This window comes from Chiloscyllium plagiosum, unplaced genomic scaffold (assembly GCF_037043375.1).
Source record: "Chiloscyllium plagiosum isolate Xiang-an unplaced genomic scaffold, Cpla_swu_hap1 HiC_scaffold_28, whole genome shotgun sequence".
Lineage (NCBI taxonomy): Eukaryota > Metazoa > Chordata > Chondrichthyes > Orectolobiformes > Hemiscylliidae > Chiloscyllium > Chiloscyllium plagiosum.
Window position 1 is genome coordinate 42,836,310 of NW_028270166.1, and position 72,089 is coordinate 42,908,398.

At 43.5% G+C, this 72,089-nt stretch overlaps 2 protein-coding genes across 3 annotated transcripts; both read right to left on the bottom strand.

Moving 5' to 3' along the window:
• Nucleotides 1-1,104: 1,104 nt before the first annotated feature.
• Nucleotides 1,105-21,344, bottom strand: LOC122565542 (cathepsin L2-like). 2 transcript variants are annotated; one of them, XM_087976154.1, is made up of 7 exons: nucleotides 21,210-21,344; nucleotides 16,898-17,020; nucleotides 11,550-11,702; nucleotides 9,558-9,779; nucleotides 9,217-9,382; nucleotides 3,648-3,753; nucleotides 1,105-1,204 (listed from the first exon to the last, which is right to left on the bottom strand). In XM_087976154.1, the coding sequence occupies exons 1-7, from the start codon at nucleotides 21,336-21,338 to the stop codon at nucleotides 1,105-1,107; spliced, it is 999 nt and encodes a 332-aa protein (XP_087832280.1). In that variant the 5' UTR covers nucleotides 21,339-21,344. The 2 variants fall into 2 exon arrangements, with proteins under 2 accessions (XP_087832280.1, XP_087832281.1); XM_087976155.1 differs by having other exon boundaries at nucleotides 1,105-1,192; nucleotides 3,636-3,753.
• An 18,181-nt stretch (nucleotides 21,345-39,525) lies between these two features.
• On the bottom strand, nucleotides 39,526-57,909 carry LOC148142533 (cathepsin L2-like). Its single transcript, XM_087975915.1, has 7 exons — nucleotides 57,817-57,909; nucleotides 55,281-55,403; nucleotides 50,676-50,828; nucleotides 46,987-47,208; nucleotides 42,939-43,104; nucleotides 42,090-42,195; nucleotides 39,526-39,820 (listed from the first exon to the last, which is right to left on the bottom strand). The coding sequence occupies exons 1-7, from the start codon at nucleotides 57,907-57,909 to the stop codon at nucleotides 39,721-39,723; spliced, it is 963 nt and encodes a 320-aa protein (XP_087832041.1). The 3' UTR covers nucleotides 39,526-39,720.
• Between the last annotated feature and the right edge of the window lie 14,180 nt (nucleotides 57,910-72,089).

A 72,089-nucleotide genomic window follows, 5' to 3' on the forward strand; every position in this document is an offset into this window, starting at 1 on the left:
CAAGGTTGGAGGATTTGAGCTAGAGGGAGAGGCTGAACAGGCTGGGGCTGTTTTCCCTGGAACGTCAGAGGCTGAGGAGTGACCTTGTAGAGGTTTATAAAATTATGAGGGGCATGGATAGGGTAAATAGGCAAAGTCTTTTCTCTGGGGTCAGGGAGTCCAGAATTAGAGGGCATAGGTTTAGGGTGAAAGGGGAAAGATATAAAAGAGACCTACGGGGCAACATTTTCACGCAGAGGATGATACGTGTATAGAATGAGCTGCCAGGGGAAGTGGTGGAGGCTGGTACAATTGCAACATTTAAGAGGCATTTAGATGGGTATATGAATAGGAAGGGTTTGGAGGGATATGGGCCGGGTGCTGGCAGGTGGGACTAGATTGGGTTGGGATATCTGGTCGGCACGGACAGTTGGACCGAGGGGTCTGTTTCCATGCTGTACATCTCATTGACTCTAAGACTACACCAGAGGACAGTGCCTCCGAGTGCAGTCACTGCAGCCGAGACTGCCTCACCTGCCGGGGCAACTACACCCACAACAGACGCTGCTCTACCAACAAAGATTGAAGCAAGACTTCCCAGGCACAGTCCCATGGTCTCGCAAGACAAAAGGATGCCCAATACATCAAACATCAAAATAGATCCTTGGGAGTGTGTGGGTCAACCATTGAATGAGGTTCTCTGATATATTACAGGATGTAATGCAATTGGAAACACAGTAAGAGACACAGAATCACTGCTGGCACATTTTACTACATAGATCAGTGCTGCTTATACATACAGACGTTTGTCTCCACACGTTACACAACATAATAGTTTAAGACATCATAGTATTACAATAAACAGGCGATTTGCAATAATGTGAACCTTTGTGTTGTTATTGAAGCAGGTATGGTTATCATTTCATTGATGCCATAAAGTAAGCTTTCATTTGTCTTAATTATAGCATTTTTTTGAATAACCTGTAACTAACTCTGCTTAAATGCAATGACAAAGATAAATGATGATGTATGGTTAACAATGATCCATAAAATCAGAGCTCCAGGCAGATGCAGTCTGATTATTGCTGTTGGAGTTTTATCCAGTTACAACTGATACTTGAACCTTCAAACCTCGGGGTAAACTGCATTGGAAGCAATTCCACAGTTGTTATCCATGTCCTTAGCCATGTGAACATATCCTCTGTTGCCCCAACTTGCTCCCCAGCTGAAGCAAATAAAATAAGCTTGCATTACAGTCCTGGTGAGTCATGCCTTTCGAAATCAAGCGAGAAAAGTGACAATTCAAAGCAAACTTATAATTTATATTTTAGGAGACTAAGAGATAGAGATCTCTTGAATGGCTTATGGGTTCAGGAATGACCATTTAATTCTGAGACTGCTGCACCTTTTCATTACATCATGGCTGACTTTTGTAACAACCCCATTTACCTGTTCTGTATTCCTTGAAAGCTTTAGCTGAAAACAACCTGTTAATCTCAGTCTGAAAAACTTCAATGTCCCAGCATCTGAGCTTTGAGGGAAAGAGTTCTATATCACTATGTGAAAATGCATTGCCTCACTATGCTCCTGAATGGCTCAGTTTTACTTTTTTTATTAGATTCCCTACAGTGCAGAAACAGGCCCTTTGGCCCAACCAGTCCACACCCACCCTCCAAACAGTCACCCATCTCCCTCACACACCTAGCATAGCCAATTCACCTAACCTGCACATCTTTGGACTGTGGGAGGAAACCAGAGCACCCAGAGGAAAATGTTTTGCTGGAAAAGCGCAGCAGGTCAGGCAGCATCCAGGGAACAGGAGAATCGACGTTTCGGGCATAAGCCCTTCTTCAGGAATTATGCCCGAAACATCGATACTCCTGTTCCCTGGATGCTGCCTGACCTGCTGCACTTTTCCAGCAACACATTTTCAGCTCTGATCTCCAGCATCTGCAGACCTCACTTTCTCCACCCAGAGGAAACCCACACAGACACGAGGAGAACCTACAAACTCCATACAGACAGTTGCCCAAGGCTGGAATCAAACCTGGGACCATAGTGCTGTGAGGCAGCAGTGCTAATCACTGAGCCACTGTGCTGTCTTGCAATTCTGCCTTATTTGAATTCCCCTATAAGAGGAGTATCTGTGTGAATGTAGCTTGTAAATGGTTGTTAAGTAGATTTCAACTGGGACACCCCTCGAATGATTAAATTTCAGGAGAAATAGATCAAGATTTTGGCCCCTGTCCTCACAATTTATTTCAGGCTTTTAATTCCATTTGACCGCTTCAAGCTATGGGACATTTCCTCCAGCCCAGTTAAACTCTTGAAGGGAGCCTGAATAAATCTTGCACACAATTCCTTGCTCTTGGGTCAGGTTGTGGACCATGGCATCACTGTACCCCTGGTCTCACTGCAAGTCAGCCTCTCAATTCATGTCTCATAACCTCCTTCCATTCACCATCTGCTCTAGAGACTTTAACTCTTGCATCAGATCATACTTTAAGCACTTCTTTTCCCTGTGCATCAAATTCCTAGATATATTCTCTCTGTCTCTGACTTATCAGGTAACAGTTCCTTCACATTGACCATGTGCTTTAAAAACCACCTTTTATTTATACAGAGTTTTGATGAGTCACTTACTTCAGGCAAGCAATTTCAGGCATTTACTATCTATGCTACTTAACTATCTGATCTGCCTGTATTGCTCGCAAGACAAAGCTTTTCACTGTGCCTCAGTAAATGTGACAATAAATTCAATTCAAATTCAGGTGATTGACAGATAACTGCCACCACAGTGGCCTTTTTAAATAATCTATTTTAACTTAACTCCTATCCATTTTAGGTCTAAATCTAACTTATGCTCTCAAATGAACTTGAAAAAAATTTACCAGTTGAATTTCCACTTTGAACCAAATTCCCAGATGTACTCTCTCAGCCTTTGCCTAGACATAGCTGTGAGTTCAGGAGACATCATCTTCCTTAGTGGGAGTGCTTGTAGTCCCAGCAGTCATAGCTACAATCTTATGGTGCTGCTGTGATAACAGAAAGGCCGGTCAATCTGATTGGCCAGCAATCTTGCTGTTGGGACATTCTCTCCCTGAGGGGTGAAAGCTCCACTTTTGAGTAATTAATGCTTCCATTGGATTAGAAGCATCAGGAAACAGTCAGCTTTAAAGTCATGTCAATGCTGAATGAGTTTTAGCTCTGACAGGGCGATCATCTGCTCCCCACAAAAGCAATCCAAGTGGTTCAGACCAATGATCTTTCATCAGATATGGGAAACATGCGTTCCCATTTATTAAAGATCTTTTCTTTAGTTCATTTTTTATCTTACCGTCCCCTTTTTTACCTGCTTAAAACCTTTGGCTCCTTCTAATTTCTCTCAGTTCTGAAGAAAGTTCCAGAACATTAACTTTGCTTCCCTCTTTACAGATGCTGCCAGACCTGATAAGTATTTCTAGTTTTATTACCAATTACAGAGTGACTTCTTTGAAGCATTAACATCTGGACAACAAATTTCAATCAATGTGGACAAAAAGAGTTAAGCCTACTACATTGTGACGGCAGGTTTTGACTCTGTAGCCTTAATTATAAAGAAAATTAAACTCCAAGGCAGCATTAAGATGTCTTTAACACCTTGCTCCCACATCCACTCTGTGATGTACCTGTTTTTAACAATCCAAAATGGTTTCTGATTTTCAGTTCCATATCCAACGACCAAAATCCCATGATCCAATTTGGTTGTACTGCAGCGAGGTTCATAAAATATTCCTGTCAGAAAATAAATATTTATGATTGTTACTGCAGAATTTCTAAATGTTCCACAATAATAAAAGCTGGAATTTTGTGTGTGAAATATCAAAAACTCATGAAGGTGAAATTCTAACTTGCAGGATCAGAGTTGGAGTGAATTCCTATATTGATCTCTGTACATGGATAACCTGAACAATTTTTTAACATTATGCATTCACATGATGTGAGTATCACTGGGTCGGCCAGTGATTTATTACCCATTCTTAACTCTCAGAGGCAGTTAAGAGTCAAGTCCATCACTATGGGTCTGGAATCACACGTAGGACAGACCAGATGAGGATGGCAGATTTCCTTCCCTAAAGGACATTAGTGTCTCAAATGGGCTTTCCCTGGCAATTAGCAATGGCTTCATGGTCAGCATTAGACTCTTATTTACAAATTATTATTGAATTCAAATTCCACAACCTGCCATGGTGGGATTTGAATCCATGGTATCCAGAATATTATCTGAATTAGCATTCCACTGATAATACCACTAGTCCATTGCCTCCCTGATAGTCATCAAAGCTACTCTCACCTTCCTAAGGTTGTGCTGATTGGGAGGAAAGACTGTGGAAGTAATGAGTTTCTTAAGCACATGCCCTAATATAGTTACAGTCAGCTTAAATGTGGGTATGGGTGTTTCCAGTAAAACTGTCCATCTCAACCCTAGATAGATGCAGCCAATCCAATATCAAAAGGTACAACTGAGCACAGAGGTGCAGTCCTAATTTCTATTGAAGAGATTCCTCAGTGATGAAACTTATATTCTTTTACCTTTTGCTTCAACCCCATGTGACTTAGATTAGATTAGATTACTTACAGGGTGGAAACAGGCCCTTCGGCTCAACAAGTCCACACTGACCCGCCGAAGCGCAACCCACCCATACCCCTACCCCTACATTTACCCCTTTAACCTAACACTATGGGCAATTTAGCGTGGCCAATTCACCTGACCCTGCACATCTTTGGACTGTGGGAGGAAACCGGAGCACCCGGAGGAAACCCACGCAGACACAGGGAGAACGTGCAAACTCCACACAGTCAATCGCCTGAGTCGGGAATTGAACCCGGGTCTCTGGCGCTGTGAGGCAGCAGTGCTAACCACTGTGTCACCGTGCCGCCCAAATGTCCCCTTTAGAAAAGCAGACTATCATTTCAGTACCATTCCTCTCTGCAGGTTAAAGTTCATGTAGTGCCACACCATGGGAGGTCCAAAATATTGGAAGTGGCCCAGTGCAATGGATTGTGGGTAGGCCTCTGTAGATATGACAGAGTGCTGTTTAGTTTCACCCTAATGTATTTCTACTCCTTCCACATGTCAGTGGAAGTTTTAGACTTTGCTCTTGGTAGATGATGCAATCAGACAGATTATGATGTTTAGATATCTGGAGTTCTGTCACAGCAGATTTCAGACTTATAGCTTTGGCTGATGCAGGGTCTGCCAATTTTCAAGTATGACCATAAGAAGTAAGACCAAAAGCAGGCCTTTCAGTCCATTGAATCTGCTCCACCATTCAATGATATTATGGCTGATCTAATAATCCTCAACTCCTCTTTCCTGGGTTTACCCCATAACCCTTCATTCCCCTTGCTGACTGAAACTCTGTCCATCTCAGTCTTGAATATACTTAATGACACAGCTTTAAGAACCCTCTGCAGTAAAGCCTTGCACAAATTCACTACCCTCTGAGAGAAGAGGTTCGTCCTCATCTCTGTCTAGAATGTGTGCCCTCTTATTCTGAGATACTCCCTGTGGTCTTCGACTCTCCCACAAGGGGGCAACAACCTCTCTGTATTGAGTCAACAATCACACACCAGGTTATAGTCCAATAGGTTTATTTGGAAGCACTAGCTTTCAGAGCGCTGCTCCTTCATCAGGTGGTTGTGATGAAGGAACAGAGCTCCGAAAGCTCGTGCTTCCAATTATATCTATTGGACTATAACCTGGTGTTGTGTGATTTTTAGCATAATGCATTAAAGGTGTGAAGTTAAAGTCTATCTGTGTCCCAAATGTTAGGTCAGACTATTTCTAAGGTAAAAACAATGACTGCAGATGCTGGAAACCAGATTCTGGATTAGTGGTGCTGGAAGAGCACAGCAGTTCAGGCAGCATCCGAGGAGCAGTAAAATCGACGTTTCGGGCAAAAGCCCTTCATCAGGAATACAGGCAGAGAGCCTGAAGCGTGGAAAGATAAGTGAGAGGAGGGTGGGGGTGGGGAGAATAAACTGGGTTTAACAGAATGTTACATGGAGTTATGCAGTTTTTGAGAAAAATAAAATGTAATTCTGCAAGTACAAATTCACCCTACAAACATATATGTGTGTGTGTGTATGCAGGGGAGACCAAGTGAGTGTGTCCATGTGGATGTGTGGGTGGAAGTGTCTGCTTTTTGAAATATTCTTTCATGTGTTGGAGAACAGATTCATAGCTCCTTGAAAGTGGAGTTGCAAGAAGATAGGATGGTGAAGAAGGCATTTGGTATGCTTGCCTTTATTGGTCAGTGAATTGAGTGTAGGAGTTAGGAGGTCATGTCGTGGCTGTGCAGGACATTGGTTAGGCCACTTTTGGAATTTTTGTGTGCAGTTCTAGTCTCCCTCCTATCAGAAGGATGTCGTGAAACTTGAAAGGGTTCAGAAAAGAGTTACAAGGATGTTGCCAGGGTTGGAGGATTTGAGTTATCGGGCGAGGCTGAACAGGCTTGGGCTGTTTTCCCTGGAGCATCGGAGGCTGAGGGGTGACCTTATAGAGGTTTATAAAATCATGAATAGCGGGGATATAGAGGGGGAAATAGAGAAGGCCTTTTCCCTGGGGTGAGGGAGTCCAGAAGTAGAGGGCATAGGTCCAGGGCAAGAGGGGAAAGATATAAAAGGGACTTCGGTGGCAACCTTTTCACGCAGAGGGTGGTATGTGAATGGAATGAGCTGCCAGAGGAAGTGGTGGAGATTGGTACAATTACACAATTTAAAAGGCATCTGGATGGGTATATGAATAGGAAGTGTTTAGAGGGATATGGGCCAAGTGCTGGCAAATGGAATAGATTGGGTTGGGATATCTGGTCGGCATGGACAAGTTGGACCCAAGGGTCGGTTTCTGTGCTGTATATCTCCTTGACTCTATGACCTGGGTTTCACTGGCTGGATTGGCATTTATCACCCATCCTGGGTTGTCCTCGATAGAGGGGAATGGTGAGCTGCCTCCTTGAACCACTACAGTCCATCTGGTGGAGATAGATCCACAATGCAATTGGAACAGGAATTCCAAGATTTTAACCCAGTAACACTGAACAATGATATTCATGTCACTGATGGCTTGAAGGTGAGGAGGGAAGTTAATTTGAAGGTAGTGGTGCTCTCATATATCTGCTGCCTGTCTTCTTCTAGATAGTTGTATCTATGTATTTGCAAATTGCTGAAGAGGCTTGGTGAATTTCTGTCATACATCTTGTTGATGGCACATGCAGTTGCCAATGTCAGTGGTGGAGGGAGTGGATGCTTGTGAATGTGGTGCCAATCAAATAGGCTGCTTTGTCCTGGATAGTGTTGGAGCTGCACCCATCCAGGCAACTGGGGAGTAATCCATTGCATTTCCTGACTTGTCAGGAAAAGCCTTTGGAGAACCAGGTGGTGCATTAACTAGCCTCTGATTTGCAACTATAGCCATTGTACTTATATGATTGTATGAGGATTGGTCAGCTCTGTTAGCTGGGCAGTTGGTTTGGTAGACAGATTGGGTTCAATGCACATATAGCTGAGCTTACCACGAAGGACTTTTCTCAACCTTTCTCTTTTCTCAACCTTGCCCCTCCCATGAAAAATGGTGACCATTAGTTTAAACCACCACCAGTTGTCTCTCTCCAATGAAAGAGTGAGATCTTTTCCTTTTCTTATGTGGATAATCTAGTTCAGTTTCTGGCCAGTACTTTAATAGTGGAAGATTCAGTAATGGCAATGCCATTGAATGTCAAGGGGAGAGTGTTAGATCTTCTCTTATTTGAGATAGTCATTGTTTCTGCTTCCCTCACTTCCACAGAGGTGTTCAGCACATTTTGCAATAACTATACTGAGTACATTTTATTTGGTATAACAACAGGAGCCCCGATACGCATCCCACTTACAAAGTCATTTATGTTTTTGTGGAGTAAGGTGAAAGAACAATGGAGAAATATTGTTACTTCCAGGGAGCCTTATTCCACACATGAGTTATCACAGCTAGCAATGACCGAGCTGAACTTAAAACAGGTGCTGAGTCAGCAATGAAGCTTGTGATGAAGGTATGGCTTAGGAGGTTATTTTGTCCTGGTTTCTTTCAAGAGAGAGATTGCACAAGAGGCACTGAGCAGGCTACTGAACACCACTTCATTAAACAGGGGGTTAGGAGACCTTGATATTTATTGAACTGTCTGAATGGGTGTGGCCAGCTCTCTCAGATCAGGGTCTCTGGGTTTTGGTCTTTCAGTAGCATCAAAAGCTGTTGGATCTCTACAGAGTTGGAAGCATCAGTAAATGTCTCCTGGCTGCTACTCTCTGGATTTTTTTTCCTCCTGGATTGGAGAACCGCATGTGAGAATCTGTGTCTGAAGTTTCCATTTTGCCAAGGGGTGTGTTTATGGGATGCTACTACATAGAAACAGTTAATTAATAATTGTCACTGTACCTATTATTCAGTTACGTTTTCCGTTAGAGTTAAGTTATTCGAAGTTCTTCTTTGTTTTGTTTATATTTTAATTATAGTGATTAAGTAAACTATGCTTTCCTTCATGTGTCAAAAAGTGTGGTGCAGGAAAGGCACAGCCGGCCAGGCAGTATCCGAGGAGTAGGAGAGTCGATGTTTCGAGCATATGGTCTTCATCAGAAAGTAATCTTCATTTCTGAGGCAGAGTTTATGCTCGAAACGTCAACTCTCCTGCCCCTCAGATGCTTCCTGAGCGCCTGTGCTTTTCCAGCACCACACTTTTTGACTCTGATCTCTAGCATCTGCAATCCTCACTTTTCCCACTGTTTTCCTTCAGGTGGAGCAGTTTGTCCAACTGCATTACATCTAGAACACAGCGCTTCACATTTGCCTTTAAAAAAAGAAAAACGAAAGTCATGGCCGCCTTCTTAAAATATTTTGAGGGGGTCTGGTCTGGTCCATAACAAACTGAACTGCCTGCTGCATGCCAGCAACAGACATATACCACTGAGCTGCTTCATAACAGTAAGTGTGCTGTCAGAACCTCCTTTGTCATTTTCTCCCAGAAATCCCACTGTGCGCTCTCTGGAGACTGCTAGAAAGGGGCAGGTCCTGGCAGATTCCAGAATTATTAAGACAAAATCTGAGAACCCTTGGATGGCCCTTGGACCTGACATTTCGTGACACATGAATCATGCTTCCCTGCTGCTTTACTCTCGAAAACAGGCATGAGCCCATTTAACATAGCGAGAAAATTTGCTTCTTACCTGATTTGTACAACATGAATGATCTATGTTCTGCATCTATACCAGCTGATATTGGTCCAACTGTAGCCACTGCTGCAGCTAAATCCACTTCTGAACCAGATGGAATCCGCTGCGCACCTTTGCAAGTAGCAACAATATCACTCTGGTTGAATGTACAATTGCCATCCTGAAACCAAAAGCAAGTCAAAGAAAACTGAGATCCAAATGATTTCCAGGAATTTCCTGACAACTGTTACCATAACTTGTTGGAAATGTAGATTTCTGGAGAAATTTGAGGCAGCATTCTTTCTATTCAAACTGTCTGACAACTGCCAAACAGTGACATTTCAGAGCAGAGTTACCTTCGCAGTATATGGATAAGACTGCTCAGAAGTGATGCCTTTTTCTTTTATAAATAGGAATCCTGCCAGGACAGATCCACCATTACAGCCTGCGTTTCCCACAGCTCTGCTACAATCCATCAGATACTGTTCACTCAGGGAAATGAGTTTTCCTGTTTTATTAAAGACTTGACCTTCAAGTACTCCAGTAGCGCTGAAAGCCCAGCACGAACCACACTGCCCCTAACAAAGAAATAAAAGTCTCAGTGAGTGGGGAAATAGTTTAGGACATCTTCTTAATTTGGAGGAAGCTTCATGAGGAAGCTCATTGTTCAGGACTCAAATCAAGGATAAAAAGTTGAGACAGAAGCAGAAATATAAAAGACGGAAAGGAGGATAGAGCAGATGAATGCATGGCTGAGGAGCTGGTGTGTGGGAGAAGGATTCACATTTTTGGATCATTGGAATCTCTTTTTGGATAGAAGTGACCTGTACAAGAAGGACGGATTGCACCTAAATTGGAAGGGGACTAATATACTGGCAGGGAAATTTGCAAGAACTGCTTGGGAGGATTTAAACTAGTAAGGTGAGGGGGTGGGACCCAGAGAGATAGTGAGGAAAGAGATCAATCTGAGATGGGTACAGTTGAGAACAGAAGCGAATCAAACAGTCAGTGCAGGCAGGGACAAGGTAGGACTAATAAATTAAACTACATTTATTTCAATGCAAGGGGCCTAACAGGGAAGGCAGATGAACTCAGAGCATGGTTAGGAACATGGGACTGGGATATCATAGCAATTACGGAAACATGGCTCAGGGATCGGCAAGACTGGCAGCTTAATGTTCCAGGATACAAATGCTACAGGAAGGATAGAAAGGGAGGCAAGAGAGGAGGGGGTGGGGGGTGGGGGGGGGGGGGGGGGCATTTTTGATAAGGGATAGCATTACAGCTGTGCTGAGGGAGGATATTCCCGGAAATACATCCAGGGAAGTTATTTGGGTGGAACTGAGAAATAAGAAAGGGATGATCACCTTATTGGGATTGTATTATAGACCCCCTAATAGTCAGAAGGAAATTGAGAAACAAACTTGTAAGGAGATCTCGGCTATCTGTAAGAATAATAGGGTAGTTATGGTAGTGGATTTTAACTTTCCAAACATCGACTGAGACTGCCATAGTGTTAAAGGTTTAGATGGAGAGGAATTTCTTAAGTGTATACAAGACAATTTTCTGATTCAGTATGTGGATGTACTTATTAGAGAAGTTGCAAAACCTGACCTACTCTTGGGAAATAAGGCAGGGCAGGTGACTGAGGTGTCAGTGGGGGAGCACTTTGGGGCCAGCAACAATAATTCTATTTGTTTTAAAATAGTGATGGAAAGGATAGACCAGATCTAAAAGTTGAAGTCCTAAACTAGAGAAAGGCCAATTTTGACGGTATTAGGCAAGAACTTTCGAAAGCTGATTGGAGGCAGTTGTTCGCAGGTAAAGGGAGGGAAGAAAATGGGAAACCTTCAGAAATGAGATAACAAGAATCCAGATAAAATATATTCCTGTCAGGGTGAAAGGAAAGGCTGCTAAACAGGGTGAAGCAGAAAAATGGAAGGTATTAGGGGAGAGGATGGATCAGTGCGGGAGATGCTTCTTTCAGGCTCCCCCTACATTGGTAAGGTGTACGGGAGGAAGGCAGAGAGGAGAGAGGAAAATCCCCAGAACCAATAATAATTGTTTGAAAAAGGAAAAAACAAATGTCAAGGTGTATTGTCCAAGATTGAGATTCTATTTGATTGTAATGTACAAAATAAATTGTCACAATTTCTGCCTTGATGTATTGTCATGTGCAATTCGTTACATAACCATCCAGATTTCAGATCATCCCAGCAAACTGATCGTGTTGCTTATATTACCTGTAAAAAAGGTCAAATAACATGATTTTAATATTGTATGACATTAACAGATCTTCAATATATCTCACTTTAATGAGCACCAGAAACATTTCCCCTCATCTTTACCTGGTCCTTCACTGAAGTAACATAACCTTTGGGACGCCAGTCAACAGTGCTCGGCAGTTGGATGTTCTGCTGTGCTGTAAACACTTTGGAACTCATTTTCTCAGCTTCGTTTATGCTGGATGCAGACAAAAGCTGCCTGAACTCATTGAAGGTCTAGAAAATCAAAATAACTGAAATTGTAACTTAGCAGGATCTAAAGACTCATTTTACTTTGCTTATAATTTCACGGTGAATTTGTATAACTTTCATTCTCTGGGTGCAAAAAGCAAACATTTAGAATTCCCGAGAATCAGTCATCAGATGGGCTCTGTTAGCAGAGTGTAGCTGAGAATTGCAATTGTAAAGTTTCAAACATCCGTATCCTGGATTTTCCACTTCGTAGGCATGGTTCAGTTTATGAGATGTTTCAACACAAGAAAGAAAAAAAATCACAAGAAGACCCCTTTGCATTTTAAGCAAGATTTGTGGAGAACATTCATAAGCAGGTTGGTAAGTTTCACCAAACAATTCTGTAGATCTCAGAAAGTATGCCGAGAGTACTAGCAGTTAATGCTGCAGGGAGTCGGTAATTGGAATAAGGTGTTCACTGCTCAGAGTTAGATGGATTTGGAGAGGTCACAGAGTTGGTGTTACTAAACAGGAGAAAAATGACTGCCATGTAGCCCCCTAAAGAGATACTTAGACTTGGCATGGAAGGTGCTGGAAGATGTTATCAGAAATCTCAGTATGGAAACATGACCTCCTACTCAAAGTGCAGCACATTTCATGATTGTATTGCAACCACAAGTGTTGCTGGACTTTAAACTGTGTGTGCATGTACATATGTGTGTGTGTGTGTGTGTATATACATATATTATATATGTGTGTATAGAAAGGTGTATATGTCTGTGTAAATTTATGTGTTTGTATGTATGTGTGTATATGTGTGTTTGTGTATGTTGTTGAGTGTGCGTGTGTATGTATTTCTGTGTGTGTGTGTGTATATGTGTGCGTGTCTGTATGTTTGGCTGTGTACGTGTCTATGATGTCAGAAAACTGATAAGAATTGGTTTCCCAAATTTGCTGCAGGGATCTTGAAGTGATGTTTCTGTGCAAAGATGTTTTAGACTGGAGACATCATGAGGCAAGAAACATATGCCTGACACTGAAGCATATATGTGGAGGAAGGAGCATAGAGAGGGAGGTCTAGAACAAGGGGATGTGAGATATTGTGTTATAGCTATCTTTACTAACTCACTCACCAGCTCACTATATTCATTAATACTGCATTCCAACTCAAACTGCACTACATCGGTTAGTGAATAAAAAAGGCTATTTTTGATACTCACTTATTTCAGTCATTATTTGAACATGCTCCCATAGGGACAATTCAAACCTGAGAGAGATAGGTTGAAAGGGGAAGCTTCTGACCATTGTGGAATGGCGTCCATTTTATACATGTCAAAGCGATCAGGATCTGAAAATACCTCAATCACCGTGGGCGGCACAGTGGTACAGTGGTTAGCACTGCTGTCTCATAGCGCCAGAGACCTGGGTTCAATTCCCACCTCAGGTGACTCGCTGTGTGGAGTTTGCACATTCTCCCTGTGTCTGTGTGGGTTTGCTCCGGTTTCCTCCCACAGTCCAAAAATGTGCAGGTTAGGTGAATTGGCCACGCTAAATTGCCTGTAGTGTTAGATCTAGGGGAATGGGTCTGGGTGGGTTACGCTTTGGCGGGTCGGTGTGGATTTGTTGGGCCAAAGGGCCTGTTTCCACACTGTAAGTAATCTAATCTAAACTCAAAGTCACTTCCTCTAAATTACAGTGGATTCAAGCATAGTTTGTTCAGCTTTTTCTCTCAGGAGATCTCATCCATTACAAGTATCAATCGAGTAAGTGCTCGCTGAACTGCCTCCTAAGCATTGAAAGCTTTTCTTAAATAAGGAGAACAACATGGCACACACTAATATTGATGTAATCTCAGGAACTGAAACAGTTTCCCTACACTTGTATGCGATTCCCTTCAAATTAACAAAGTTCTTCTATTCGTTTTCTTGATCACTAGTTCGACTCACATATGAGCAATCTGTGATTCATGCACGAGGCCATCCAGATGCCTGATCATTCCAGAACTCTGCAACCTCTCTCTAGTTGAATAATATGCCTTTCAATATTGCATCAACTGAATCTTTGCCCTTCAATTAAGGAAGGTACAAAGGGACAGATTATGTTGTCTTTACAACTTACTTTCCTACTGATCTTTGTGTCATCAGTAAATTTATCAACCATGCATTCGGTCCCTTTATTGAAGTTACTTAAGTGAATTGCAAAATATTGAGGGTGCAGCATTCATCCCAGTAGCACACCACAAGTTACATCACACCAAACAGAAAGTGGCTCATGTATACCAATTTTCTGTTTCCTGTTGGATTTTCCATGCCAACATGTCAATCCCTACATCATAAACACTAATCGCCCAAAATAATCTGATGAAATACTTTCTGGAATTCTAAGTTCTATACATTCACATTCCCCTACATATCTACAGCATATGTTATCTCTTCAAAGAGCTACAATGAGTTGGTTATGCACAATTTTCCTTTAAAGCCATGTTGACTGCTTGGTTTCCTGAGACTTCTCCAAGTGTTGGACCATAATTCATTTAATAACAGGTACTAACATCTGTCCTCTGACTGATGCTAGGCTAATTGGTCTGTAGTTTCCTGTTTTTGTCTCCTTTTTCAAATAAAGAAGTTATATTCTGTATTTTCCAATCTGAGCAACCTTCTCCAAATCTAAGGAATTCTGGAAAATTAAAACTAATGCATCGGTTTTCTTACCTATACTTCTTTTAAGACCTGAGAATGAAGTGCATCGGGATCTAATGGATTTCTGAACCAACAGCTCCAACAATTTACTCACTCTTACTTCCCTGGTGATTGTAATTTCTTGAATTCTTCTGCCTTCCATTTCCTACAGCTAAGACTGTGCCTGGCTGACCTCATTGCAATCTTTACAGTAATCTCTATAGCGGAACTGATGCAAAACTAAACCTATTCAGTTCATCTGCCGCCTTCTTATTTTCCATTTGTAATTCCCTGGATATGCTTTCTATCGGGCTAACTTCACTTGGTAAACTCTTTTTTTAAGTAGCTATAGAAACGTTTATTATTTGTTTTTATATTTCTAGCTAACTTTCTCTAATACTTTCCATCTTTGTTAATATTTTTGTCATTCTTTGATTTCTTTAATATCTTGTCCAATTTTCTGACCTGCCACACGCCTTTCTACAGTAAATGCTCTTTTGCTAAGTTTGAACTTATCCTTAACATTTTTAGCTAACAAAGCATGGAGGGTGCTTCCCTTGAAGTTTATCATGCTTATTACAAAGTACCTATTCTACATACTCTGTAGTTTGTCCTTAAATATGTGCCACTGTATTTCTGTTAACTTACCACTTAACCTAATTTACCAGTTCACCATCATGTGCTCATAATTGTCCTAACAATGTTGATGTACCAGATTTTTACTTCTCTATACAATCATATAATGATCACTGCTACCTAGAGGTGCCTTCACTTAGAGGTCATTCATTTCTGCTATTGTATTGCACAATACCAGGACTAGTCTAGCCTGCTCTTTGGTCAGCTCTAGTACACGTGAACTGAAGAATGTGGTGCTGGAAAAGCATAGCAGGTCAGCCAGTATTCGAGATGCAGGAGAATCAACGCTTTGAGCATTAGCCCTTCATCGTGGGCGGCACGGTGGCACAGTGGTTAGCACTGCTGCCTCACAGCGCCAGAGACCCGGGTTCAATTCCTGACTCAGGCGACTGACTGTGTGGAGTTTATACGTTCTCCCCGTGTCTGCGTGGGTTTCCTCCGGGTGCTCCGGTTTCCTCCCACAGTCCAAAGATGTGCAGGGTCGGGTGAATTGGCCATACTAAATTGCCCGTAGTGTTAGGTAAGGGGTAAATGTATGGGTGGGTTTCGCTTCGGCGGGTCGGTGTGGACTTGTTGGGCCGAAGGGCCTGTTTCCACACTGTAATCTAATCTAATCTAATTAACAGAGTGATCCCTCCATTTAGGTTCCTGCCCTTTCTAAGTGTCCTGTACTCTTCAATATTCAGGTTTCAATCTAAGACATTCTGCAGCCCCTTCTCTGCGATCCTTGCCAGATTGTGCTATTTTATTTCTGTTTGTGTGATTAGCTCATCCATTTTGTTTCAATGCCAGATACATTCAGAAACAGCCTTCAGTTTTGTCATTTAATGATATTTGTAATGCCTCTCTGTCTGTGCCTTGTCACTATTCTTCAGTTGAGCACATTGTCCAAATTTCAATTTCTTGCCCTTAATATTTGGGTTAAAAGTTTCTATACATCCTGAATTATGTGGCTCACTAGATCACTGATGGCAGCACAGATAACTCACATCTATAACTAGCTCCCTTCTTCAAGTCTCTGATATTTTGTTGCTTAAGTTACTCTTAAGTAACTTAAAAGTACTTAAGTTTGTTCACAAAGCACTTTAAGATGCTTTTCCATGTGAAAAATACATTTGACATGCAAATTATTGCTTAACTGACTAAACTCCAGTAAGAAATCTGGTTCTTGGGATTGACAGGAGTTGCAACTTACCAACCTGCTTCCAAACACCTGAGCAAGTAGGTAGAATTTCTTTTTATTCACTCATGGGACGTGGGCATCGCTGGCTGGCCAACATTTATCACTTGTCCCTAGTTTCCTTTGAACTGAATTGCTTGCTAGCCCCTTTCAGGGAGCAGTTGGGTGTCAGCCATATTGTTGTAGGTCTGGAGTCACGTGTAGGCCAGATGATGGCAGATTTCCTTCTCTAAAGGACATTAGTGAAACAGATGAGTTTTTCTGACAATTGAATCATGGTCATCGGTAGATTCTTAATTCCAGATTATTATTAGATTCAAATTCCACCATCTGCCAGGGTGGATTTTGAACCTGGGTCCCCCAAACATTATTTGAGTTTCTGGATTGATAGTCGAGGCCATCACTTCCCCATGTATCCTTACAGAAAACAAAATGAAGTTCCATTTAGTACACAGGAGTTGGTTGTGAGGTTTCCCAGCAGCTTCATTTGGGGATTCTTAAACATGCTGTTGTGTATCATTGGTGAGATAACCAACGCATTTCCATTTTCACAGATGCTGTCAGACCTGATGAGTGTTTCTCGGATTTTTTTTACCTCAGATGTCTAGCATCTACTGTCAAAAAATGCCATTGTAAACTGACAAGGCAGAAGCTTCCTTGCTTCTCATTCATTCTACGCAGCACTATCATTTCTGATACATTGGAAGTTCAGAAGATGGTATCTTTCATTTCTACTTAGTACATACCAGATCTCCAAATTGGTTCATTCCCACAGTAAAGGTGTGTTTCCCCATTGCATGCTCCAGATTGTGTTGTTCGATGTATCTCCCATTGTCTTCCCAAACCAGTCTTCTATAATCCTTCTCATGCTAAAAGCAAGATTAAGCCGAAATTAAGTCTTAATCTCTTTTACTGTTGCAAATTTGGGTGTTTTAATCACTTCAGTTGCACACTTAAAAACAAAAGATTTTACATGCCGCATTAACATGCCCATTCCTGTTAAGTTCTGATCTCCTGTGTTGTGGTGGACAGTGTTACTCACTAACAACAGACCTATTTCCTCAAGGACAGCATCACCACTGGAAGCTGTTCAGAATCTGAAGCTTCATACCATGAGCCCCTGTCCAGTCTCCTTCATGAAATTTCCATTCTGCACTGATAATCGACCATCAAGTTGGAGGGAAACAGTGGCTGTAATGTTGTCTTTGTTTTAAGGGCTACTCATGAGGACCTTAGTGACACTCTTACATGTAAACATTCCACCTGATGAAATCTTTAATTCCTTCTTTCTGTGAATCTTCTCTCCTTGTTGGTCAAAGGGCCTGGGTTAATTGGAATATCATATTGCTGACAAGTATAGAATCATAGAATCCCTACAGTGTGGAAACAGGCCACTCAGCCCATCAAGTCCACCCTGACCATCTGAAAGAACACCCCATCCAGGCCAACCCTCCCTAAGCAAATCCATTCCTGCATTTCCCATGGCTAATCTGCCTAGCCTGTACATCCCTGGACACTGTGGGCAACTTAGCAGGGCCATCCACCTCCCCCACACATCTTTGGACTATTTGAGGAAATCAGAGCACCTAGAGGAAATCCATACAGACACAGGGAGAACATGCAAACTCCACACAGACAGTCACCCGAAACTGGAATCGAGACCGGGTCCCTGATGCTGTGAGGCTGCATTGCTAACCACTGAGTCTCTTAGATTGTCATCTCCTGTTACTACCATCTAGTTCCCAATGTCACCTACCCCGAAACAACTACTCAATAAATTTCTGAACAACTTGGATGGCGGAATGGAAAGCCACTGATCCAAATTTGCTAATGACAAAAAGATAAACAACACTGGAAGATGTGTAGATGGAGGCATAAAATTACTGAGATATCAGGAGATTAAGTGAATGAGAAAACCTATGGTATATGGACTTTTTCACACAGCGAGTTGTTCGGGTCTGCAATGCATTGCCTGGAAATGCAGTGGAGGAGGTATAATTGAGATATTCAAGAGAGCATTGGGCGGTCATTTGGTTATTAATGTGTTCCTTTTGCCGGCAGCCTATGTGATGACAAGGCCTGGTGTGTGGGTGCTGCGGTAAGAACATGGGGAAAGGTGCTCAGGGCCTACTCGATATTGAGACCAGAATGCTGCAAATTTCCCCAACCGATAAATGAGGTGCTGTTCTTCCAGCTTACGCTGAGATTGACTGGAGCACTACAGCAAGCCCAAGACAGAGATATTGGCCAGGGAATAGGGGGAGGGGGGGTGGTAAAGTGGCAGACAACTGGAAGTTTGGGGTCATTTTTGTGGACAGAATATAAGTGTTCCACAAAATGGTCACCCAGTCTGCACTTTGTCTCTCCAATATAGAAGGGATCACTCTGTAACAGTGAATACAATAGATTGGATTGAGTGAAGTGCAGCTAAATCACGCTTCACCTGGAATGTATGGCTGGGCCCTTTGATAGTGAGAAGGGAGGAAGTGAATGGCATGTGTTATACCTTCTGCAGTTGTACGGGAAGGTGCCATGGGGGTGTCAGGGATGTTCGGGGTCGAGGAGGAATGAACCAGGGTATCCCAGAAGGACGGGTCCTTGCAGAAGGCTGACAAGAAAGGGGATGGGAATATGTGTGGCATTTAGTGGCATCCCAGTGGAGGTGGCAAAAATGGTGGCCAATGATCCTTTGAAAATGGATGGTCTCCCATACTCAAAGATTGTCCAACTCTCCCCCACTTAGAATCCCCCTTCCCCCATGTTCACAGGGCCTGGGGCATTGGGCTGAAGCTAATCATCATTGGTGTTGTATGCAGTTCCAGCGCTTCCCAGTTGGTGCAGCTGGCTATTGGGCCTGCTGGCAGCTCTCAGAGACTGGACTCACTCCCACTGAAGGCTGGAAGTCCCATTTGGTTTCTGAAGACCAACTGCAATCCACTATCACTCGAGGGCAGCTTTCCCATTAAGGTCAGTCAGTTTGTGAACAACGTTTCTAATACTGCTGCAGCCCTTTTAAAATTCAGTCCATGGTCTCATTGAATGGCAGAACAAGCTCAAGGGAGGAAATGGTACACTCCTAACCCTGCAGTCCTTTGCTTTCTGATCTATTATGAGGCAGAGATGAAGTGGAAACTGAGTGGAACAAAGCCTCAGCTATTTCCTGACATAGCTGAGATCTGTAAACGAAGCAACAAGAGATAAATATACATTTTGATGCACAATTGCTGGGACAATTATATTTAAAGCTGTTTTCATTTTTCAACTGATCTGTGTTATGTTTATAGTTGGTGCATGTTATGTTGGGACTGTGTCTGTGTTAAGAGGTGAGTCACGTGGCAGTGATAAATGTGCAGCCAGTCTTCCTGGACTTGTTCAGATTGTTTTGAACTTTTACAGAGAACACACCTTCAAAATAAAACCTCCTCACTTGACTGAAGCAAAAGACAAGTTTATACATCCTTTAGCTCTGACTGGAACCTAGTAACTGCCCAGTACAGAACAATTCGGAATCTCATCATTTTGCAACTTACTGGCATCTGATCCCCTCTACAAATTATTATTCATTAAGGATTGAATTGTGTTGATGAAGCATTCCTCAACATAATCAAAACTTATGTAAAAGAATACACATAGTAAACAATCAATCTCAGAAAGATTGTGCAAGCTAAACAGTCGTTTCGATGCATTGAATTTTAATTCAGAGAATAAGCAGATAAATACCTGATTAGGAATTATTAATAACTGAGGGGTTCATACTGAACTGAATCATTCCAATACTGAGTTCTGAGGGAGGGTCACTCAAACCGAAATGTTAAATTTGATTTCTCTTCACACATGTTGCCAGACCTGTTGAGTTTTTCCAGCATTCTAATGCTGTCCCAGTTTACCTCCCACCTACAGTGTTGGTAGACCTTACCCCATGCAAAACTGTTCTGTCTGTGTCCTAATGCTCACCACTCCCCCAATTCTCTGCCCCATCACTCCTGTTCTTTCCTACTTACATTGCTGTCTGTCCAGAAGAAAGGTTACACCCAAATCATTGACTTCTCCACCTCCTGAGGCTGTCTGGCTTGCTGTGTTCTTCCAGCCTCCTGCTCATCTACCTTGGACTCCAGCATTTGCAGGTTTTTTTGTCTCTAAGTCTGTCCAGTAAGGCCTCAATGCAGATGTTTTCACCATGCTTTGACATCGATCCATGTACATTGCTTATGTCTGTAACCTCTTCCAGCCCTACAATCCTCCAAGATTTCAGGTTTCTACATTTCAGAACTCTTGTTCATCTTGATTTTCTCCATATTTCCCTTTGTAAATCTCAGCACATCTTAACCTCACTTTCCTTCCTTAAGATGCTCCTTAAAACCTACCTCCTTTAAAAGTCTTTTCATTTGCTGCCTCATCTCACCTGAAATGGCATGACAGATTTTCTTTGAAAAAGCTCCTGCAAAGTGCTTTGGGATATTATACTTATTTTACTAGGTGCTATATTAATGCAGATTCTTTTCAATCAAATTCAAAATGTGTGAAATTGTTGCAATGTTTATCAACATTATTCCTTAAAAACCTACAAATGTGGAATTAAGAACAGAAGTAGGCCATTCAGCCCTCTCAAACTTTCACCACTTGATAAGACTGAGGTCGCTTTGACGATGGTCTCATTTCTACATTCTTCTTTACCTCCTATAACCTTTGACTCCATTTAACTCACGCTTTAAAAGAGTTAATGAACCTAACTTCACGGTTCTCTGAGGAAGAAAACTTCAAGAACTAATGCCTCTCTCAGAGAAAAAGATTTCTCTTTATCTCTGTCTTAAACGGGAAACCCATCGTTGACCCTTGGGTCTAATCTTACTCAGAAAGAGAAACAGCCTTTCAGCATCCACTCTGCCAACATTTCAACAAGATCACCTCTCATTCCTCTCAATGCTATTGGATACAGGCCCAACCTGTCTATCCTATCATCTTAAGATAATCCCTTTCTCCCAGGAGTAGGTTGAGTTAACCTTCTCTGAACTGTTTCTAATGCAACCTTTGAAGTAAGGTCAACAACTAACTTCTTACCTCTTCATACTGTTTATTATGAAATGATTTCCAATTATTCCAGCCATCATCCAACGTTGGATCAAATGGGGATCCGGAGGCTAATGCCAGAATGCAGACCTCCACATATCCAATGATTAGGGTGACCATTATGATAGACAGCCTAATAAGACAAAACCCATAATATTAATCTATAATGGAAAATATTGCTCACAATTACTCTGGACCAAATTGTTATTAATGTTAGTCTGTATAGAGATAAGGTTATCCAGAGGTTTTGATCAATCACCCACAAACATGGTCGCCGAGTTTAAGAAAAAATATTATTAAGCTGGAGAGGGTTCAGATGAGATTTACAGAACATTGCCGGGTATGGAAGCTTTGAGTTATAGAGAAAGGCTGGACAGCTGGAACTTCTTTCATTGGAGTGTAGGAAATTGAGAGACGACCTGATCGAAATTTATAAAATATTGAGGGGTACAGATAGAGTTAATGGTAGTTGTCATTTCCCTAGGATGAGGGTTTCAAAACTAAGTTTTTAGAATGTCCTAAACACACAGATGGTTCACTCATGCCTTTCCGGATTGGAAGTCTGACTTCTTTATCCAGCCTGCACGATGTGCGACTCCAGTCCCAGGTTAAGGTGAGAGAAGAGATATTTAAAAAAAAGACATATTTTTAGACAGAGGGTGGAATAACATATGGAATAAACTTCCTGAGGAAGTGCTGGATACAGGTACAAATGCAATGTTTAAAAGACATTTGGGTAAGTACATGAAAAGGAAAGGTTTGGAGGGATATTGGCCAGGAGCAGGGACTAGGTTACTTTGGGATGATGTTTGGCATGGACTGGTTGGTGTGAAGAGTCTGATTCCACGCTGTTGACTCCGTGACTGTATAAGAATGTGCTGGAATGTTATTTTGGGATTTATAGCCCAGCTTGCTTTGCAAGCCTGAAAATGAAAAGCTGGTTTTAAGGCCTCGACTATGGAAGCTTTTAGGTGAAGGTGACGACTGCAGATGCTGGAGATCAGAGTCGAGATTAGAATGGTGATGGAAAAGCACAGCAGGTCAGGTAGCAAGAAAGATCAGGAAAATTGACATTTCAGGCAAAAGCCCTTCATCAGGAAGGGCTTTTGCCCAAAACGTCAATTTTCATTGGATGCTGCCTGGCCTGCTGTGCTTTTCCATCACCACTCTAATCTTGACTATAGAAGTTTTTAGAATGTCCTAAGCACATAGATGGTTCACTCATGCCTTTCCGGATTGGAAGCCTGACTTCTTTATCCAGCCTGCACGATGTGCGACTCCAGTCCCAGGTTAATGTGACTGACTCTTGTGAAGTTTCCTAGAAAACCATATCAAATAGCTCTACCAGCATCCACCTTCTCAGGGTTCAACAATGAGAGATTAAAGTGAAATTCCCTGAGATATTCAGAAGCTGGAAATGAATAAAGGTCATATTTTCATGATTGTTAACTTTTACTAACCTCTTGAGAAAAATGAAGTTGCCACAGTCCTCCACTCTCATTTGAAAGAAATAAAACTGGAGGACGTTTAAGCTGATGGTTATCACGCCTCACGTGAGGGGAAGGGGTGAGAAGGAGACTATTGTAGTAACCTCAGGCAGTGTGGGAATTAAGTTGCAATCACTCTGCATTATATACCAACCAACTGAGCTAACCATTAAGATGAGGGTCAGAGCGCAGCAACTGAATTCAATTTAAATGCACAAATGCTGCCCAATTTAAAGAACCAATACATAAATTGTGCAGAGAAGTTAGGAAGAAGTATATGAACAAGTTCTGAATTCAAATTTAAAAAGTGTTTATCAGCTCAGTAAGATAGCTCAGTGGAAGTTTCTCCAACAATATTTCTCCAACAGTAGTAATTGTCAGATGTTTCAATGGAAACTCTCTGACTTAAAGAGCAAACTATGGCAATGCACCAATCACACCCCAGTCAGCTAACTGGGCATGAGGAGAAGCCTCACAGAATGGAGGCCAGGAGGAAGGTTACGTAGGAGCTGCCTGGTCAGTCTCCTAGCACATGACCATTACAATGCAAGTCACCACTGCCCTTAATATAAATGCCTCAGGAACCCTCCTAGCCCTCAAAGGATCATGAATGAGCAGGAGAAAGTGAGCACTGCAGATGCTGGAGATCAGAGTTAAAAGGTGTGGTGCTGGAAAAGCACCGCCGGTCAGGCAGCAACCGAGGAGCAGAAAAGTCGACGTTTCAAGCATAAGCTCTTCATCAGGAATGTTAAATGATAGCCTCGGGTTCCAGATTACTAGTGCAGGGATGATACCTCCCCTGTTGATCCCCACCTCCCCTATATGATACCTTGGAGTTCCACATTACTAGTGCAGTGATAATGCCATTGCACCACCACCTCCCCTGTTGATAGCCTGGGGTTCCACATTACTAGTGCAGTGATAATGCCACTACACCACCACCTCCCCTGTTGATAGCCTGGGGTTCCACATTACTAGTGCATTCCTGATGAAGAGCTTATGCTTGAAACGTCGACTCTCCTATTCCTCAGATACTGCCTGATTGGCTGTTCTTTTCCAGCACCACACTAATCATGAATGAGCAGAAAAAGAGTTTATTATTGATGTCCACGCTCACTATGCAGTAGATGCCAGGCCCACTCTTTATAAGGGTTGGCACGGTGGCTCAGTGGTTAGCAGTGTTGCCCCACAGCGCCAGGGACCAGCCTCGGGTGACTGTGTGGAGCTTGCACATTCTCCCCGTGTCTGCGTGGGTTTCTTCCGGGTGTTCCAGTTTCCTCCCACTATCCAAAGATGTGCAAGTCAGGTGAATTGGCCATGCTCAATTGCCCATAGTGTTAGATGCATTAGTCAGGGGTAAATATAGGGTAGGGGAGTGGGTTACTCTTTGGAGGGCTGGTGTGGACTTGTTGGGCCAAAGAGCCTATTTCCATACTGTAGGGAATCTAATCTAACCTAAGAACCGAACACAAGAAGCCGTGTCTGGTGAGAATTCAAGTCGTGGACAATAGGTTATTTTCTCCAGTCTCTCTGTACAATCTTTGATGATGGCACCTACTTCGGTGTACTTTGCTTTACATTATTAAGCCCACGTCGAAGATAAACATTCCTTCTCTGAAATATTACAACAACTTGAAATGACACAAAGAGACCTTGACATTTGATATCCACAACGTTAATTTAAACACAAAATGCTTGCCTAAAACACATACTATAACAATTTTAAAAATGAATTGCATTAGCAACCTTACCGTCCAGTGTTTTTGCCGTCTATATGGGATCCCACCAGGGAGTGTGCGTGGGAGAGAAGTTTTATACAACACACTTAGCGTCCTTTCCATGCCAAGGTGCTGCCTGATTGACAAGTGAAGCAGTCACTTTCCTGGCAAGTAATGGCAGATGTTACCTTTTGGATCAGAATATATTTATCAAGTATCATTTAATAAGCAATAGCTTATCTTTCCAAACTTACAATATTTTTTAGCAATAATCTTTCCTTTGCATTCCTTCTCTATTGAAGGTTCAAGCTCAGACTACAGTACATTTCCACAGTAGCCAAGACTTTGCTATCTCACTAAGATCACCATACTTGGTCTACAAACTTAGACAATAGCAGTAATTGTTACAAACCCTGTAGAGACCGAACGCATGGTTTCCAACTGAGCGACTAAATTAAAAATTGGAGGATAGGCTTTCACATTTTAAGACCCTTACTGTAACAAAAAAGGTAAGGTCAACATAAACTAAATATTCCGTAGCAGGCAACAAGTTCATTACATTGTAAAAAAGAATATTCTATGGTAATTTCCTATTGTTTTTATTCATTTAAAGATGAGGGCATCACTGGCTCTGCCAGCATTTAATACCCACTCCTAATTGCCCAGAGGACATTGCTGTGGTTCTGGAGTCATGTGTAAGCCAGACCAGGTAAGGATGGCAGTTTCTTTCCCTAAAGGACATAAGCGAAAGAGATGGGTTTTTCCAACAACCGATCCATGGTTTTCATTAGACTCTTTATTCCAGATTTTGTTTTCCCATTGCATTCCAATTCAACCACCTGCCAGGGCAGGGATTTGAACCCAGTCCCTCAGAACATTACCTGGTTCTCTGGATTAACAATCCAGTGATAATACCACCAGGACGTCACCACCACAGCCAACAACCCAGTTCTGTGTTTATACATAACACCACACTCTCCACAGCCTTAAGATTAAAGTTTAAACTCTTCCTGAGTCAAACAGGATCTCTTCACCCTGCTTTACCAAGTGGACTCTCCGGTGTCCTTTGAAATAAAGTTCCCATGACAGAATCCTTTCAGCATAAAAATCAGAATTCCCCTGATGATTCTAAGGTCTTCCACTCTTCTATTCCTTGTTTCCTTGAACATAGATTCCATCCTTTAGAGGCCTTTCCCCAATTAGGTGATTGATCTAAAAACAATCCTTTCCTCTGCCTGGCCTGTTGTGGGCCTTTCTTCCTCCAAAGCCTGTCCTGACTCTTCCGGACAGTTTGAACTCTGCAAGCAACAAGAACAGCTGCCTTCCTCTCAGTGTCCGGGTGGGAAAGATTACATCTGATTTTTGATTGGGTTCCCTGGATCTGTGAAACTGCAGTCGCTTGGTCCTGATGCTCGGCAAAGTTCAGCACAACCTCACCCCATTCTATGTTAGCTTCAAGGACAATGTTTAAAGCATAGCCATCTTATAAACTGTCTAATGGCTGTAAGATCATTTCCTGGTGGTTTGGTAGGAACATCAATCATTGTGTTTTCATTGGCAGACTCACACTTCCTGATTGGACAAGAGCAAACAGTAGCCATGAGGAGAGTGAGTGGAGAGTCCATATTGGAGTAGGCAGCATGCTCTCAGCTCTGCTCAGCACAGAGGCTACACTCCAGAGGGATTGATGGAATGGATGAGTCATAGTGGAGAGAGTGATTTACACTGATGGGAATTTTTAACACCATTCAGAAATTGGAGAGTCCTCCATCACATTCTTGACTTGTGGAGGGTGGAATTTGAGGAGACATGACATATAAGAAAGGGAGCCATAGTTTGAGCTCAATTTTCAAGTTGTTCTTGTGGGTTTGATGTGAACGTTCTGTTGAACTCTTTGTATTCATGCATCTTCAATTAGGTAAAAGGTTATTGGGGATAGGTTGGAATATACAGGAATCAGACCAACCATGAAATTGTTGAAGGGGCAGATCAGGCCCAAGTGACCCAGTAGTCTGTTTCTGCTTCTAGTTAATTTAATCACATCTACCAAGTTCTTCTTACAAGTAAAACATACAGACAATTGCAGCTGTGAGAATTCACCCCTCGATCAAAGTACACCCAGTGCTCATCAGCAGCAAGTGATAGACGGAGCTAAGCAATCCCAACAACCAACAGATCAGATCTAAGCTCGGCAGTCCTGCCACATCCAGTTGTGAATGTTGGTGGACGATTAAACAAGCCCCTGGAGGAAGAGGTTCCACAAGTATCCCCATCCTCAATGATGGAAGGGCCCAGCACATCAGGGCAAAAGGTAAGGCTGAAGCATTCACTGCAATCTTCAGCCCGAAGTGCCAAGTGGATGCTCCATCTTGGCCTCATCCAGTGGTCTCCAGCATTACCGATACCGGTCTTCAGCCAAGTTGATTCACTCCAAGTGAAACAGGAAATGGGTGGAGACACTGAATATTGCAAAGGCAATGGGCCCTGATAACATTCCGGCAATTGTACTGAAGACTTGTGCTCCTGAACTTACCGTTCCCCTCGTCAAACTCTTCCAGTACAGTTACAACACTGGCATTTACTCAACAATATGGAAAATTGCCCAGGTGTATCCTGTACTCAAAAAGCAGGGCAAATACAATCTGGCCAATGACCGTCCCATCAGTCTACTCTCAATCATCAGTAAAGTGATGGAAGGGGTCATCAGCAGTGCTACTAAGCAGCACCTGATCAACAATAACCTGCTCAGTGATGCCTGGTTTGGGGTTCTGCCAGGGCCCTCAGCTCCTGACCTCATCACAGCCTTGGTTAAAACATGGACAAAAGAGCTGAATTCCAGAGGGGAGGAGAGAGTGACTGCCCTTGACATCATTTGACCAACTGTGGCATCAAGGAGCCACAGCAAAACTGGAATGAATTGCGATCAGGAGGTAAACTCTCCACTGGTTGGAGTCATATTTGACATATAGGAAGATGGTCGTGGTTGTTGGAAGTTAGCCATCTCAGCTCCAGGACATCTTTGTGGGAGTTCTTCAGGGTAGTGTCCTGGTCCCAACCATTTTCAGCGGTTTCATCAATGACCTTCCCTCCTCATAAGGTCAGAAGTGGGGATGTCCGCCGATGATTGCACCATGTTCTGCACCGTTCGCAACTCTTCAAATATTGAAGCAGTCCATGTTCAAATGAAACAAGATCTGGATAATATCCAGGCTGGGGCTGACGAGTGAAGAGTAACATCTGCACCACACAAATGCCAAGCAATGACCATCTCCAATACAAAACAATCTAACCACCAGCCCTTGACTTTCACAGAATACCCCACTAAAAGCATCCTGGGAGTTACCATTGGCCAGAAACTTGACCAGACTCATCGCAGTGGCTATCAGAACAGTTCAGAGGCTAGGAACTGTAGCAAATAACTCATGCCTTGATTCCCCATAGCCTATCTACCACCTACAAGGCTCAAGAGTGAAAGAACACTCCCCACTTGCCTGGATGGGTGCAGCTCCAATAATACTCAAGAAACTTCACACCATCCAGGACAAAGCAGCCACTGGATTGGCACCACATCCACAAACATCCATTCGACCCACCACCAATGCTCAGTGGCAGCAGTGTGTACTATTTACTAGATGCACTGCAGAACTTCACCAAAGATCCTCAGACAGCACCTTCCAAACCCATGACCACTTCCACCTAGAAGGACAAAGGCAGCAGATACTTGGGAACAAGCACCACCTGCAAGTTCTCTTCCAAGCCATTCATAGATAGTGATAGGTGAACACAGGTGGTGGGTACAACCTGGTTGGTCGATGGGAGCTGGAAGGAAGTGTCGATAGGTGGGATGGAAGAGAGGAGGTGGGGCTGGAGAGGGAGTTGGGGAAGGTTATTTGAAATAGGCTGCCCCGGTGAAAGATAAAGTGTTGATTCTCCATTTCGTGATCTGATCCACCGTGGCAATGGAGGAAGCTGAGGATGGACACAACGGAGAGGGATGGAATAAAGAAGGAGAATTGAAATGGGGAAGGTGGGGGTGGGGGTTGACCAGTGGGTCAGGTTGGCCCTCGCAGGATGGGCTGAGATACTCAGCGAAACGTTCCCTGCGTTTACGTTTGGCCTCACCAATGTAGAGATGACCATGTCTGGAGCATGGGATGCAGTGAACTAGTTTGGAAGAGATGCAGGTGAACCTCAGTCTCACCTGGAAGAACTGTTTGGGGCCCTGAATGGAAGTTAGGTGGGTGGTATGCAGGCAGGTATTACATCTTTTCCGGCTGCCGGGCAAGGTACGGGCTGGGGGGGGTTGGTTTCTGGGGGTTTGGTGGGGAGAGTGGCGTGAACCAAGGAGTGACAAAAGGAATACTCCTTATGGAAGGCGGAGAGGGATGGGGAGAGGAAGATGATCTTGGTGGTGGGGTCTAATTGGAGTTAGTGGAAGTGTTTAAGGATGATATATTGGATGAGAAGACTAGTCGGATGGAAAGTGAGGACCAGGGGAACCCTATCTTTATTGAGTTTGGAGGTGGGGGATTTTAGAATAGTGGAGTGGAGAACAGGGGAGATGTGGTGGAGGGATGTCTGGATGACGGAGAGTGGAAAAACACGTTGTTCAAAATAGATGGACATCTGAGATGCTAGGGAATGGAATGTCTCCCCACCAGAGCAGATGCGACAAAGAGAGAAATTGGGAAAATGGGATGGAGTTTTTGCAGGATGGGGGTTAGGAGGAGGTGTAGTCCAGGTAGTTATGGGAGTCTGTAAGTTTTTAGGAAATGTCAGTCTGTAACCTGTCGCCAGAGATGGAAGTGGAGAGGGAGGTATCTAAGTGAATTTGAGGGTGGGGTGGAAGTTATGGGTGAAGTCGATGAACTGCTCCAGTTCAGCCTGGGTGCAGGACGTTGCACTGATGCAAGTCGTCGGTGTAACATTGGAAGAGTTGGGGCACAGTGCCTGTGTAGGTACTGTTCACCAGTTCATTCAATGTTGACATAGACTCCCAACCACTGTTTGATGACACCTTCTCCAGCCTCCAATCTTCCTCTTCCTCTTAGACTCCCTCTCCCAGCCTTTCGCCTGCCCTGGAACTCTTTATTGTATGACATCAGCTGCCTCGATTTCTCCGCCTCTCCTTCGCCCACTTCAATCTCACCTGCCCCCCGCCCCGAAAGTGCAGTGCTTCACTCCCTCCACACCAATCCCCGTTTTGCCATCAAACCCGCTGACAAATGCAGAGTTCTGGTAGTTTAGAGAATGGAATGTCACAGAGGCTGAAGACCAGCTCTCTGATACCAGGTCCTACCTACCCCTTGACCACTAACTCATTTCTTCCTGCCTCAACTCCATCCTTTCCCCCCTTGGTCCAGGCACTTCCCACCTACATCCAGGATACCAACCACACCCTCCACCTCCTCGGAAACTTCCAGTTCCCCAGTCCCCAGTACTTCACCTTCACCGTGGATGTTTAGTGCTTAAACATGCCCATTCCCCATATTCATTCCTCCCATTGACCAGTGGAGCTTGGCAGAGGTCTATGTTGGGACCGTAAATATTCACATTATAAATTAGCGATCTGGACAAAGGAACTGAGTGCATTGTTGCTAAGTTTGCAGAGATAGGTGGAGGGACAGGTAGGTTGAGAAAGCGAGGAGGCTGCAGAAGGACTTGGACAGACCAGAAGAGTAGGCACAGGAGTGGCAGATGGAATACAACGTGGGAAAGTGTGAAGTGATGCACTCTGGTAGGAAGATTCAAGGCGTAAACTATTTTCTAAATGTAGAAAGGATTTGGAAATCTGAAGAGCAAAGAGACTTCTGAGTCCTAGTTCAGGATTCCCTTAAGGATAACATGCAGATTCAGTTGGCAATTTGGAAGGCAAATGAAATGTGAGCATTCATGTCCAGTGGATGAGAATACAAGATCAGGGGTGCACTGCTGAGGCTGTGAAAGGTTCTGGTCAGACTGCTGGTTTCACAGAATGTGGGAATTGCTGGTTAGGCAGCATTTATTGCTCGTCTCTAATTGCCCAGAGGGCAGTAAAGTGTCAACCACATTGCTGTAGGTCTGGAGTCACATGTAGGCCAGACTGGGTCAGGATGGCAGTTTCCTTCCCTAAAGAGCATTAGTGACCCAGATGGGTTTTTCCAACAATCAACTATGGATTCATGATTATCATTAAATTCTTAGTTCCAGAGTTTTATTCAATTCAAATTCTACCATCTGACATGACGGGATTCGAACCTGGGTCCCCAGAATATTACCCAGCTCTTATGGAAGTTAATTTGGCAGTTATGTAGCTGACTTAGTGTTGTAATGCATGCACAGGATCATACAACAGAGCTCCAGTAACAGATAATGGTAGTGCACTGTGATAGGCTAGTTAAATCACTGATAGATGAGCTAATACTGAAGGCAATGGTGTTGTAATATGTTAGCTTAAGTGTAACGTAGTGAACAAGTGTGGCAGAAGATGATTAGGTTCGGAAGACAAAGTAAGCCAGTATGATGGGGGCTGCTTATGCTATTAGATAAGCACGGGAACCTAAGACTGTATAAACTGCAGAGAGACAAGGTCTCGTGGGCAGACAGAGAAGACATTTTCTAGCTGTCATAGCTTTGATCTTGCAAAATTAAAGTTTAATTTCATGAAGGATTTTCTCTGTCTCCTGGTAATTTTTTACAGACTATTGAGTGATTCTTCTGCAACAGTCTCTGGATTAACAGTCCAGTGAGAATGCCACCAGGCCGTCACCTCCCCAAATTTTGAGTATTGTGGGTAATGAGCCCCATATCTAAGGAAAGATATGTTAACTTTGAAGAGATCCAGAGGAGGTTGACAAGAATGGTCCTGGGAATAAAAGGCTTGTCGTATGAAGGGAAGTGAGGATGCTGGGTCCGTACTCGATGAAGTTTAGAAGGATAAGGGAGGATCTGATTGAAACTTACAGAATTCTGAGAGGCCTGGGTAAAATGGACTTGGAGAAAATGTTCCCACTAGTAGGAGAGACTAGGACCCAAAGGCACACCCTCAGAGTGAAGGGCCTACCCTTTAGAACTGAGATGAGGAGGAATTTCTTCAGCCAGAGGGTAGTGAATCTGTGGAACTCATTGCCTCAGAGGGCTGTGGAGGCCAAGTCATTGAGTGTCTTTAAGACAGAGATTGATAGGTTGCTGGTTAGTAAGGGGATCAAGGGTTATGGGGAAAAGGCAGGAGAATGGGGTTGAGAAACATATCAGCCATGTTGAAATGATGAAGCAAACCCCATGGATTGAATGGTCTAATTCTGCTCCTATTTCTTATGGTCTTACAAAGCAATCATTCCCTTGAGACCAGGAAATCACTGCGGTGTAATTGACTCATTATCCACATTTATTAATACAATGTCCTTCACTCTCAAATCCAGCTCCTGTTAAGTCCTCTCGGGCCTGTCTGCCTCACTTCAGTCCTGCCCTGACTTCTTCCACATTGTCATCATCAACATTGGTTCCTTCATCACTTGTGACTGACTGCCTTCCTTCCTCACCCAAGCAGACAGGTGACTTGTCCATCTCTCATTCTTCGAAGATCCAATCCAGTCATGGCGCTTGGGTGGGTACAGTGGACAATCTTTATTGTCCCTTTCCAGACAACAATGGATAGCTGCTTTTAAGCTGTCTAGGCTACAGAGGTCGTGGTGAGGCCACAACTGGAGTACTGTGTGCAGTCACATTACAGGAAGGACCATAATTACATAAGTGCAGAGAAGATGTACCAGTATGTTGCCAGGGCTGGAGAATTGTAACTACAAGGAGAGATTGGAGAGGTTGGGGTTGTTTTCCTTGAAACAGAGAAGGCTGATGGGTGACAGAGTTGTGAGGGGTAGAGATAGAGTAGACAGGACAAAGCTGCTTCCCTTGGTTGTGAGTTCAAAAACCCAGTGGTCATAGATTCAATTTAAGTGGGAGACATGAAGAAAAATGTTTTTACGCAGAGGGTGGAGGGTGTCTGTAATTCACTGCCTAAGTTGGTGGTGGAGGTAGGGACCCTAAACCCTTTCAAAAAGTACCTTGATCTGCCCTGTAAGTGCTATAAACTGCAGGGCTATGGGCTGTGTGGGATTAGAAAGGGCATCTGGGTGTCTTTGGGTTGGCATGGACAAAATGGACTGAGTGGCCCCTTTCTATGTTGTATCATTTCCATGGTTGTATTTCTATGGTTCTAAATGTATCCTCAGATACATTTAGAAGACCATTATCTGTTTGCCTATGGTCCACATGGACAGGGTACAGACAGCATGGCAGCAATGTGTAAGCATTGACCTGAGAGTTGTGCACTGTGGTCATTAGCCATGCCATCCGTGGGTAACCTTTGTTACCCACAAGCCACCACTGGAGATGTTGTGAGGGAGTGAAGGTTGAAGGAATCTGGGGCCCAGTGCAAAATGTGAGGGATATGACAGCTCCTGAATGTGGGAATGGTTGTCTGTGGTGACAAAGCTGGTTACTGAGGGAGCAAAATCCCCTCCTGTTCAGGAATCTGGCTGGATGATACCATGGAACTCCGGACACCACAGGCACTTAGTCAATGGCTCTTTATACTGGAGAGAATTCCAGTCTATCCCATTTCCAGCAATGGTTGTAAATCTGACAGCTACCTGCCTCTTTGTTATTGGGCCAGCTGGAGAAATTGTAGTGCTTTCCCATAACGGGCATTTCTGAACTCACCTCTGTACTTCCAGGTCACTAGTTGGGAGGTGCCATGCACATACCCAATTGAGATTTGAAAGAAGCTGGTTATTCGGAAGCTTTGATCCCAAAGTGGCTGAAGGTCTGCTTGGAGAAGGTGGTAGATGTAGGTAATGGCTTCTCCACTCACACAAAGATTTGCCCAGCACTGCCTTTCACTCACACTGAGGTAGCTGCAGCACCTTCAGTGCATGCTGTTATGGTACACTGTTCAACATCACGGACTCTCCCCTCAGTCACTGCTTTCTCATACACTCCTTCAGCTCCCTGGTTCTGTTGTCACTGGACAAACCATGTTCTTTCTCATCCTCCTTCCTAAACTCAGCAATGCCAGTCTGGCTGTGAGGGGTACATTGGTCAAATATCTGCCTTCGTGTACGGGGGAGGAAAGGTCAGAAATGAAAGGTTTGCTTTCCATTTGAGATCTTGACCGAGTCTTTACCAATCAAGCTGCTTGTATGCTGGATAGCCTATAACAGTCTCTACACGGTAAAATGGTGTATGACTGATTTGCTCTTCCCCATGTGCAGGATCCTTACAGCTTGGATCTTTACATACCTTTCCTTTCATGTGGCAATTGGCTCAATTTGACTCATTATCCCCTGTAATACAGACCTACAACTCATATTTAACATCCTACAGTATGAGTCAATGCCATTAGGTACATGGGCCTGTGAATATTCCCTCACTGCAGCACATGGAATAAGAAAATGGGGTAGCTAACAGGAAGCAGAAAGTAGGCTTTAATGGGTCTTTTTCAGGTTGGCAAGATGTAATGGATGAGGTAAAAACAATGACTGCAGATGCTGGAAACCAGATTCTGGATCAGTGGTGCTGGAAGAGCACAGCAATTCAGGCAGCATCCGAGGACAGGCAAAATCGACGTTTCGGGCAAAAGCCCTTCATCAGGAATAAAGGCAGAGAGCCTGAAGCGTGGAGAGATAAGCTAGAGGAGGGTGGGGGTGGGGTGAGAGTGGCATAGAGTACAATAGGTCAGTGGGGAAGGAGATGAAGGTGATAGGTCAGGGAGGAGAGGGTGGAGTGGATAGGTGGAAAAGGAGCTGGGCAGGTCGGACAAGTCCGGACAGGTCAAGAGGACAGTGCGGAGCTGCAAGTTTGAAACTAGGATGAGGTGGGGAAAGGGGAAATGAGGAAACTGTTGAAGTCCACATTGATGCCCTGGGGTTGAAGTGTTCCGAGACGGAAGATGAGGCGTTCTTCCTCCAGGCGTCTGGTGGTGAGGGAGCGGTGGTGGAGGAGGCCCAGCACCTCCATATCCTCGGCAGAGTGGGAGGGAGAGTTGAAATGTTGAGTCACTGGGCGATTTGGTTGATTGGTGCGGGTGTCTCGGAGATGTTCCCTAAAGCGCTCTGCTAGGAGGCGCCCAGTCTCCCCAATGTAGAGGAGACCGCATCGGGAGCAACGGATACAATAGATGATATTAGTGGATGTGCAGGTAAAACTTTGATGGATGTGGAAAGCTCCTTTGGGGCCTTGGATAGAGGTGAGGGAGGAGGTGTGGGCGCAGGTTTTACAGTTCCTGCGGTGGCAGGGGAAAGTGCCAGGATGGGAGGGTGGGTCGTAGGGGGGCGTGGACCTGACCAAGTAGTCACGGAGGGAACGGTCTTTGAGGAAGGCGGAGAGGGGTGGGGAGGGAAATATATCCCTGGTGGTGGGGTCTGTTTGGAGGTGGCGGAAATGTCGGCGGATGATTTGGTTTATGCGAAGGTTGGTAGGGTGGAAGGTGAGCACCAGGGACGTTCTGTCTTTGTTGCGGTTGGAGGGGTTGGGTCTGAGGGCGGAGGTGCGGGATGTGGATGAGATGCGTTGGAGGGCATCTTTAACCACGTAGGAAGGGAAATTGCGGTCTCTAAAGAAGGAGGCCATCTGGTGTGTTCTATGGTGGAAACGCTCCTCCTGGGAGCAGATACGGCGGAGGTGGAGGAATTGGGAATACGGGATGGCATTTTTGCAAGAGGTAGGGTGGGAAGAGGTGTAATCCAGGTAGCTGTGGGAGTCGGTGGGTTTGTAGAAGATGTCAGTGTCAAGTCGGTTGTCACTGATGGAGATGGAGAGGTCCAGGAAGGGGAGGGAGGTGTCAGAGATGGTCCAGGTAAATTTAAGGTCAGGGTAGAATGTGTTGGTGAAGTTGATGAATTGCTCAACCTCCTCGCGGGAGCACGAGGTGGCGCCAATGCAGTCATCAATGTAGCGGAGGAAGAGGTGGGGAGTGGTGCCGGTGTAATTACAGAAGATCACCTGCTCTACGTAGCCAACAAAGAGACAGGCATAGCTGGGGCCCATACGTTTGCCCATGGCTACCCCTTTGGTCTGGAGGAAGTGGGAGGATTCAAAGGAGAAATTGTTAAGGGTGAGGACCAGTTCGGCCAAACGAATGAGAGTGTCGGTGGAGGGGTACTGTTGGGAACGTCTAGAGAGGAAAAAATGGAGGGCTTGGAGGCCCTGGTCATGGCGGATGGAGGTGTAGAGGGATTGGATATCCATGGTGAAGTTGAGGCGTTGGGGGCCGGGGAAACGGAAGTCTTGGAGGAGGTGGAGGGCGTGGGTGGTGTCTCGAACGTATGTGGGGAGTTCCTGGACTAGGGGGGATAGGACAGTGTCGAGGTAGTTAGAGATGAGTTCAGTGGGGCAGGAGCATGCTGAGACAATGGGTCGGCCAGGGTGGTCAGGCTTGTGGATCTTGGGAAGGAGGTAGAACCGGGCAGTGCGGGGTTCCCGGACTATGAGGTTGGAAGCTGTGGGTGGGAGATCTCCTGAGGTGATGAGGTTCTGTATGGTCTGGGAGATGATGGTTTGGTGATGGGGGGTGGGGTCATGGTCAAGGGGGCAGTAGGAAGAGGTGTCCTCGAGTTGGCGTTTGGCTTCAGCGATGTAGAGGTCAGTGCGCCAGACTACCACTGCACCCCCTTTGTCCGCTGGCTTGATGGTGAGGTCAGGATTGGAGCAGAGGGATTGGAGGGCTGCGCGTTGTGAGGGTGAGAGGTTGGAGTGAGGGAGGGGGGTCGACAGGTTGAGGCGGTTAATGTCCCGGCGGCAGTTGGAAATGAAGAGGTCGCGGGCAGGTAATAGGCCAGCGCGGGGTGCCCAGGTGGATGCAGTGTGTTGGAGGTGGGCGAAGGGGTCCTCGGAAGGTGGGCGGGAGTCCTGATTGTGAAAGTAAGCTCGGAGGCGGAGCCGACGGAAGAATTGTTCGATGTCACGGCGTGTATTAAATTCATTGATGCGTGGACGGAGGGGGACGAAGGTGAGTCCTTTGCTGAGGACTGATCGTTCGTCCTCAGTGAGGGGGAGGTCTGGGGGGATGGTGAAAACTCGGCAGGGCTGGGAGCTGGGAACTGGTGTGGGTGTAGAGCTGGGAGTGGGGTCGGAGCCAGTACCTGGAGTGGGTGTGATGGTGGGGGGAATGGGGGTAGAGTCATGAGCAGGGGTAGTGTTCCCCTCGGGGTTCTGGGGGGTGGGGATAGTGACAGTGGGGTCTGGGGGGGGCGTGTCAGCAGAATGCAGGTGAATGGCGCTGGTGGGGTCGGAAGTGGTGGCAGACACGGCAGTAGGGGTGGCGGAAGTCACTGAGCATGTGGCATCGGCGATGATGTGAGGGCCGGAAGTGGCTGTGGGAGTGGCCATGATGGGGGCAGAAGTGACATCATCAATCAGCGTGGGGGTGGTAGCTGCATCAGCCGCATGGCTAATGGCGTTTCCGAGGCCAGGGGAATCTTCTGGAATGTTCAAGGAGCGCTGGTTATGGAGCTGGGTAGATAAAAGTTTGTTGTACTTACAGTTTTTGATGTTTGAGATGGAATTGAAATACTGTTTGTTGAGAGTATGGATTCTCCTGAGGATGTAGTACAGAGTGGGTCCTTTGCAATTCTGAGAGAGTGTGGCCCTCAGCTGAGGCAGGGCAGACTGTAGAGAGGTTAGGTACCGGCGCATTGCTGCAAGCGTGGAGCGGAGGATCTTGAAGGAGAACTGTTGCTGGTGTTTTTGAATCTGTAATCTGTACTGTTTGTCCTGTTCGGGTCCGAACTCTGCTGGTTTAAAGGTGGTCCGGAGTCCGCGTGGGATAACCTTCCGCAAAGACCGTTCCCTCCGTGACTACCTGGTCAGGTCCACGCCCCCCTACGACCCACCTTCCCATCCTGGCATTTTCCCCTGCCACCGCAGGAACTGTAAAACCTGCGCCCACACCTCCTCCCTCACCTCTATCCAAGGCCCCAAAGGAGCTTTCCACATCCATCAAAGTTTTATCTGCACATCCACTAATATCATCTATTGTATCCGTTGCTCCCGATGCGGTCTCCTCTACATTGGGGAGACTGGGCGCCTCCTAGCAGAGCGCTTTAGGGAACATCTCCGAGACACCCGCACCAATCAACCAAATCGCCCAGTGGCTCAACATTTCAACTCCCCCTCCCACTCTGCCGAGGATATGGAGGTGTTGGGCCTCCTCCACCGCTGCTCCCTCACCACCAGACGCCTGGAGGAAGAACGCCTCATCTTCCGCCTCGGAACACTTCAACCCCAGGGCATCAATGTGGACTTCAACAGCTTCCTCATTTCCTCTTCCCCCACCTCATCCTAGTTTCAAACTTGCAGCTCCGCACTGTCCCCTTGACCTGTCCGGACTTGTCCGACCTGCCCAGCTCCTTTTCCACCTATCCACTCCACCCTCTCCTCCCTGACCTATCACCTTCATCTCCTTCCCCACTGACCTATTGTACTCTATGCCACTCTCACCCCACCCCCACCCTCCTCTAGCTTATCTCTCCACGCTTCAGGCTCTCTGCCTTTATTCCTGATGAAGGGCGTTTGCCCGAAACGTCGATTTTGCCTGTCCTCGGATGCTGCCTGAATTGCTGTGCTCTTCCAGCACCACTGATCCAGAAGATGTAATGGATGGCATGCCACAAGGATCAGCGCTGGGACCTTGCATTTAGAATTTTACATTTTGCAAAAAGTAAAAATAAAATTTATACCATTCGATGAAGAGGTGGAAGGTACTATTGCTTAATTTGTTGATGACACCAAACTAGGAACAAATGTAAATAATGAAGAGGATTAAATGATAAATAACATGAGTATATGTATAAGTGAAGTGAGTGTACAACAATGTGGGTTAATAGAGTATAATATGGGGAGAAATGTCAATAAAGTAAAAATAAAACAAAAGCTTGGTGTTTAAATGCTGAGAGCTTTAGAGTTCTGAGATGTAGAGGGATCTGGGAAACTTCTTGTTTCTCATTTCTGCCTGACAAGATTGTAGCTGTGAACAGAATTCCAACAGGCTAGATTTTAATGAATATTCATTGTGCTAATGAATGCAAAAGAGTTTCTCAATGATTGGGGGGGGGGGGAGGTGGTGGCAGGGTGGGGGGATGGGTGGGTGGGAAGGTATGTGGTGGGGCAGGAAAGCCAAATGGTTCTGAGAACTTTATACCAAAACAGTAACTACAGGCTGGAAACTGGAGAATTGTCTCGGTCCTAATTCAGTTTCCCATCTGCTTGGCCACTCATCTAGCTTTCCCTCAGCTTCAGGTAAGTCAGGAAGATTCTATCCAGCATCTTAGTTACTTAGTCCTATTAATGTTCACGGACTCTGCTGGGACAATCTGCTAGAATTTTCCCAAATTATTATTCTACAATATCACCTTGGTTTTTCTCTTTACAATGGTAAAATATTCCATAATTAAACTCTCCAAGTGTGGTTCTGTCCCCATGTACAGCCTTCAAGTCATGTATTGGAAATCTTCGAGGAGAAAGTGAGGACTGCAGATGCTGGAGATCAGAACTGAAAATGTGTTGCTGGAAAAGCGCAGGTCAGGCAGCATCCAAGGAGCAGGAGAATCGACATTTCGGGCGTGAGCCCTTCTTCAGAAATGAGCAATTCCTGAAAAAGGGCTCATGCCCGAAACGTCGATTCTCCTGCTCCTTGGATGCTGCCTGACCTTCTGCGCTTTTCGAGCAACACATTTTCAGCTCTGATCTCCAGCATCTGCAGTCCTCATTCCTGAAGAAGGGCTCATGCCCGAAATGTCGATTCTCCTGCTCCTTGGATGCTGCCTGACCTGCTGCGCTTTTCCAGCAACACGTATTCAGCTCATGAATTGGAAATCTCCAGGATTACATCTGACCAGAATTGGAAACCAATTGCACCCACCCGAAACTATAATTTTATTTTAGTGAGCTAGCTTCACAGATTGATGAGTAATGATCTTTAATGTATTGCAACAACAATTTACATTTATGTAGCAGACTTCAATGTAAGAAAACTGTTTTAAAGGAAACTATTACAATGTTCTTATCTATAAAATGCTCAGATGAAACTACAGTATTGAAGTGCATCCAGTTTACACATTACATTGATCCTAAACAACAAATTCTTGTTCCTACCAAAAGCAAAGAAATGTTTATTTATATTTTATCATAATATTTGTAATTAATGCTCCAGAAACCACAATAGCAATGGAGACAAATAGCATCAATGTTAAATTCAGCAGCTTCAGTCAGACGTCATTCTGATTCTTGTCGATGGACTTTTAGGCAGCCTCAGGTGATGAGTCACACCTCAGGATAAACAGCAGTTGTAGCAATTCCACAGTTGTTATCCATATCCTTAGCCATATGAACATATCCTTCATTGCCCCAACTTGTTCCCCAGCTAAAATTTTAAAAACAACATTGTATCACAGTCCAGGCACAACACATTAGTTTTTGTTTTAGTTATTTGTGGGATATGTGCCAGCATTTATGCCCTGTCCCTAATTGCCCCGGAGAAAGTGGGGGTGAGCTGCCTTCCTGCAATCCTTGGGGTGAAGGGCTGTTTAGAAGGGATATTCTTTGAAATAAGAAGTTTTGCTACTGATTATGAACACAAAGACCAAACACAAATAGCCAATGAAAAGGTAGTTTCTGTAGAAATGGAACCAACTTAGAGTTGAAGAGTCATACAGATGTACAGCACAGGAACAGATCCTTCGGTCCAACCCGTCCGTGCTGACCAGATATCCCAACCTAACCTAGTCCCATTTGCCAGCATTTGGCCCATATCCCTCCAAACCCGTTCTATTGATTTACCCATCCAGATGCCTTTAAATGTTGTAATTGAACCAGCCTCCACCACTTCCTCTGGTAGATCATACCATACAGGCACCACTCTCTATGTGAAAAAGTTGCCCCTTAGGTCCCATTTAAATTTCTCCCCCCTCACCCTAAACCTATGCCCTCTAGTTCTAGACTCCCCCAACCCAGGGAAAAGACCTTATCTGTTTATCCTATCCATGCCCCTCATGACTTTATAAACCTCTATAAGGTCACCCCTCAGCCTCCGACACCCCAGGGAAAACAGCCCCAGTGTATTCAACCTCTCCCTATAGCTCAAATCCTCCAACCCTGGTAACATCCTTATAAAGCTTTTCTGAACCCTTTCAAGTTTCACAACATCCTTCCTTTAATTGGGGCGGGGGGGCTGGTGGACGCGGAACCAGAATTGCAAGCAATATTTTAAAAGTGGCCTTGTCAAGATAAAACTGAGCAAGACTGAAGGTTGCACTGTGAATTCAGCAACCTTTTCACATAGAAATTCTTCTTCCCAATAGCAATTCCTATATTTTCCACCAGAAAGGACCAAATAGTTGGACCTCAATCATAATTTTCAATAGAGGAAAATGTAATGCGACGGTAATGACATTTTTCTTATTAATTTCATTTTAACAGCACTGACTACAACAGCCACACATCCAACACTTCTGTCTAATGTTAATCAAAGGCCTGAGGATGAGAATTTTAAGTTTTAAATGTCCCTTTTATGGTGCAATAAATGGCTATAAGGAAATAATGTTAAATTAGGACAATTGTCCCATTTACACTGTCGCAAAAACTCACAGATGTTTCATTCCCCAAGGCTGATATCCAGTCAATGCTGTAAATGGTGTTGATATTAGATTAGATTAGATTAGATTACTTACAGTGTGGAAACAGGCCCTTCGGCCCAACAAGTCCACACCAACCCGCCGAAGCGCAACCCACCCATACCCCTACATTTACCCCTTTACCTAACACTATGGGCAATTTAGCATGGCCAATTCACCAGACCTGCACATCTTTGGACTGTGGGAGGAAACCGTAGCACCCGGAGGAAACCCACGCAGACACGGGGAGAATGTGCAAACTCCACACAGTCAGTCGCCTGAGTCAGGAATTGAACCTGGGTCTCTGGCGCTGTGAGGCAGCAGTGCTAACCACTGTGCCACCGTGCCACCCATATTAGACTATTAGAATGGCCCTGACTCCCGAAAACAGGATCTGCTTAGGTGTATGGGTAAGTGGCTGGGCAGAATTTCAGCTCTCATACAAGGGGTGATGTGGTGGCTCAGCGGTTAGCACGGCTGCCTCACGGCACTAGGGACCCAGTTTCAATTCTGGCCTTGGCTGTGACTGTCTGTATGGAGTTTGCACATTCTCCCTGTGTCTGTGTGTGATTCCGCTAGGTGCTCTGGTTTCCACCCATAGTCACAACATTGTGCAGGTTAGGTGGATAGGCCATGCTAAATTGTCCCATAGTGTTCAGGGATGAGCAGACATGGTGCGTCAGCTATGGGAAATGCAGGGTTACATGGGATGGTTCTGGGTGGGATGCTCTTCAGACAGTCAGTACAGGCTTGATGGGCCAAACGTTGGGATTTTATGAAGAGCTACCTCAGTTATCTGTAGAATTACAGCCTCCAGTATTTCAACTTCCCTTCTGACTTCAGGGAAAAATTAAAAAGAGAGAAACATTCCAAATGCTAAAGGTCAAATGGACAAGGGTGATTGATATTCTAAATGTATTTTCTTAGGTTTAGTTATACTTAACTGAAAACCTACAGTAAAGTATTTTTTTTTATTTGAATATAAAGACATTGAAGTTGCAGACTCTCTGAGACACATACCTATTTTTAACAATCCAATATGGCTTCTGATTTTCAGTCCCATACCCAACAGCCAGCACTTCATGATCAAGATTAACAGAACTGCAATGGGGCTCATAAAATATACCTGGGATGAAAGAAACATTTATACCTGTTATTTTGGAATTGAGGTGTGGAAATCCCAGAATCACAGAAATGTTAGAGCACACATGGAGCACACCATCTTTGAACCCGTTCTTCAAACAGTTCTGCCAAAACTTTGCTTTTTCCTTCATATCCTTGCACTCTATTTCTGTCCAAATGTTTATCTCTTGCATTCTTCAAGTAGCCAATTGAACTCGTCTCTACTACACTTCCAGGACCTTCCATACACTAACTACTTACTTTCTGAAAAATCTTTTTTTCACGTTATATTTGATCCTTTCATAAACCACATTAAATATGTGCCCTGTTGTTCTAACCCTTTCAGTAGCACAAACAGTTTCAGAGAACCTTCACAGAGAGTGATGTACAATGGGAGAATTACTTAAATGTCATGGCAACTGAGAATAACTTTAAACACATCCCAAGAAAATGGTTTATACCGAACTTTGTTTAATAACTCAGGTGTTCTCAGTTGACAAACACTATTTGTAACATTCCCCCAAAACCTTTATTCTCCATTTGCTAAATATTCAAAGTATAATGCTCATTTTTTTTCTTAATGTGATACAAGACAATGCTCATTGAATACTAAAAATACTAAACAAGTTCATTACAATTAATTGTTAGCTTCATCATGCATGAATTTCAAAAGGTTGGCTCAAAATTTGTTTCGACCATTAAGAGTTTCATTACATTGTGTACATTAATTATAAGCCCAGCTCTTACCTGACTTATACAACATGAAAGATCTATGCTCAGCATCTATGGAGACAGATATAGGTCCAACTGTGGCCACTGCTGCAGCTAAATCTGCTTCAGAATTTTTTGGGATAATTGTGACACCCTTGCAAGTGGCAACAGTATCTTTTTTATTGGATTTACAATCTCCATCCTAAAACCAAGAGACAAGGGTTAATGCAATATAAAACCGATAGAATTAATAGAAATGAGGGGAAATCACAAAAGACCAGAAAATCAACTGTGTTCCTCAGTGATATGATCATTGAATCCCTACAGAGTGGAAGCAGCCTACTCAGCCCATCAAGTTAACACCAACCTTCCGAAGAGCATCTCTCTAGACCCACCCTTCCGAACCTACCCTATCCTGGTCCCTGTAACTGCACATTTCCCATGGCTTGCCCACTTAGCCTGCACAAAACTGGCCACTTTGGGCAATTTAGCACGTCCAATCCACTTGACCTGCACATCTTTAGACTCCTTAAATTCATGTACTTTTCATGATTGTTTTTTAGTTGCTTGGTGGACATATCTCAACTAAAACATATTCCCAAACCTTTATATTAATGTAAGTCGGTCAATTGCTTTTTCTTCCTACACTTATACATTTTAATTTGTGCTCCTCATATTTACAACTTCCCGCATTGAACATTTTTTTTACAGGTCATTTTCCTTCAAACACGTTTGGCACAGGAACAGGCCATTTGGCCCAACTAATCCATTCTTCATTCAAGCATCCTCCTACTTTCACTCTTCTGAATCAACCTTTGTTTCCTTTTCCCTCAACTGCCTTGTCAGTGCTCCTCTGAAACACATCTACACTATTTGCTTTAACAGTTCCATATGCTGATGAGTTCTGCATTCTCTGCATTCTTTGGATAAAGAATTTTCTTCCAAATTTCTCTATTGAGTTTCTTGGTGACTGTTCCATATGATGGTCTCTAGGCATGCTTTTCCTGTCTCTATCTACCTTCTCTGTCCACCATATCTGAGCATTATCTCTCATCAATCTAAAATTCTCTACCTCACCCTCTGTTTGAAGAGAAAGAGTACCACCATAGGTAATCCTGCTGTCAACCTTGTAAATGTTCTCTGCACCCTGCCCAGTGCCTTTTACACCCTTTCAATATGTTACAACAGCTCTCTGAGGAAAGAGCCTATGGTATTAACTTTCTTCATTTTGTCCTTTTTAATTCAAATAAACCCTGCTCACCTACACTGTAGACCTTATCTTAACCATGGGTGGCACGGTGGCACTGCTGCCTCACAGCGCCGGAGACCCGGGTTCAATTCCCGCCTCAGGCGACTGACTGTGTGGAGTTTGCACGTTCTCCCCGTGTCTGTGTGGGTTTCCTCCGGGTGTTCCGGTTTCCTCCCACAGTCCAGAAGATGTGCAGGGTCAGGTGAATTGGCCATGCTAAATTGCCCGTAGTGTTAGGTAAGGGGTAAATGTAGGGGTATGGGTGGGTTGTGCTTCGGCGGGTCGGTGTGGACTTGTTGGGCCAAAGGGCCTGTTTCCACACTATAATGTAATCTAATCTATCCTTTGTGTAAAGCTGTTGCTTTGCTATTGTACATTCCCTACACATCACTGTACCAGAATTCTATCAAACCTGACTAAACTCATCAAGGGAGCCACGTGGTGTTCCGAGATGGAGCAAGTTGGTACAAAGGCTTGAATTTTGTTGGAGTTGGGTTAATAATAAATTACCCGCATTGACTGCCATTGCCCTTTGGAAAGTGACTGCTGATACAGCATTTCAGACTTGCAAGGAAGTGGGAATTCTGAACCATGGTCTGTCACTCAGGACTTCATCACAATCTATAATTTTCTGAACACTTCCCAGAGTCAGAATCATTCAAATCAGTAAGGACTTCTTTTTATTGTTAGAAACATGTTTAAAGTTACCTCTTGTCAAATTTAGTGCAACTGAATTCAAATGATGAATAAAACATGATGAAGATTAGGACTGGACTGAAAATGTAATTATCTATTCATGAATTGTTGCTCAACAAGAAAATGTAAACTTTTTTGCCTTTTTAAATTACACACCTTCATCCCACACATGTGTCCCAATATTTTATTTGTTCAATGGAAAAATGTTTGAATGTTTTTCTTTTGCTGTTCTTTGCTTCCTGCTGAGTGCCTGTGAAAATCCTGTAATGATAGATGACATTGTACCAGCTCCTCAGTGAGGAACATTGCAATTGGCTGCTGTACCTCAGTGAGGAACACTGCAATTGGCTGCTGTACCTCAGTGAGGAACATTGCAATTGGCTGCTGTACCTCAGTGAGGAACATTGCAATTGGCTGCTGTACCTCAGTACAAAAAAAGGGAATTCTCATCAAGTAGGCTTCAAAATAGTCTCTTCATTATGACAGACATGAACATCGTAAAGACATTCTGAAGTGATAATTAGGCTCAGAGGTTCTGCACGTAGTGGATAGCAGTTGAGGGAGTAAGAGGATGAGAAATTATGGAGGAGCGAGAAGGGAAATGAGTGGAAAGAGAGAGTCGAGGTTCATAGATGGGTTATGGGGATAGAAGGTGAGACTAAAGGAGGTCTCACTCTCTTTTTGAGAACTGGCTGCATGTCCCAGTGATTATTTTTTAACCAAGATGCCTCCATCCAGCTCCATCTCCACTTGGGCCTGGAGTAGATGCAGTGGCCTCAAATCCAGGTCCTTCACTGTTGCCCCATTATATGTGGCATGAGGCAGGAGGTGGGATCATCACAACAGAAAATGGCCCAAATCCCAGCCTAACAAGTCCTCTCCGCCAAGGACAGCACCATTGGATAGAATGGTCATAAACAGAGGGAATCATGCTAGTGGAGGAGAAAACTTTCCTTCCCACTTGCATGATCTGGGTGTGCAAAGTCGGTGGGGGGGGGGAGGTGAACCCTAAAACTCTGCAATGACTCATTTAATTGTCGTGGGATGTGGATGTCACCTTTCCAGACCAGCATTCATTAACCATCCCCGATTGCCCTTGAAAAGGTGATGGTGACCTGCCTTCTGAACCACTGCCGTCATGTAGGTATAGGAATACTCTCAGTGATGTTAGGGAAAGTTGTAGATTTTTACAGAGTGTCTGTGGATAAACAGTGATTAATTTCCAAGTCTGGACAGTATGTCACTTGGCGACAAACTTGGTGTTCTTGTGTCATTGTTGTCTTTATCTTTCCAGATTATAGAGTTCACTGGTTGGGAAGGTGCTTGAGTTATTGCCATGCATCTTGTAGATGATACATATTGCTGCACTGTGCATCAGGGTTAAAGCTTAATGGTGGCTAATGGTTTGCCAATCAAGCAGATTATTTTGCCCAGGATGGTCTCAAGCTTCTTGAGTGTTGTTGGGAGCTGCACCCATCCAGGCACATGGGAAGCGTTGCAACACACTCCTGACTTAATTAAACCTGGCATTTGGTGGACAGAATTTTGAGGGGTGGGGGGCACAAGGGGAAGTGTTTGGCACAGAATTTGTAGCCTCTGATGTACCCTTGTAAACACAACATATACAAGTCGTCCTTTTCAGTTTCTGTTCAACGGTGACTCCCAGGATGTTGTAGTGGGGAATTCAGTGATGGTAATGTCATTGAACACCATTAGATTCTCTTTTGTATATGGCCATTGCTTGTCATTTTGTATGGAGCCAAAGTTGCTGAATGTTGTCCAGGTCTTGCTGCTTTTGGACATGGACAGCTTCAGTATCGAAGCAGTCACAAATGTTGCTGAATATTTTGTAATCAGTGAACATCCCAACTTCTGATGATCGAGGATAGGTCAATAATGAAGCAGTTAAAGATGGCTGGGCCTGGCAAACCCCAGGAGGAGCTTTTGCATTGATGCTCCAAGGCTGGGATTTCTAATAATCGCTCTTGTATTCCTTTGTGCTAGATCTGTAGCATATCTCTACCAATTAGCCAATCCCTCAGAGAAGAATTTAAACAACCAGACCCAAAAATGTATATAAATACTTTCTCATTTAACAAATACAAAATTCCATACTATTTAAACAGAAAAGAACATTACCTTTGCAGTGTAGGGGTATGACTCTTCTGAATTAATACCATGTTCTTTGATAAACAGAAGGGCCCGCACTTTAAATCCCCCATTGCAGCCTCTGTTTCCCACAGATTGGGTACAGTCCATCAGGTACTGCTCACTCAGGGAAATGAGCTTTCCTGTTTTATTAAAGACTTGTCCTTCAAGTACTCCAGTCGTGCTGAAAGCCCAACAAGAACCACACTGCCCCTAATATAGAAAGAATCACAGGGAGCAACATTTGTGATTGCTTATTGCACTTAGAAAACTCACATAAAGGGCAATAGCTGTAACACAGGACTCCAAATTTGAAAATAGTTTAACTTCATCTAATATCAGATCAGCTGCCTGGTATCCATTTCTTCTTTCATTCATAATGATTTTCTTTCTCACATATATTTAGCCTGAGGCTTTTAATCTTTAAAAAATGATTGCTTGATGGAAATTCTTTTGTGAATCATCCCTGAGCTACATCGCCAACTCATTAATTTTAAAATTTTGCTCTCATTTTCCTTCAAGGACTCCATTCTTCCTCATCTCTATAACCTCCACCAGATCCTCAACTCTCCTACCTGTTTATTTTTATTCTTGCAGATGTGGCATCAATGCCAGCATGTGTTACCCTTCCCTAAAGTGAATAGTTTGCTCGTCCATTTTAGTGGGCGATTGAAAGTTACTGTGAGTCTGAAGTCATATGTAGGCCATGCCTGGTCAGAACAATAGATTTCCTTCCTTAAAGAATGTGAAATAACCAGATGGAATCTTACAGCAAGAGATGATGGTCATGGCCACCATTACAAAGAATACATTTTGGCTTCCAGATTTATTAATGAGAATCAAATCCACTAGATGTCATATTCATAATCATAGAGCCATACGGCATGAAATCAAGCCCTTTGATCCAACCAGTCCATGCTGAACATAATCCCAAACTAAACTACTGCCACCTGCCTGCTCCTGGCCCATATCTCTCCAAACCTTGTCTATTCATGTACCTATCCAAATGCCTTTTGAACATTGTAATTGTACCCATTTCTGCCACTTCCTCAGGAAATTCAATCTACAGGTGAACCACTCTCTGTGTAAACTATTTGACCCTCAGGTCTTTTTTAAATCTTTCCCCTCTCACCTTAAAAATGTGTCCTTAGGTCTTGAAATCCTTCACTCTAAGGAAAATAAACCTCCCATCGACGTTATCTATGACCCTCATGATTTTATAAACCTCTATAAGGTCACCTCTCAACTTCCTACACTCCACTAAAAAAAAGTCCCAGCCAATCCAGCCTTTCTTTACAATTCAAGCCTTTCACACCTGGCAACATCCTAGTAAATCTCCAAGGTTATTAACCTCGATTTCAGGATTGCTGGCCCAACAGCATCACCATGATGCCACCAGTTCGGCACCTGAAGAGCTCCAGTGTTATCATCCGTAATGAGTGACTGCATCTTCAGCTTCCAAGCCTGTATCTTTAGGATTCCCACTCTCAGTACAATCTGGAAGCCAGAGATTTGGCTGCAGTGTAACATGGCTTGGAACCAGACTCTTGAAGAGTGTAGGACATTTCGGAATGACAAGAAAATATGAAAAGGTGGAGGATAATTAATTTCAGTATTAGCACAATAGAGAGAGATAACCAAAGTTTAGGGAAACGATATGTGGAAACAGTTTGGTTCGCAACGATAAAAGATTAAGGGAAGAAGTCGCTTGTGGGAATGGTGTTGAGACCAAAATATAAGGAGTAGTAAGGTAGGGCATAAAGGAAGAAATAATGAGGTCTTCAGATAAAGACATAGTGATACTCATGAGAGTATCCACATGTTGACTGGAAAAGCTAGATGGAGATAGGTTGCCTAGATGAAGAGTGCATACAATGTGTCCAGGACAGAAGCATATTCTGATCAAAACACAGGCTATAGAAGAGCTGGTTTCTGCAATGAAATAGGACGAGTTAATAAACTCACAGTGAAGGTGCCCCTAGAAAGTAGAAACAATAATATGATTGCATTTACATTCAGTTTCAGAGAGAGCAAATTAATCTGAGACTTTTCAAAAAAATTAACAAATATGGGCAATTATAAAGCCATGGAAGTAAACCAGCTAAAATGAATTGGCAAGTTTGGTGAGAGGATAGGTCAATAGAGGTGCAGTGGCAGATATTTAAGGGGCTATTTCACAAGGTACAGAATAGATACAATCCAAAACTCCCTTGATTCAGGAATGCTCCCATTAGATTGGAAGACAGTGAATTTGAAAAAGCAGGGTGACTGAAAGTGGAAACAATAGCTTAACATATTGTCGTAAGGAAAATTGCCCCATTAAAGGTTATTGCTAAAAATAAAGGCACGTGCTACAGACTGGCATGGATAGAAGATTATGTTGCTCAGAGCAGGTAGAAAGTTGATGAAGATGGATCTTTTTTGTTTTGGAAAGATGTCATGAGTGGTGTGCTGTTGAGATTGATGCTGGGTCCTTACCTGTTTACAAATTATATAAATGACTTTGTTGAAGTGACGGAGGGTATAGTTGCCAAATGTACTGATGACACAAAGATAAATTGAAAACTAATTAGGATGAGAATTTATTGGGCATTTGCAGTCATGTAAAGTTGCAGGGAAAATCAGATCAGCTATGAGAGGTAACAGAGCAGGCTCAAAGGGCCAAGTGGCCTCCTCTCTTTCTTGTTCGTGTGTAAGTTGTGAAAAGAACACAAGGAGGTTACAAAAAGATACCACTAGATTAACGGATTGAGCAAGTTTATAGCAACTGAAATGTAATTGAAATTGTCCATTTTGATAAGAAACATAAAAAGGCTATTAGAAAGTCTTAAAACTGAGACATAAAGAAATTTCTTTTCCTACAGGAAAGGAATTGTCTGGATTTCTCTATCGCAGAGATTTGTGGGGGCACAATCTCTGAATATATCACTGAAAGAGGAATTTTTGAAATATTGAGGAGATGAGAGTTATGAGGAACTGGTACGAAAGGGAAGTTGAGCCCGAGAGCAGACCATCCATGATCAGTTTGGGTCAGTTTGAGGGGCTGAATGGCCTACACCTGCTCTTATGTTCTTATGAAATGTTCAAGGGATTCAGCTCGTCTCCGCTGGAGCTTCGAAGAATAAGGGGTGAATGAAACATAAAAGATCCTGATTGGTCTGGACAGGGTAGGTGTGTAGAGGATGGTTCCCTTTGTGGGAGAATCCAGAATGAAGGATCACTGTTTAAAATTCAGCGGTTACCCATTTCTAACAGGGACAAGATAAAATCGCTTCTCTGTTCCAGAAAGGTGGTGGAAGCTGAGATCGACAGATTCTTATTATGCAAGGGGTTGGAAGGTTAACCTAGCTGCTGATTCAGACATCCATACTGACATATTAACCCCTTTCCTTCTCTCTCTGTCTTTAAGTTGATCTTTAAAACTTACTGCTTTGATTACATTTTTGGTCAGTTGTCATTCTATGACTCAGTGTCAAGTTTTGTGCGATATCACACCAGTTGAAGCTCCTTGGGATTTTTTACCATATCAAGGGAACCCTGCAAATGCTAATTTAATGGAACATGAATGTCCTATTGCTTGATAGGCCTTTAAGAACCAAGTTATAAGCACCAAAAAATCAGATAGTTCCTCAAAACGTCATACGTTATTAAACGTTGGCAACATTTTTCCTCATCTTTACCTGGTCCTTCACTGGAGTAACATAACCTTTGGGACGCCAGTCAACAGCTGCAGGCAGTTCAACATTCTTGTTTGCTGTAAACACTTTGAACGTGAAGTTCCCACCTCCCTTTTTGTTGAATTTATTCAAATATTGTCCAAATTCCTCAGCGGTCTGCAAAATCAAGAAACTGGAGATTTACTTATCACCATGTTTCATGAGGTTCAGTGAAATACACAGTAAATCCACATGCATTTCAATAAATCCTGGTTTCAGTTTTGAAATATGGTTTAGGATTTTTGTGAAGCCAGGTGAATCAGTGAGTTGTATCAGTGGAAGTGAATCAAAATGTCCAAGGTGTGGGTTGATTAGATTAGATTCCCCTACAGTGTGGAAACAGACCCTTCAGCCCAACAAGTCCACACTGACCCTCTGAAGAGGATCCCACTCAGACCCATTTCCCTCTGACTAATGCACCTAACACTACGGGCAATTTAGCATGGCCAATTCACCTGACCTGCACATCTTTGGATTGTGGGAGGAAACCGGAGCACCCGGAGGAAACCCACGCAGACACGGGGAGATTGTGTAAACTCCACACAGACAGTTGCCCAGGGCTGGAATCTAACCCAGGTCCCCGGCACTATGAGGCAGCAGTGCTAACCACTGTGCCACCGTGCTGCCCCTTAAGTCTGAATGGAGTTTACATCTTGGATGGCACGAGCAATGGAAACCCAATCATGGCTGATAACGTTTCTCAACCCCATTCTCCTGTTTTCTCCCTGTAACCTTTGATCCCTTTGATACTCAAGAACCTATCTATCTCTGTCTAAAATACACTAATGACCTGGCCTCCACAGCCTTCTGTGGCAGTGAATTCCAGAGATTCACTACTCTCTAGCTGAAGAAGTTTCTCCTTATCTCTGTTCTGAAATGTCTTCCCTTTACTCTAAGGCTATGCCCTTGGGTACTAGTCTCTCCTACCAATGGAAACATCTTTCCAATATCATCTCTGTTCAAGCTATTCAATATTCTGTAAGTTTCAATTAGAGTCCTCAAACATTCCTCATATGTTAAGTTTTTCATTCCTGGCACCATTCTTGAGAACGTCCTCTGGGTACACTCCAGGGCCAGTACATCCTCCCAGGTATACAGGGCCCAAAACTGTGTACAATACTCCAAATGTGGTCTAATCAGAGCATTATAGAGCCTCAGATGTACATCTCTGTTTTTATATTCAAGTCCTGTCAAAAGAGATGCCATCATTGCACTTGCCTTCCTAACCACCTAATAAATTAGTACTGGTTAGGGTGGCACAGTGGCTCAGTGGTTAGCACTGCTGTCTCGGGCCACTGTCTGTGTGGAGTTTGCACATTCTCCCTGTGTCTGTGTAGATTTCCTCCAGGTACTCAGGTTTCCTCCCACAGTCCAAAGATGTGCAGCTGTGGTGAATTGGCTATGCTAAATTGCCACTGTGTTCAGGGATGTGTAGGTTAGGTGCATTAGTCAGGGGTAAATACAGGATAACAAGGTAGGAGAATGGGTCTGGGTGGGATACTCCTCAGACGGTCAGTGTGGACTTGTTGGACTGAAGGGCCTTAGGGATTTTATGAATAACATTAGGAGTGATAGTGGCAGTGACACACAGAGGATGGTTTTGCTCCATTGGTTCTAGTAAGGGACGAAAATCTATCTATCTTTCCAGCTGAGAGTCACAACATTCCTGTTGAAATGTTTGAGTGATGCATTGACTGTGCTTTCTACCGCTCCGCCAACCTGTTCTTACACTGACGGTGACATGTTCCAACAACTCCTGTCTGAATGGCACCAATAGAGGTGTCTCTCGAAGTCTGCCTGAAACTTACTGTCTACTCTGTCTGAGAGAGTCAACACGCAGCTAGCAACCTTGCCATGACAACCGACATGTGTTCTTTATCATAACTGGTCCATACATTGTAATGGGCGAAGGCAGAACACTCAGCATCAAGGATAGCAACATTGAAGGTCTAACTGAGTTTGCGGATACCATCTCAACATCTTCTGTTTTAAATCTAACTTTCAATATTTGCTCATCTCCTTAACATAGCTTGGTTTGGCGTGGTATTTTGTTGGTTATGATGTGGAAAGTGTTTGACATCAAAACAAGGCATCCAAACACTTGTCCCACTCATCTTCTTTCAAGTCTGTTGGAGTCTTGGCCCACACTGAAGACAAAAGCCTTTGTAAGGATGCAACCTTGCTCATTCTTAACACTGTCAAGTTTCAGCACAGAAATCAGTAACAAGCATGCATTGGTAGTGAGTTTTGAAGATTGGGGGAATTACCAAGCACGAGTGAGCACAATTAGGTGAAGGTGGCAAGGAAGACCAAGGGAAAGCTAGCAAAAAGGTCAACTCAACGTCTAGCTCTGTTGAAGAGGGCAGAGATAAAGATATCACGCACCTACTTTTTAATGGTTAGTTAATTTATATTGCTAACGATGATGGATGTTATTTGATTAAGAAATGGAGGTCACATACAAAAAATAGTTAAACAGGAGACAGACTGTGTTGCTGTCCTGACCTCTAGATTAGAAGGCCCAGGTTCAAATCCCACCTGCCCTGGAGATATGACAAAATATGTCCAAACGGTTTGCTTAAAAATAAGAATTAGGGAGCAGATATCATGTGACTAAACCAAATATCAAGGCAAGGAGTTATGTTTTAAACTTCATGGCTTGGGTTAATAAATGTCTAAAGAACATAATAATCTGGGTACCAATAATTGCTGAATGCATTGCTATATGTGCCCATAGGGAATTTCCAAAATATATTGTTTTTATATTAATCTGTTCTGAAATGTTAATTCTCACCCCTGTGAACTCAAACCCCGACTTTCTGGCCCAGAGGAAGATATGCTGCCACTGGATGGGGCTCAGTTGACTGGATGATTGTCTTCAATGCAGAGACTAACACCAACAGGGGTGTGAGTTCAATTCTTGCACTGGCTGAGGTGACCATGAAGGGCTCTCTTTCTCAGCCTTGACCCTCACCTGAAATCTGGTGACCCTCAGGTTAACATACTGTCAACCGTTTCTCCCTAATGAGAGAGGAGCCCTATTGTCTGGTAGGACTGCGATGACTTTACCTTTACCCTATCACAAGATCCTTCACTTCCAAAATATGTTGGATCTTTGAAATGATGTTGATAGTGATGTCATTCAGGGAGCACGTTGCAGCTGCAATGCCACACACAGGGCACTGGCTGTTTGAACAAATGTGTTTCCATACTCCTGTGTAGGGTATTGGTTGGAACAAACAAAGAATCATGGAAACAGAGCCTTTGGCCTAATTTGTCCATGCTGCCTATTTTTCACAATTAGTTTAGTCCCATTTCCCTGTGTTTGGTCCATATTCCTCCATACCTATCCCATCCATACACCTGTCTAAAATTTTCTTAAATGACAACATTGTATTTGCATCCACCATTACCTCTGGAAGCTCTTTCCAGACACATGCTCACCTCCCTCTTTGTGAAATGAATTACCTGTCTGAACCCTTTTAGTATCTCTCTCCTCTCATTTAAACCTTGGGTTTTAGACTCCCCTACCATAGAGAAAAGCTGTTAGCTCGCTACCTTATCTATGCCTCGTATGATTTTATAGACCTCTATAAGGTCACCTCACAATCTCCTACACTCCAGGGAATAAAGTCCCAGACTATCCAGCCTCTCCTTATAACTCAAAACTTCAAAATCACAGGAGTTTAAATCGAGAGGAAGTGAATGACCTTCACAAGGAGACACTTGTGCAATCACAGACTAACTGTGGTTTTTTGAAGCGCTCCAGAGTAGTCTCATGATATGTCTTTACACCTGATTTATTGAAAGGACTTTCAAACACCATCACTCTCACTGCCACACCTTTCACCTGAGATGTTATAGCTATTAGAAAAGATTGAATAAGCCGAGGTTCCCTTCTTTAGAAAGGAGAAGGTTTAGGGCTGACTTACAAAGTTCTCTAAATTTATGACACAGAGAGAATGCTTCAAGCGAACTCAAAACAAAGATTCCTGAACAGAAGAAATTAATTAATAACTGCTTGCAATGTGGAATCCCTACCTGTGGAGTAGCTGAGGCAAATAGTTTAGGTACTTCTAAGGGATCGCTAGATTTACACATGCTGGAGAAAGAAATCGACAGAGAAATTGACAAGGTTAAATGAAGAAGGATGGGAGAAGGCTCATAGCAGCATAAATTAGGCTGAATGGATTCTGAGCTGTCAGTTCTATGTAATATTACAAAATGTAATTTTGTTTTTATTCATTCATGGCTGGACAGCGTTTATTTCTATCCCGAATTGCCCAGAGGGCAATTAAGAGTCAACCGCATTGCTGTGGGTCTGGAGTCACACGTAGGCCAGACCAGGTAAGGATGGCAGTCTCCCTCTCACAAGGACATGAGTGAACCAGATTGGCAACAGTTTCATGTTTATCAACAGACTCTCAATTCCAGATTTTTATTGAATTCAAATCCAGCTATGGCAGGTTTCGAACCCAGGTCCCCAGAACATGACCTGGATCTCTGAATTAACAGTCGAGTGCTAAGACTACTATGGCATCACCTCCCCAAAAACAATTCGGTACCTACCAGATCTCCAAACTGGTTCATTCCTACTGTAAAGGTGTGCTTTCCCATTGAGTGCTCAAGGTTGTGCTTTGCAATATATTTCATGTTGTCCTCCCAGACCATTCTTCTATAATTTGCATTCCTCTGAAAAATCATGCAACAAAGTCAAATTCAAATTGCTTTCACATTAGAAACATCAAAAATATTTTAAAGGTAGGCTCCAGTGGTAAAAGAATCCATGTGGTTCACTCCAACTCATCACTGGAGAAATGTCCACTCCCAAACAGTGACAAGAATGTGTTTAGTCCAAAGATGAGTATTGAGGTTAGTAGCACACTTGCATTTCAGAGACATCTATATAAGCATGTGAGATAGAAAAGAAAAGGAGGATGAGCTCAGGGTGAAATGAAAAAGAATGTCGATTTGTTTGAATCACAAAACTGACGTAGACCTAATTAAACCAAGTGACTTGTTTCTGTGCTTTAGCCTGAAATTAAAGTAGATTTTTGAGAAGATTTGTAGCTCAGGTTGAGGTTCTGGATGTAGGTTTGTTTGCTGAGCTGGAAGGTTCATTTCCAGACGTTTCGTCACCGTACTAGGTAACATCATCAGTGGGCCTCCGGGCGAAACGAGCAAACCTACATCCATTAAATAGATTCTATAAAGCACAGCTTGACTTCCAGAGTTGCATCAATGAGTGGAGAAATAAAATCCCCCAAAATGTTGTTCAAGGACATACATGAGTAGAATTCAAATAGAGCTTCTAAAATCAAAGAGTCATAGAGCCATACAGCATGGAAACAGACCCATTGGTCCAACCAGTCCATGTCGACCAAGTTTCCCAAACTAAACTAGCCCCATTTGCCTGTGCTTAGCCCCTATCCATCAAAACCTTGCTTTCTCATATACCTGTCCAAGTGTATCTTAAATGTTGTAAATATGCCTGCATCCACCACTTCATCAGCTAGTTCATTCAAAATACTTCATCAGCTAGTTCATTCAAAATACAAAGCACCATCTGTGTGAAAATGTTGCCCCTCACGTCCCTTGTCCCTTTTAAATCTTTCTCCTCTCACCTTAAAATTGTGCCCTCTGGTTTTGAACTCCACAACCCTGGGGAAAAGACATTTGCTATTCACCATATCTATGCCCCTCATGATTTTATAAACTTTTATAAGGTCACTCCTCAGTGTCCTATGCCTCTCCTTATAACTCAACCTTCCAGTCCTGTCAACATCCTGGTAAATCTTACCTCAAACCTCTCCAATTTAACAATATCTTTTCAATAGCAGGGTACCGGACCCTGGCCCAGTCCCGGCCAATTTATCACAGGTTGGACAATTGTGACAACTGTACACTAGATGCATTAATCCTGGCTTTGGTTTAATGAGTGATAGGTCTCATCCCTCTGACACTGTGGGTTCAAGTCCCATTCCAAAGATCTATTCATACAATCACAACTGACCTTTCAATATAATACTGACAGTGTACTGTGCTGTCAGAGGGGCCATCCTTTGAATAAGATATTAAACTGAATAGTCTTCCCTCTCAAATTGATATAAAAAGTTTGCATGGCATTGATTTAAAGAAAAGTTGGAGAGTTTTCTTAGTGCCGTGGTCAACATTAATCCCTCAAACAATGCTCTAAATACAATTTTCTTGTCACTTACACCAATGCTGCTGAGATTAAACAGCATCGCCAGGTTGCTCTGCGCTGATGTGGCACTTTCAGGCATTAGGACCACTTCCAGTAATGGCCTTACAGGATCAGTGTGACCCAGCAGGGATGAGCAACTGGGATTGCCCACCATTTTTTGTAATCAGTGATAGAATGTGGACAGCACTAGGAGAACTGCTATTTGTTTCCCATCCCTAATTGCTACCTCTGAGTGACTTTGTACAATATAGTATCTCCCAACCAGCACTGATTTAACCAACTCTGATATCTTAGACATGAAAACAGGTTTTGATTGCAGCCTTAATTATATTGGTTTCTACCTCAATCGAGCAGTTTACCAATTCCAATGATTGTCCATCGCCCAATTCCCAGAAATCCCAGCCTTCCTCAAACCTTCTGCTGCCAAAAGAATTATTCACATACTTTCCACCTTGCGATTCAATTATTGCTCTCTCGAATCCTTTACAATCCACAAAAATCAAATCGTCAAATGAGGTAACTTATTCCCCGTGCTGCGTTAAATCCTGTTCACCAGTTACCGCAATCTCATCCTCACCATCTGGTGGATCTTTACTCATTCGCAAAATGGTAACTTTAAAATATTGCATTCCTCTCTGGATTCCTTCATATCCTGCTTGCCCTTGCTCCCCAAAAATCCCCCTCCCTTAATTGCAAGGGAAACAGAACTCCAATCGGCTACTGCTGACTTTCTTAGAAGTTCAAAGTTCAAAGCATGACTAACATCTTACATTTCACCCTGGACTTCTCAGCACAACAGTATCAAACCAACCCAGTAACTAAGCAACAGCTTGAATAACAAAGTTCAATAAATTATAACAAAAACTCCTCAATAAGTGACAGGCCAACATTTACTCTTACCTCATTGTACTGCTTCCTGTGAAAGGATTTCCAGCCCAGCCAAGTTTCATCCAGTACTGGGTCAAACATGGAGCTTGTGGTTAATGCTGCCATGGAGATTACGCAGCAGCCCACAAACAAAGACAACTTCATGATGGACAGTCTGTTAGAACAAAGTTAATGGTCTGATATCTACAGGAAATACTACTCACAGATTACAATGGAAAAAATGTTAAAACATGAATTGCAAACAATATCTTAATTCACCAAAATATTTTACTCATTGTTGGGGAATGATCTTCTTTGATCAAATATGTCTTAATGTTTTACTAGAATGATGCACAGATAATTGCTCCCTGCTTTGTTTCCAAGGGTTTGATACATATGAATTAAAGCATTCCTTCCTAATCCTTGTGTATTGTCTATAATAATTATTTGAGCTGAAAATGTGTTGCTGGAAAAGTGCAGCAGGTCAGGCAGCATCCAGGGAACAGGAGAATCGACGTTTCGGGCATAAGCCCTTCTTCAGGAATGAGCCTCATTCCTGAAGAAGGGCTCACGCCCGAAACGTCGATTCTCCTGTTCCCTGGATGCTGCCTGACCTGCTGCGCTTTTCCAGCAACACATTTTCAGCTCTGATCTCCAGCATCTGCAGACCTCACTTTCTCCTGTAATAATTATTTGTAATCTATGTTTTATTATTCTATTGTTCCTCCTGTTTCATTTTTTCACGGATGCCCCAGATGTACTTCTAATCAGTTCTGAGAGAGGGTCACTGGAGTTGAAACTTTCACTCTGATTTCTCTCCACAGACACTGCCAGACCTGCAGGGCTTTTCCATGAATTTCGGTTTTTGTTTCTGTAACTTTGCTGTTTTGGGTCAAATTTCAGAAAATTAGGCAAACCAAGAAAAGACCATTTGACCCATTTTGAATTGAGCTCAGGATCCCTGCACTTGCCTTTTAAATCCCTTCATAATATATTTTAAGCATTTGTTACCCTTTGGTGAAATTCTTCTCCCTGTTTGCTGATACTGTATGTTTTTAAAACCCTTGCTTCCAAAAACAACAATTGTCCATGTCGGCTTCATTAATTACTACAACCATGGGACAAAACCCCAAAGTACTTAGGACATTTTTAGCCCTGTACTTCCAAAGCTGCTTTTTTTTGGATGGGTGGTATAGTCAAAAGTGGCCACAGCATTAATTAATTTCACACCTGTAATGTAAACAAACCTTCAAACAATAGCCTTTCAAATGGGGAGGAAACTGAGATACTGATACAAAGATACTGAAGTACTGACAAACCCCTTTCCAACATAAAGGTACACCCTGTGGATTATGCTCCAAACTGCAGAACGTATACTTTGTGTTTTTCCCTTTGAAGAATGCACATGGACAGGACTTAAAATCCAGTTTTAACTCTATTGGAGTTGACTGGTGAGACTGAAGACTGTCACATGTGCCAGCCTGGGTTTAAACATTGATGTGCTGTGATGGTCACAGTTGATGAACTATTCCCTAGTTAACCCTGTGTTGCAGGTAAAGACCATCTCTCTCTCTCTCAATCTGAGTGCTGCAAACCAGTTGAAAAGGAAACAAATGGATACTCTTTCAGCTGAATGCCGAAATTCAGTCATGGTCACAAGGTATCAGAGCTACAGAATCTCAAACAATCTGCAAAGCCACTGTTCAACGATTAACAACAACACTTCTAGTTTAAATTCACTGGTAATGCTGCAAGGTTTGTTGAGGTTTCTCCCACTCGGGCTTTGTGGGTCCTGAGGTGATGAAACAGCCCAATACTGGATTCATTAATTCTGCAGGGGATGGACAGGGGATGTTTGATGGGATGTGTGCACGGGTGGGGTGCTCAGCTTTACAGAAGCTCCTTCCACTAATTGCATGGGACTTCCACCTGCTGGGGACACTGGATATCGACTGGCACCTTCATGGATACTTCTTCTACAGCTTAGGCGATCTTGGGCAAGAGATTCCTGTGAGTCGTTGGGGATATTTCATTCTTTTCAGGGAGGCTTTGAGGATGCCCATAAAACATTTCCACTGCCTTTCTGCTGCAGTGATGTTTGTTTTGAGAGTGTAGGCGATGTGATTGGACTATTGCAGCTGATTCACTATAAGCAGTTTCTGAATGCTGACAATATTGGCCTGAGAGAGGACTCAGAGCACTTATCCCTGCTAGTAGATTATGTGGCAAATGCCAATATATACAGTACCATGGTCTTCGTGGCTAAGAGCTATTGACATGAAAAGACCTGATTGGTATTTAGCAAGAAGCCAGGCTTCTTGGAAGCAGTTTTCAAAATAATAGCTACTCAGAGAAGCCCCTTCCTCTTGGCTATAGCCATTTCTCTGATCCTCCCATGCGTCAAAGGCAAGTCATTTTCTGATGAGGCATTGATCTAACCCTTGGTGTTCCTTATGTATGATGCTCAGTCTGCCTTCGCCATAGCAAGCCTTCGAATCAATAAAGAACAAATCACATCCCTGAAAGAATGGTCAAGGTCTCAGTGCTTGTACATTGGGAAACATTGCCATTTGTGATCTTTTTAACATTCCCACAGGGAAAACACACGTACCATATAATCAAAAAGAACAATTTGATCTTACCGTCCGCTTTGTTACAGGCTGGATCTCCCTATGTGATGAAGTACTGAGAAAGGATATTTATATACCCCTTCATGACCCCTCCCATGCTATGACACAACCGATTGGCAAGCGAAGCAGTTATTAAACTGATCTATCAGGTGCCACAGGTTATGAAAGAGTATATCCTACAGATGTCGCTGAGTAAACTGGATCTCCCAACATAATGAACAGTCACATGGCCTTCCAAATGTCATTGATGTGAAGCACTCCAAGACCTTTCAGAGCAATGTTTAAAGATGCATTGTCAATGCAAGGCTTAATCTTCATTGATGAAGGGCCATTAAGCCTTCAACTGCTTAACTTTAATTGAGCAATTCTAAAATTGACTGTGTGGGATTTTTGTGGTGCAGCGATAATATCCCTATCTCTGAGCTAGGAGATCCAGGTTCAAGTCCTACCTTCCTCCAGAGGTGGTTGGTAATAACGTCTCTGAGCAGGTTGAATAGAAAATACTAGATAAGATCCAAAGTTAGCATTTCTTTTCCAACGTTCAACCATCTCTGGTGTTGGGCTGGATGCGTGAACAACATCCAATACCAGATCATGGTGAATGGGGGTGGGGAGTTGCTCGGCACTCATTGTAGACTATGGTTGATTGTAGATGGATTCTCTTTTCTTGAAGGTGCTGATTTCCTCTTGGGAGCTATTGCCCAGCACTAGATGCCCTCAGTAATCTTCGTGTGGTCGCTCTTCAGGGCTGTACGATGGCTCAGTGGTTAGTTAGCCTCACAGCACCAGAGTCCCAGGATCGATTCCAGCCTCGGGCGACTGTCCTTGTGGAGTTTGCACATTCTCCCCATGTCTGTGTGGGTTTCCTCCGGGTGCGCAGGTTTCCTCCCACAGTCCAAAGATGTGCAGATCAGGTGAATTGGCTATGCTAAATTGCCCATAGTGTTAGGTGCATTAGTCAGAGGGAAATGGGTCTGGGTGGGTTACTCTTTGGAAGACTGGTTGGGCCAAAGGGCCTGTTTCCACACTGTAGGGGATCTAATCTAATCTTTATGGCCCGCTGGATGTTGGCAGTCTGGTGAAACCCGACCCTGACCATTTGTAACCAATCCACCCTTCGCTTTTAAACAAGGATTGCTGAATAATGATCAGAGGCAGGAACCATACTCATTTCTGCCTCTCTCCTCCCAAGTCCAAGAGACACTGAAACCAATTTTCATGCCCCACCTGTGCCCCAGTTGGGATCTTTTCATTCAGCATCAATCAAGGACCAAGCTTGAGCTCTTTCTGTCAGAGTGAATCCATATGTCATTGGAAGATATATCACCCATGGACTGTCGATGGAGGTTCCCATTCCATATCAAGAATATTAACTGGAATGTCAGAGTTTGTGGGATTAGGTCCCACCACAACAGGTTGAGGGGCGGCATGGTGACTCAGTGGTTAGCACTGATGCCTCACAGCACCAGGGTCCCGGGTTCGATTCCAGCCTCAGGCTGTGTGGAGTTTGCACATTCTCCCCATGTCTGCGTGGGTTTCTTCCGGGTGCTCCGGTTTCCTCCCACAGTCCAAAGATGTGCATGTCAGGTGAATTGGCCATGTTAAATTGCCCATAGTGTTAGGTGCGTTGGTCAGGGGTAAATATAGGGGAATGACTCTGGGTGGGTTGCTCTTCAGAGGGTCGGTGTGGACTTGTTGGGCCAAAGGGCCTGTTTCCACACTGTAGGGAATCTAATCTAATCTAAAAAAAATTCAAAATGTTCTTGAGCTTCCAAATTGCTGTTAAAAGGCTATGTCCCTAGGGAAGGGGACTGTGCAGCCTAAGCCATTTAGCTTCTGTGACTTCAACGCTAACTTGCAGTTAACCAGTAAGTTTGCAGATGACACCAGAATTGGAGGTGCAGTGGACAGTGAAGAAGAGTACAACAGGACATTGATGAGATGGGCCAATGGGCCGAGGAGTGGCAGGTGGAGTTTAACTTAGATAAATGTGAGGTGCTGCATTTTGGAAAGGCAAATCAGGGGAGGACTTATACACTTAATGGTAAGGTCTTGGGGAGTGTTGCTGAACAAAAAGACCTTGGAGTGCAGGTTCATAGTTCCTTGAAAGTGGAGTCGCAGTTAAACAGGGTAGTGAAGAAGGTGTTTGGTACACCTGCCTTTATAGGTCAGTGCATTGAGAACAGAAGATGGGAGGTCATGCTGTGACTGTACAGGACATTGGTGAGGCCACTTTTGGAATACTGCGGTCAATTCTGATCTCCCTCTTACTGTTAAACTTGAAAGGTGCAGAAAAGATTTACAAGGATGTTGCTAGGGTCAAAGTTAAAAATCACACACCAGGTTATAGTCCAACAGGTTTAATTGGAAGCACTAGCTTTCGGAGCGCTGCTCCTTCATCAGGTGGTTGTGAATGAGCAGCACTTTGAAAGCTGGTGCTTCCAATTAAACCTGTTGGACTATAACCTGGTGTTGTGTGATTTTTAACTTTGAACATCCCAGTCCAACACCGGCATCTCCAAATCATGGCTAGGGTCAAAGGTTTTGAGCTATAGGGAGTGACTGAATAGGCTGGGGCTGTATTCCCCGGAGCATCTGAAGGGTGATTTTACGGAGATTTATAAGATTTTGAGGAGCATGGATAGGGTGAATAGCCAGGGTACTTTTCCCAGGGTAGGGGAATCCAAAACTTGGGTGTATAGGTTTAAGGTGAGAGGAGATAGATTTGAAAGGAAACTAAGGGGCAACTTTTTCACACAGAGTTTAGCGGGTGTATGGAATGAGCTATCAGAGGAAGTGGTGGAGGCTGGTACAATTACAGCATTTAGAAGGCATCTGGATGGGTGTATGAATAGGAAGGGTTTAAAGGGATATGGGCCAAATGCCGGCAAATGGGACAAGATGAATTTAGGATATCTGGTCAGCATGAATGAGTTAGACCAATGGGCCTGTTTCCGTGCTGCATGACTATCAATATCCTTGGAAGTTCACTAGCTCATAAGAAATAGGAATTGGCATTTCAAATGTGCTCTGCTATTGATTAAGATCATGACTCCCTCAGCTTCATCTTTTCCCTATACTCCTTTTTTCCTCAAAACTCTATCAATCTCAGTCTTCAAAATATTCACTGACTGAGCATGTGCAGCTCTCTGGATAGAGATTTCCACAGCTCTCACCTCCTCATCTGGGTCCTAACTGGCTGCCCCTTCATTTGGAGCCTGGGAATCCCCTGTCCTAGATTCCCCAAGTAGGGGAAGCATTTTCTCTGCATTAGCCCCATCGAAGTCCCTAAAGGACGTGTTAATTTAGAGCAGGGGAGTTGGTTATTTGGCCTGCTCCACTGTTATGATTGACCGCCTTGTGGTTTCAAATCTATCCCTAACATTTTTACCACCCTTGTTCATCAAAAATCCATCTGACTCAGCCTTAAAAATATCTGAGGAAGAGGGCTCCACAGTCTCATGACTTCCTGAGAGAACAAAAGTTATCCTCATTCCCATCTTAAATCTTAAACTGCAATCTCAATCTAGTCTCTCGAATCAGGGACAACATTGTTAAGAGCATTCTGCATTCCAAATGATCACGTCTCAGTCTTCTCACTCTAAGGGTGTATAAACCCAGGCATATTCATTAAGTGACGGATGAAACGCCTCAGTTTCTGACGAGGCTTGTTCGAGGGCTTGGTAGAATTACACACCCTTGCAAAAATCTAAAAACTCACAGATTCATTTACAATGATGCAATGATGTTCCGAGCGTTGTCTTTCTACAGGACGCAAGCCCAGTTTTAGTTACATCGGTGCTGCCACTTTCGGGAGACCAAGCCTCTTAAAGATGTGTTCACCTTTTCAGCATTGCGGAACATGTGTGATGCTTGTTAGCTGTCGAGTTCTGTTGGCGGTCTTCATTAACCGTGACCATTCAAAGCATCACCTCCATCTGGGAGGATGAAGCTAGTTTCAGAAACTGCAGATAGCAACCTTGCGAAACATGACCATAGCTTGTTCTGTTACGGGTAACAACACTGAAAGATTGGACCGGCGATGATCTGCATTGTTCTAATCTGTGACAGTATCGTGGAAAGTCTAAACATCAATATGTCTTTGGAATGACATGGGAAATTTAAATTAAAGTGAGCAATTTTTAATAGATATTTTTATTGAAAGCAAGATTTTTTATTAAATTGCAAATAAAATTATAGCACCAACAAACCCACAAGAGACAAAAAGCATTACTCGATATGTATGTAACAGCAAAAGTGTAAAAAAACAAACAGAACACAACTATACTCATTTGCAAAATAGGTAGATCAATAAAGGTAATTAATAAATAAATAAAACAGCTCAACACAGCAAAACATTATCTCCCGACCTCCGTGAGCCCTAAGTGTTACATACGTATTTATTCAAAATTCTTCCTTCAAGGTCACCAAGTACACTAAATCAGGCTGTCATGGCAACACAAAAGCCCTTGTTAAAATGGCAGATAATTGTCCAGAAAGGGCTGCCATATCCTATAAAAATTTTCAGTTTTCCAATGTATCATATTCGTAAAAACATCCAGAGGAATATGGTTCCACGATAACCTGTTGGGATCCAACAACATTAGAACATTTTTCCTTGCACAGAAAGTAAGAATATTAAAAATATTTTTTTTCCATGAGCATCTGGAGAAGATATAGTGGGTAGGCCCAGGAGAAGAGAGAGATAGGGTCCATCCATATCAGCCCCCAAGACCCTCTCTGTATAACTCCTGCCACAACACTCCAGTATGTATGGAGCCTGTAGCAAGACCATAAGCAATGAGCGAGAGTGCCAATGCTTGTTTTACACTTAGGACATAACAAAGATACTCCCACCTTACATTTTGAGAGACAGTCTGAGGCCAGATGGACCCGATGCAAAATCTTTAGCTATATGGCATGGGTTCTATTACAGACTGAAATCCTCCTCGCATTCTTGCAAATGTCCCCCATATATCTGTTTGAGATCACAACCCCTAATTCTCTCTCTCAGACTCTACTAAGCCGCTCAATGTCTTCTGAAAGATTACCCCCTAACATATGATAAAGAGTACTAATAGAGAGAGTACTTTAAATATGAAGCACCCTCCTCTCCATAACAGATCTTTAGAATCAGAGAGATGTCCAGCACGGAAACAGACCCTTCGGTCCAACCTGTCCATGCCGACCAGATATCCCAACCCAATCTAGACCCACCTGCAAACACCCGGCCCGTATCCCTCCAAACCCTTCCTATTCATACACCCATCCAGATACCTTTTAAATGTTGCAATTGTACCAGCCTCCACCACATCCTCTGGCAGCTCATTCCATACACGTACCCACCCTCTGCGTGAAAAAAGTACCTTGCCCCTCTCACCCTAAACCTATGCTCTCTAGTTCTGGACTCCCCCACCCCAGGGAAAAGACTTTGTCTATTTACCCTATCCGTGCCCCTCATGATTCTATAAGTCATCCCTCAACCTCCAATGCTCCAGAGAAAACAGCCCTAGCCTATTCAACCTCTCCCACTAGCTCAAATCCTCCAACCGTGACAACATCCTTGTAAATTATTTCTGAAGCCTTTCAAGTTTCACAACATCCTTCCAATAGGAAGGAGACCAGAATTGCATGCAATATTCCAAAAGTAGCATAACCAATGTCTTGTATAGCCGCAACATGACCTCCCAACTCCTGTACTCAATATTCTGACCAATAAAGGAAAGCATACCAAATAACTTCTTCATATCCTATCTACCTGCGACTCTACTTTCAAGGAGCTATGAACCTGCTCTCCAAGGTCTCTTTGTTCGGTAACACTTCCCTAGGACCTTACCATTAAGTGTATAAGTCCTGCTAACATCAAGTCACTAAGGAGCCATTTAGGTTCCCTCCTTGGTTCTTCACCAACATATTACCCCTTATTGACGGACATACACTCAGCTTCTACATGTGTGGTAATGATACACCACACCACCAATCTAAAGGTTGTTTGGAAATGGCCACTGTTATATCCACCTTTATTTCAATCATCAAGGCCTCGCAATCAGATTCCCTTACTAAATCATTCCACCTCACCATATCATTTTTTACTCCCCATCTCTTTTACTTCATCATCCTTTCTCAAATCTCATTCTTTTATCTGTTACAGTTCTGTGAAGTAATTTTGAGCAATTTGTATACATTTACTAGATATATAAAATGCAAGCAGTTGATGAAGTGGTCCCAAAGTACCAAAAATAATTCCTTTCCTCATTTCACCATCTTGGTACTGTTGTTGGGACTTTGATCTCCAAGCCAGCAGGAAAACGGGGAGGAAATAAACTGCATCAAGCAAAATCAGCCTCCAGTTGTATACCTGGCATAACAATATGTCTCTCATCTTTCATATTTATCATTCAACAAGCAGCATAGAAATGTAGCTTTTTATCTCATGCCTGTTTTTGTAATCTTGCTTTGTTTATAGTGGAGCACTCGGCTTATGAAAGCCTCTGCAGAAAGATAATTTCAAGTTTTCCTTTAAATTGACTAAGGGAGTATACATCTTCCTGAATATGAAAGGAGAACTTTTGCAGAGTTTCATTCTAGGATATTTTTTCCAATAGGTACCCTACAGAACTGAACCACCTAACTACAAAGAAAAATATACATATACATTTTTGACAATCACAAATGCAATTTCAATTTCTTTGTTGAAATAAACTAGGTGTTCTAGAATTATACTATCTGGAAATTTGCCAAAGTTTAGCATTACCAACTCCTTTCCTAGAATGCTCACCTGCCTGATCAAGAGCGTTCATCATCTTCACTAATTTCTGCGCCAGCTGCACTGTCTTGTAATGTAACATCAACCTGTGGGAAGTTATTTTCTTGGCCTGAGTGTTGGTCTTGTGTACATTCTGTTTCCTGGTATTTCAACTGTGATGTTTCAAATGATAATGTCCTCAGCTGAGCAGACACGGAAACTTCCATTTCCTGATCACCAGTGACTGAGGCAGGAGTGACAGATGTGATCTCACACTCCTGAGAAGTACTTGATTTAACAGCATTCAAATTCCCTTGCGTGACAGGCGTTACTGGAGTTTCACAGGGGTTGGTTAAAAGCGTGGTCCCTGACCCGAAAAAAGTGAAAATGGTCTCTCTTAGCTAAACCATATATACGGATTATTTGGTCAAAGGACTTCATTATTTCACCTTCAAAAAAATCGCCCATACAGGAGATTCCCCTAGCTACCCAGAGCTTAAATCCAGGGTCCATTAACCCCGGCTGAAAACCCGGCATATCAGCTATAGGGGTAAGAAAGGACATTTTGGATGTATTACCCTCCCTCTGCCTCATTGCCCTCCATGCCTTAACAGTATTAATAATTATCGGATTACGGGAATATTCCCTGACCGTCTTCAATTTATCTAAAAATATAGGTCCAGGAGGCCACAACATCCAGCCATATTGACGCTAGGTCTTTACAAGCCCAGTCATTATCAAAAGACAAGAGGGAACTTAATTGGTATCTTTTAACATCCAGGAAATCCACTTCCCCCACGCCTGAAGCAACGGCAATTTCGACAGCTTGATAAGAGGCTGCCTGTGGTGCCAAATAAAGGAGCGAACACATCATTGAGTCTCTGGAATAGTCACTGAGGAAAAATTAAGGGGAGCATTTCTTTGGAATATAACAACTGGGGGAGAACATTCGTTTTGATAAGAGCCACTGGCCTAGCCAGGATATTGGAAGAGCCTCCCATCGCTGAAGGTCTTGCTTAATTCTGTCGGGCAAATGAGCAAAATTGGCCTTAAACAACCAATCAAAGACGGGAGTAACAAAGATGCCTCAATAAAGAAAACACTTTTGTGACCATTTGAACGGAAACCGTGATTCACCCTTTCGCTCAGATATTCTTCCCATGGGCATAGTCTCCGATTTTGAGAAATCAATCTTATAGAACAAAGAAAATGTATAGCCCAGAAATAGGCCCTTCAGCCCTCCAAGCCTAAGCCAATTCAAATCTACTATCTAAACCTGTCGCCCAATTCCTAAGCATCTGTATCCCTCTGCTCCCCACCTACTCATGCACCTGTCCAGTTATATCTTAAATGAATCTACCGTGCCTGCCTCTACCACTTCTACTGGCAACGCGTTCCAGGCACCTACCTTATAACCCAAAAAGGAGCCAAATGAATTAATACATTGTATCAGATGGGATACAGAGACCACTAGGTTTGACAGAAAAACAAGAACATCATCTGTGTATAATGAGGTCTTACGTGATTTCGATCCTACTTTAGGGACGGCTATATTAGGATCCCAGCAGATAACCTCTGCCAGCAGCACAATCTCCAATGTGATAAGTAATGGTGAGAGAGGACAGCCCCTGCAGATATTAAAACCACCCACACTCATCTTTAATCTGTCTTAGCAACTTAAATGAAAGGTTCCTCCTGATGAGTATGGCCACTCCCCTGCTCCTAGTATCGAAGGAAGAGAAGTACACCCAATCTAACCTACTTTGTTGCAATTTCAGATGTTCTTTATCATTGAGATGAGTCTCGTGTAAAACGGCAAAGTCCACCCTCTCCTTTCTAAGACTAGAAAGCACCTTTTTCCTTTTAACTGGTGAATGGATCCCTCTAACATTCCAGGTCCACCATTTGAGGACACAATTAGACATGACTCTCTATGACATTATTTAATCTCCAAAAAGGAAGAATTCAACCATCATCTGATAAGCATGGACAAAAAGAGACTCACAAAACCCAAAAAATACATAAATTAAAACTACTACATCTAACACCCGAATAACTACATATGTGAAAAAACAACAGACTAAACCAAATACAAAGCACTTAACAAGGGGCTCTACCCCCTGCCCACATATCCCAAAAACACATCCATTTCTTCTTCCAGCTTGAGCCACATCCCAGACTCAGGCCAAAAAAAGGAGGAAGAGACAAATAAAAAAGTAATCTTAACAAGGAAATTAAAAGTAGACACCCTACCCATCCCCAAATACAGTACAATCTCGGTTATCCAAACATCAATTATCTGAATTTTGGATTATCCGAACAAGATCTCAAAGTCCCATAAAAACGGCACTTGTTAACTCAGCATTCAGTAATCGGTTTAACGGCATTATGGCAGGATAACCGAGAAATGTTCGGATAACCAGCATTCAATTACCACTTGTTTACGATCAGATCGGTTACCTGAACAATCAATTATCTGAATAAAACACTCACCGTCCGTCTCGTTTGGATAATCGAGGTTCCACTGTATACATTATCACTCATTAGTATCAGGAGAACAGAAGTTCAGCAACATCTTCTTTAAGAAAAGGAAAGAAGAAATGGAAAAAAGAAACCTTTTTTTTCCAAATCCTTTAAGTTGTCCGATCTATTTCAAAGTGTCCAAAAAATCTTGCACTTTTCTGGAGAGTCAAAAGAACGCAGACCCATCATACGTAAAGTGAAATACCACCGGGTATCTCAATCTTCTCTTGGTTTCATCAAAGGTCTTTCTTCATGGATTACAGTTGCAGAGAAGTCCTGGAAGAACTTAATCTTGGAACCTTGGTAAGCTAAGGCCTGTGGATCTTGTCCCTTTATTATGGAGGCCTCCATAACTTTCACTTTCTCCCTGTAGCTGTGGAGTTGCACGAGGACCACATGAGGATGCTGGTCCGAGCCGGGCCTGTGCATCGCGACTTGATGGGCCCTTTCAATTTTCACCCGGTCCGACGCAGCCTCCAGGCCCAGGAATCGCAGCAGCCAGCTTTCAAACGAGCTCGCTGGCTGGTCACCTTCTACTCCACCTTCTACGTTCTTTTGCCTACCTCTGTTTGCAAGGTCAATAGACAATAGACAATAGGTGCAGGAGTAGGCCATTCTGCCCTTCGAGCCTGCACCACCATTCAATATGATCGTCGACTTGCTCCTGTGAGGTAAGTACCTGCTTCTCCAGCACTCAAACTCGCTCTTTTGAAGAATCGATCGTGGTTTCCGAAGCCACGGTCCTCCTCTCAACTTCCTCCGTTTGGCACCTTAGGCCTTCCAGCTGCTTTGGTGCTTCTGAAGCATGGCTGTGACCGGGCCCAGCCTGGTGCGGAACTTCTCTTCAATCGCTGACTCGATCATCTCTCAGCTTCGCAAACTCTGTAGTCAGGGCCTGGCGAGTGACCAACTCTGATGGGCTAATAGAGGGAGCTGCAGCTGTGGCCGCGGAAGTGTCCAACTTTTCAGGTGAGTATCCTGTGCCCTGGGACTTGCCGGAGCCTTTACCTTTTGTCATGTTTCTTTAATCAAGCAGACTGTACAACAGAATTTGTATAAGTTCTATTCGTCCAAAAGCTCTGTAAATACCAAATTTTCATAGAAGTAATTTAATTGGGGTGGTGAGAGTGTGCTACTTTGCCTGGACTGAGATGCAGAGCTCAGCAAAGCAGATTGCAGCCATCTTAGATTCCGTCCAAAGTGAGCATTTTTAAAGTAAAATCTGAGATTGCACCTCTGCGTCAGACATTATTCAAGGATTTTTAAAAATATAATTTTGCTCACTGGTTGCCGTTGCACCTGAATAGCTCAGTCAGTACAGCATCGGTCTTTTAGTCTGAGGATCCAGGGTTCAAGACCCCATGTGAGTGCAGTTTTTAAATTGCACTGCCCTCGAGCAGACAATACTGAGCACAAGCAAATATAACAAGGACGCTGCAGTTTCGGTGGCTCGGTGGTTACCACTGTTGTCTCACAACACTAGGTTTGATTCCCGGCTCGGGCAGCTGTCTGTGTAGAGTTTGCACTTTCCCTCCCGTGATGTGGCGATACTGGTGTTGGACTGGGGTGGGCAAAGTCAGAAGTCACACGTCACCAGGTTATAGTCCAACAGGTTTATTTGAAATCACAAGCTTTCGGAGCTCAGCTCCTTTGTCAGGTGAAGTGCAGGGAAGCCCCGTTACGCCTGCTGAAGGAGCAGCGCTCCAAAAGATTTCACATAAACTTGGTGTTGTGTAACTTCTGACAAATATGTGCAGGTTAGGTGGATTGTCCATGGGAAATGCAGAGTTACAGGGATGGAGTGGGTCTGGGTGGGACGGTTGGTGTTGACTCAATGAGCCCAATTGCCTGCTTCCACAGTGTGGGGATTTGTAGCTCTGTGAATGTAGCATAGCTACAGAAATAGTTAGTCTTGAGTCAGTGGTATGATTCCGTTCTGAGTTAGAAGGTTGTGGGTTCAAATGCTGATCCAGGTAGAAGAAACCTGTCGCTGATTCTGGGGTGCTGCTGGGGCAGTTGAGTGCAATGAGAACAGAGAGGTAATCTCAATCACATTGTCCTGTTGATTTATAAAGGCCAGGATATGCCAGTGAGTAGTCAGTCCAGAGTCTAGTTTACCAGCTGACATTATCGCTACGTGAGTACCTTTCCAAGGTGTTTATGTGACCCCAGAAAGCCTGACCTGCACAAATTCTGCAATAATATAAGAAAGGAGAAATGGATTGTGTTCTCTCTTTTTCAATATCCCTACTGAATTTTAGCTGGTGCCAGGTACATCAGCAAAACATTGCATCCTATAATGTCCAAACCTTTTCAAATGTCAGGTTTCATATCAGGATAATCCTCATTTCCAAAGAGGGTCAAACTCCCATCACAAGACTTTCAAACCCATTGGAGGAGTTTCCCAC

What these genes read in the sequence shown, in the direction of transcription:
- LOC122565542 (XM_087976154.1), bottom strand. Translation starts at nt 21,338, where the DNA reads ATGGTCACCCTAATCATTGGATATGTGGAGGTCTGCATTCTGGCATTA. An exon ending in TGAACCAATTTGGAGATCTG is followed by an intron (nt 11,703 to 16,897) that starts GTATGTACTAAG and finishes TTGATTTTCTAG; the next exon opens with ACCTTCAATGAGTTCAGGCA. An exon ending in TTTTGGATTGTTAAAAACAG is followed by an intron (nt 1,205 to 3,647) that starts GTACATCACAGA and finishes TATTTGCTTCAG; the next exon opens with CTGGGGAGCAAGTTGGGGCA.
- LOC148142533 (XM_087975915.1), bottom strand. Translation starts at nt 57,909, where the DNA reads ATGGCAGCATTAACCACAAGCTCCATGTTTGACCCAGTACTGGATGAA. An exon ending in TTTCATGTTGTATAAGTCAG is followed by an intron (nt 42,196 to 42,938) that starts GTAAGAGCTGGG and finishes CTTTCATCCCAG; the next exon opens with GTATATTTTATGAGCCCCAT. An exon ending in TATTGGATTGTTAAAAATAG is followed by an intron (nt 39,821 to 42,089) that starts GTATGTGTCTCA and finishes TTAAAATTTTAG; the next exon opens with CTGGGGAACAAGTTGGGGCA.